The sequence below is a fragment of the Pleurodeles waltl genome, chromosome 3_1, assembly GCF_031143425.1.
Source record: "Pleurodeles waltl isolate 20211129_DDA chromosome 3_1, aPleWal1.hap1.20221129, whole genome shotgun sequence".
NCBI lineage: Eukaryota > Metazoa > Chordata > Amphibia > Caudata > Salamandridae > Pleurodeles > Pleurodeles waltl.
The window spans coordinates 33,540,807-33,612,895 of NC_090440.1; the positions used below are offsets into that span (position 1 = coordinate 33,540,807).

At 43.4% G+C, this 72,089-nt stretch overlaps 1 protein-coding gene across 1 annotated transcript; it reads left to right on the plus strand.

Annotated features, from left to right (window-relative positions):
* The first annotated feature begins 18,950 nt into the window (after positions 1-18,950).
* LOC138283730 (embryonic protein UVS.2-like) lies at positions 18,951-54,468 on the plus strand. Its single transcript, XM_069221775.1, has 13 exons — positions 18,951-19,069; positions 25,129-25,159; positions 25,258-25,323; positions 32,498-32,635; positions 32,748-32,865; positions 35,068-35,243; positions 38,977-39,058; positions 45,011-45,138; positions 47,303-47,418; positions 47,577-47,802; positions 48,390-48,508; positions 48,647-48,872; positions 54,125-54,468. The coding sequence occupies exons 1-13, from the start codon at positions 19,001-19,003 to the stop codon at positions 54,133-54,135; spliced, it is 1,506 nt and encodes a 501-aa protein (XP_069077876.1). The 5' UTR covers positions 18,951-19,000; the 3' UTR covers positions 54,136-54,468.
* Positions 54,469-72,089: the final 17,621 nt, after the last annotated feature.

Here is a 72,089-nt window from a genome sequence, read left to right on the forward strand (position 1 = left end):
CCCCCTAACTTTTGCCACCACCCTCCCCCATGTCATAGGTGCAGTACTCACCGGTGTCTTCTGCGCCTACGTAGCTGTTGTTCGTAGAGGAGCAGAAAGACAAGGGCAGGGAGTATTTGCAATTCTGGGTCCATGGAGTCGTCGTTCCTCGTGGAGTATGTTGAGGTGAGCGTTTTCCCATAGCAAAAGCTGTTTCCGCCGTGTTTTTATCCACAGTGAATCCGCACCGGAAAAGGTGGCGGATTGGCGGGTTGTAATAGTGTGGGCGGTACATTGTCTCCCGCCTGTCTGTTGGAGGTAACCACCGCTCTACTTGTCTGTACCACCGTGGCGGTCGGAGTGTTAAAGTGGCTGTATTTGTTGGCGGTTTCCGCCACGGTCATAATTCCCTTTTTTTGCCTGCCGGCCTGTTTGCGATATTTCCGCAGCTTTAACCCCGTCCGCCAGGGTTGTAATGACCACCAATATGTTCAAACCTGTGATAAATGCATTTGGGGAAAGACAACATGATTAGCTCTTGAAGGTGAGCTTCAACCTTTTCCCATTGCACCACATCCCTGGCACACCATTACTGTGGATTTGATTGTAAATTTACCTTCAAGTCAAGATTTTGACACAATCCTAGTTTTTGTAGACAATTTTTCTAAAATGAATCATTTCATCCCTCTGAAGAAGGTTCCTAGAGCCTCTAAATTAGCACAGTTATTTTCACAGCACATAGTGAGAGCTCATGGCATTCAAGTGGCTGTAATCTCAGATACAGGTCCCCAATTCTGGAGAACTTTTATAAAACAACTTGGAATAGACTCACTTTATTCTACCAGTTATCATCCGGAAATGGATGGACAGACAGAAAGAGTCAACCAGGGGATAGAACAGTACCTACACTTATATCTCCTGGATTAAGATGATGATGGGCCAGATTTCATTAAGACAGCAGAATTTGCATACAACAATGCTATTCATGCCTCCACTGGTTATTCTTCCTTCTATTTGAACTCTGGTAGGCACCCAAACATTATCTTAGGAAGGTCGGGAGGCTCCGTCCCAGCTGCAAATGAATTCAGTAAGGAAATTCAAAACACCTACCAATCCGCCAGAGAACACTTGACCAAGGCTAAGGTCTGTTACAAGAAACATGCTGACAAAAAGAGGAGAGGCATCCCTGGTTATTGTGAGGGTGAGGAGGTCTGGCTGTCCACTCAACATTTACATTTCAGAGGGAACAAAAAATTGCAGCCTAGATACGTAGGACCCTTTAAATTAAAGAAAATTGTAAATCCATTAACAGTCAAACTCTCCTTGCCTCCTCAGATTAAGGTTCATCCAGTATTCCATGTCTTGCTACTCAAAAGAAGCCCTCCCAATGTTAGGACAACTACCCCTCCAGATCCTATCCAAGTAGATTCACATTTGGAATATGAAGTGAATAGACTCAAAGTTTAAAAAAGTAATATTATATTTTCTCATTGACTGGAAGGCTTTTGGCCAAGAAGAAAGGTCCTGGGAAGCCTTCCAAAATGTGCATGCTCCAAGGTTGATAAAGCAATTTCACAACACTTTCCCCAACAAACCTTCTGTGGGAGGGAGTTCTTTGGAGGAGCGTACTGGCAAGAAAATTATTGCCAGCATTGTAAAGTTCTTCCCTCAGCAAAAACGATTCCCCTTTTCCTTGCACCCATGTTGATTGCAGTAGCGTCCTCACTCCCGGTGGCTCTTGCGGAGGCTGTTCTTAGAACTAGTTTCTTCAGGTTTAACTGCCACCCAAGATGGTGGTCGCAAATCCTTGTGAGGTCAGCACTCCAGTGTTTCTACCTTAGTCTTGTGCTGAAGCTTCCCTCCAGCTGTTTCTCTCTGGCAGCCCTGCACTTCAACTGTCATCCTGAGGAGAATGAGCAGTGTTCCTGAGGCACTTCGTTTCATAGAGAATTCTTCCAGTTTTGAGTAATTAATTGTTTTTATTGTTACATTGTTCGCACCAGCTACTTTTTCCCTTTTGAGGAAGCTGAATTTTTTCCTCCTTCAAACAACTGGCAATCAACTTTTGAGGAGAATTCATATTTGGCTTAACAGAACTTCAAAGAACTGCAGTAAGGAATCCTTTTGTATGATTTCCAGACTTGTCAATATATATATATATATATATATATATATATATATGTACATATATATTCAAGAACTCTTGCTTTGCGGACTTGCCAGTCTTAGAGACAAACCTCAGTGCTCAGACTAATTCCTAGAGACTTATTGAGAAAACTGACCCTTGAGAAGGATTTTTCATTTCCTGTAAAAGACATTAGTAGTTTGTATATTTCTGAACTTTTGAACTGTTCTCCAGAGAAACTTAGGAACCTCTGACTCCTGCAGAAAAGAAGATATTAAGTTAAGATTGTTCTCTTAGAGAGAGACTAGTCTCCCATAAGATCCAGGTTAGGAGAACGATAGAACTGGGTGAATGTGAATGGCTGAACAGTTGAATGCGCAGTAGGAATCTATGTTCTTATCACCCGACTGCAGGTCCTTCTTTTAAAGAAATCCCAATAAGAAGAAAGGTGCAGGTTTTCAGATACACACACTGAATATCCTGTCTTCAAGTGGTAAACACAGGCTGGAACTGGATCTGGAGACGGCTCTCTTTTTCTATTCCCATTCCTCTTTACCCCTAGCAGATGCAGGGTTCGGATAATCAGTTAAAGTCTGAGCATGCATTTGTTTGAGGGAGTTGGGTAAAAGGCATCTGCTCCTGTGGAAGTTTGATTTAATGGGTAATCTTCTGACAGGGGCCCTGTGCACCCCCCTCCTTTTTAAGCCCTTAATACCCCTGAGACCTAGCCCACCCAGGGCGAAATAAAAGAAAAGGGTGGGTGACTGTTCATTTTTTGAACAAAATATTGGAAATATCCACGGATGTAAGCGCAGATTTTTCCAACATTTCTTTTTTTTAAAACTGCTTTTTAGTACCAAGGCTAGGGGTTCAGGATGGCCCTACCCTGGCCCCCTTTCCTTTTTTTTTTTTTTTTTTAAATGGCTGCCAACACATACTTGTTGAAGTGTTTGCAATCAATCAGATATCAGCACGGGGACAGTTAGATCCATGGAGGATATGCATCCCTAGATAGCTATATTGTTTAACCATTAATATCTCGAAAACTACTGAACAGATTTACACCAAATCACAAAAGGTACAATCTACACAACAGGATCTAGCTTCCTGCCACATTTGGTGTAATTCTGTTCAGTGGTTTGGGCTGTAGGCATGTCTAAAGACCCTATGGAAAAATTAATGGGGAAAAAATGTTTTAGGACCCCCTTTTTTCAGGCCCTGCTTGATGGATCACTACGAAACATTCAAGACAGCAGCTAAAGTGACTAAAGTATACGTTTTAAAAATTTTGTGAAGATTCATTAAGCGGTGTCAAAGTTATTGGCAAAACAAAAAACTCTCTTCCTATGGAAATTAGGTCCCAACTATAAGTACGTACTGCCAGGAGGACACACACATATATATAGGTTTTTTAAAATATATATTTATTTAAATGAAACCATAAAATATTAAAACACAAATACAAAACATTAAAACTAAATTACCAAATGAATAAACTTTCAAAAATTATGAAATGAAAAAGTTATTCAAAAGATGAAAAAAATTAAAAATAATATATATATACTCAAGAGAAATGCGATGTTATGGAGAGTAAAAGTGACTCTATGACTTTAAGTCCAGAGGATAAAAGGATGGCCGTTAGTATCACATGGTAATTTTTAAACAGGAGAAACAGTTACCTATGATTAAGGGTGATTGTGACAGCCAAAACACGTCAGGAAACAACTTTTGGTTTTTGGAAATAATAAAATGCCTCACCTTGCTGCTAACCTTGGCATACGGTGCATCTCTTGGGGTGGAGAATTCTGTTGGAATATATATCTAAATATATATATATATATATATATGGTTTTTTATATATATATTTATTTAAATGAAACCATAAAATATTAAAACACAAATACAAAACATTAAAACAAAATTACCAAATGAATAAACTTTCAAAAATTATGAAATGAAAAGGTTATTGAAAAGATGCAAAAAATAAAAATAATATATATATATATATTTAAAAAACACACATATATACATATACATATATATATATATATATATATATATATACATATATATATATCCAAAACATTTACAGTAAACAAGGCCAGTAGGTCGAAACTGGTCGGTGGTGATGGTTGGTGACTTTCTTTGACTGCAAATAAAGATAAGAGCAATTTTTTCTCCACAAGTGCAGTGTTGCAGTTGTTATCAACTGTTTGTTTTGGAATTATTTAGAGGAAAGGTCCATTCCTCAAAACTGCACCAGCATGAAATAGCCACCATGAGGAGGACCGTTTGTTATATATAACAACTCCAACAGATCCAAAGAGACGCGCTCTTATCATGTCGGTGCCTGTATATGGGAAGGACCTATTCCCATCAATAATCTTCTCACCAGTTTGACAATTAAGTCAAAATTGCGAACTCACAGGATTTACAGCAAATTAATTTTATTTCATGACAGAACCCCAAAGAAACTAACACCAACGCGTTTTGACCCTCACGGTCTTGGTCACAGTAATTAAGCAATCCATTACAAGCACTATTTATACTAATCCTCTAAGCCATGCCCTTAAGTGGCATTCTGGGATATGTAGTCTTATACAATGTGTGCTACTTCTAAAGCCAAACACAAAACCTATTATACCCTAACGTGTATTTCATATACAGACAAATCTAAAAAATAAATAAAAGGAAAAACTTAGTGCACATAAACAATACTGTTGAAACAAAATCCAACGAACATAACGACAGCTACTCTATTTATCATTCCATTCCAGATTACTACTGTGTACCACTTTACGCTTTACTTGCAATCCCCCGTCAACAATGTCCATGACTATTAACAATTTTTATTCCAAACAATTTTTGTCTCCCCAATTGCTCTATAAGGATCCAATTTCCAATTACCATTTCACTTATTTCGATTAATATACCCCATTCAATTTTCCATTGACAGTGGGAATTAATCCATATTATACAACCAGATTTTAAAGATGACAATAGAGTTCCTCATCGTAATTTATCCCAAATGGCATCTTGGTCTTTAACCTAATAATGTATCTGGATTCCAACTGTCTTAGTCTTTGAACCCTATCGCCACTCCGTTCATGTTTTTGTATTGTTGCAACGCCATAGTACTTCATGGACAACCAGTCGAGTTGTGAGTGAGTTTTTAAATGTTTGGTCATTGCATACGTAGTGTCCTCATTACAAACCGCTCTTTTATGTTCCAAAATGCGCTTTCTTAAAGGGCATACAGTACTCCCTACATACCTCAGACCACATTGACATTCCAACACATATACCACAAAATATGTTTCACATGTGATTCTTGCTCTAATTTCAATTTTTCTGCCTCTATAATCTATTATAGCTTTTTTATTTCATCCAATTCTACATGCTTTGCATTTTCTGCAGCAAAAGAAACCCTTACTGCCCTCTGATAACCAATTGGGAGATTTTGGTATCTGTAAGTGACTTCTAACTAACATATCTTTTAAAGATGGTGCTTTACGATTTGTGATTGAGGGGCAGATGCCCACTCTTTGTCCAATGTCACTGTCTTTTTTAATCAAATGCCAATATTTCTTCAATATTTTCACAATTTGTGGGTTTTGCTTACTATAATCAAGAATTAATCTAATCTCATTCTTTTCCAACATAGACTCATCTGATGCATTTCTATTCTTCATCAACACCTGTTCACGGGACTTATTTCTTGCCTTCATCTCTCCCTGTTTAATCCATTTTGATAAGGTAGCCTCTTTCTAGCCTTGTTACCCCCACTTTTGGCCTGTTTGTGATTATATGTCAGGGAGTTTTTACTGTCAGTGCTTATGCTCTCTCTGTCTTTAAAATTGTCACAGCAGGCTAGTGACCATGCTCACCAATTCTGATTGGCACACTGGAACACCCTTACAAACCTCTAGTATATGGTATCTAGGTACCCAGGGTTATGGGGTTCCAGGAGATCCCTATGGGCTGCAGCATTTCTTTTGCCACCGAAAGGGAGCTCAGACAAATATTACACAGGACTGCCACTGCAGCCTGAGTTAAATAACGTCCACGTTATTTCACAGCCATTTTACACTGCACTTAATTAACTTATAAGTCACCTATATGTCTAACCCTCACCTGGTGAAGATTAGGTGCAAAGTAACTAAGTGTGAATCCCCTATTCAGGAATCTTTGTCTGGTCTCATCAAATTTCTCATTAATATCTTGTTCATTTAAACAATTTCTCTTAATACGAATAAACTCCCCATAGGGAATACTTTTGATCAATGATCTGGGATGAAAGCTAGTTCCATGCAGGAAACTATTGGTTGCTGTGGGTTTCCTATGTAATGTGGTCTGTAATTCTATATCTACAATATACACTGATACATCTAGGAATTCAATTGAACTCTCACTTATCTTGTATGTAAATTGTAATCCAACATAATTTTTACTCAAAATCTCAAAGAATTCCTCAAATTGTTCCACAATTCCCTGCCGAATTAGGAACAGGTCATCTATATATCGTAACCACATGATCACTTTATCCATATGTTTGTCGTTCTCTTGATACCAAGCTATGCATTTCTCCCACAACCCCATTGTGAGATTAGCATAGCTAGGAGAAAAGGACACTCCCATAGCTGTCCCACAGACTTGTTTGTAAATCTGATGGATAAACAGAAACGTTTTGTTGTTAAGGCATAATTCTATCATTTCTAATAGCACCTCAGAGTGTTTTAGGAAATGGATGCTTTTTTGCCATAGAAAACATTTCACTGCATTAATCCCCACTTGATGTGAAATTGAAGTATATAATGAGACCACATCTCTTGTCACTAGTAGATAGTCAGGCTGCCATACTATGCCATTCAAAGATCTCAAAAAGTCTCCCGCATCTAATAATAATCTACATATTTTGAGACACCTTCATATAATGAGCCACAACTTGATATTATCGGCCTGCCTGGAGGTTCATCTAAAGTTTTATGAATTTTGGGCAAAAAATATATCGTTGGTATAATTGGGTTGTCATTCATCGTAAACAATTTCTCATCACAACTGATCAACCCTTCTAGGTACCACTTTTCTAGTCTTTCATTCAAGTCCCAAATCAAATCATTGATAGGATTCTCTGTCAATTTGCAGTAGTTTGCATTCATATTTAATTGTCTATATGCTTCTTCTAAATAATCATCCTTATTCCAAATTACAATATTCCCTCCTTTGTCCGTAGGTTTGATCACTATTGACTGGTTGTCCATCAGGCCCTTCAATGCTATTCGCTGGTCTTTCGTCAAATTCTCTTTGTGTCGTTTCTGAGAGGACTGTACTTTTTCCAGATCACTCACGACAAGATCATGGAATGTATCCATTTTATTTCCTGGGGACAAGGATGGGCAAAACTTGGATTTCCGTTTAAATTTTGTTCTAACCTTTTAATCTATCTCAATACCCAATGTAGTCAATACTTGTGCTTCAGTTAACCCCTCATCTTTCAAATTATGAGTCAAATCATACATTGTTTTCAGATCAATGCTTTGTTCGATGGTTAGATCTAAATTATCTGTGACAGAGCTTGCTCCCGATGTCACTGTAGGTCCCATTCTCGAAAAATACTTTGCCAATTTCAATTTTCTTACAAACTTGTATAAGTCAATTCTTGTTTGAACAAAGTCGTGATGTTGCTCCAGACCAAAATCTCAATCCCTTCTGTAATACTGATGTTTCTACCTTATTCAATTCATAATTTGATAAATTTACAATCAAGTTTTCTGATTGCTCCACTAGTCTCTTGGAGATCATTGTTCCTTCCGACTGCGTAACATGTAGTCTTGTCCTTTTTCCCCTCCTCGTCTTCCTCTTCCTATGGGATCTCACCACCCCCGGCTTCTGCCTCTTGCTCCCCTTCCTCTGTTTTTCAGTGTTGTTTGATCCAAATACACCAATTTCATTTTGTCTAAAAAGGTTGTTTTTCTTATATTCTTACTTGTTCCTTCACCTTCACTCAGATCTGTTTCTGATCCACTAGTTTCTGTATTTTTTGTTTGATCCAAATCAATATGTCCTGAATAAAACTGTTGCTTCAATATATCAAATCTTTTTGCAAACGTTAGGATGCGTCCTGATTCATAATCTTGAGCATCCCTTAAAAAGTACTCTTTTTCCGTTCTTCTATTTGATTTTCATATTTATCTAGGAAAATGTTAATAGTGTTATTACATTTCTCATTTTCTTCTTCCTGATCTAATAATCCAGTCTGTTCTTCCAATTCTTTAATATTCTGTCTCAATTTTTCAACATCTTTTTCAGCATATTTAATAAAAATCTCCATCATGTGTTTGGAGCATTCAATGGTATTCCTGCCCCATTCTTCAAGCATTTCAGGACTTATGTCTGACTGATTTGGCAAAATAAATATCCTCAGCCCTCTTGGAACTCTCCCCACTTGTATGTATTTTTTGAGTGTCATTATTTCCCAACTTTTTGAAATGTCCTTTTTCATAAGGCGTTCTAATTGCAAAATTAAATATTTCGCATTGTTCCTTAGGGCCGTTTCTGTAATTCTTAATCCTTGCCCATGAGTTTGAGTGTTGCTTGTAACCTCAAACACTGATTCTGCTCTCTTAATACGTTTTGCTCATCTTTCCTCCATGTTAGTTGTAAACCAAATATATATATACTAAGGATTTAGAATTAAACAAACAAATACAATTAGATATATTTCAGCAATTTAAAAATAAGTAGTTACGTCAGAAAATAAAAGATACACCATTGCCACTGCAGTCTGCAACAGTAGGGAAAGGGTTGGATTTAGGAACAGCAAAATATACTATTCCCACTCCAGTCTGTACAACAGCAGAAAAAGCATTGGACTTCAGAGGGGTAAAATGTACTATTCCCACTCCAATCTGTGCAACGTTAGAGAAAATGTTGGATTTTGGAGGGTTCAAATTACTATTCGCACTCCAGTCTATGCAACAGTAGGGAAAGCGTTTGAATTCAAAGGGGTAAAATTCACTATTCCTCCCCCCATACCAGGCTGTGCAACAGTGGGAAAAGCTTTGGACTTTGGAGGGGTTAAATGTACTATTCTCGCTCCTAGACTGTGGAACAGTAGGGAAAGCATTGGACTTCGGAGGGGTAAAATTTCCATTCCAGTCTGTGCAACAGTAAAAGGAAAGCACTGAACTTCAGAGCTGCAAAATTTACTATCCTACTTGAGTCTGTGTAACAGTAGGGAAAGTGTTGGACTTTGGAGGGGTCAGATTTAGTATTCCCACTCCAGTCAGTGCAGCAGTAGGGAAAGTGTTAAACGTTGTGCTGGATAAATATACTCTTCCCACTCCAGTCAGCGCAGCAGTAGGGAAAGTGTCAAACTTTGCACTGGATAAATATTCTCTTCTCATTCTTCCCACTCCAGTCTGTGCAACAGTAGGGAATGTGTTGTACTCCAGAGGAGCAGGGAAAGTACCATACTTCTATTATATACCATATTTTAATAACCCTATTAGTTGACCAGAAATATAAAACTGTTAATATAAAAATTATATACATATAAATTTAAGAAACACTTTAACATTGTACGATTATACAAAATATATAATAATTATGAATTAAGAGATGTTAAGAATGTATAATTTAAGTACTCACACTATACTCCCACAGACCTAGAAGCTCACCCTTAAAATCTAACTAAAATGAATAAGTATAACACAATTAACATATTTAATAATTAAGTAAATTATTAATAAATGAATAACTAGTTGTTAATTAATTACTGAAATAGCTTCCCACTGTATGCCCCTACATACACAACAGCCCACACTTAATTGTTAACTTCAGAAAGATAATTATTAAACAATTTACATAACTGATAATGAATTAAATAATTAATAATAAATTAATAAATAATTGTTAATTAACTTCCCAGCTTATACTTCTACACACCCAACCTGCACTGAATGTATAACTTACAAAGTATAATAATTACACAATTTACATAATTAACAAACACATAAATAAGTAATCATTAAATATGAATTAGTTATTAATTAATGACTTAATTAACTTCCCACCCATAACCCTACAAATCCAGCAACCCGCACATGAAATACAACTTAAAACAATAATGATTACACAATTTACATTATCAATAATCAATTAAAGAATTAATAATAGATTAATAATTAATTGCTAACTATTTATACGTAATTACCTTTCCATCCTGTACCCCTACAAACCTCACAACCCAATATGACACTTTGAACTACTATTAATAATTACAATAAAAATTTTAAATCAACTTAAATGACAACCATATTTTAAAAGATTGTTAATATTTAATATATAAAATTAATGTAAGAATTAAAATATATAAAGATAAAAAAACAATATTTTTTACAACTATATTAATGAAAACGATATTAAAAACATTCTTGAAAATAATATTACTTACAGAAAAAAATTGATATTCTTGTCAACAATATTTCTGCATCACAATATTTGTGTAGCACATTTTTTTTTCCAACATTTTTTATCTTGATATTTGAAACTCAATATTTTGTCCAGTCACTAGCTAGATAGTCTGCCTCTACCAGAGAACAGTAATGTAGTGTCAGGTAAGAATACTCCCCCCACACCCATAGTCTCCCTAACTTAATTTTTCTCTGTTTCAAGTGTGTCTAGGTATGACAGTCCATGGAGCATATTTACAAGCCACATAGCACAGGGCAGCACAGCAAAGACCTTGCTGCGCTGCCCTGTGCCACATGGGAAGGGAAGAAATGCACTATATTTACACAATACGGTGCATTTCTGTCATTTCCCGTGGCGCTGGCACACAAATTGCTGCATGGTGCCGATGCAGGCACCTTTGAACCATTGTGCAAAGGTTTCTGTATTGTCAGCAGGATTGTTTTTGTACAGGAAGGGGCACATTCATGCACAAAAGCAATCCAGAGAGGCATTTCCCTCTTTATATGGGTGCTGCAGAATGCAACACATATAGAAAGAGGAAACAATGAGAAGAAATTAAGATATTTCTCCTTGTTGTGGCTGCCCTGGGGAGGCATTCAGTTCGGATGCATTCCCGGATTTACAGATTCTTGTAAATCTGTGAATGCATCAAAACTAATGGGATACCCACTGCAACCCCAATGGTACGCCTCCCTGACGCAGGGTAAGGCAATGCAACGACTTGAGTTGCGTTGCCTTACACCATATCTACAAGGCCATAAAAAGCCACTCAAAGTGGCTTTGCTTGGCCTAGTAGATATAGACCTGCACTAGACGTCGCTGGTGCGTCACAAGAAGTGACACACCGCGGGCACACAGGGCTTGTAAATATGCCCTCATGTTTTCTATTGTGCATATTGTGACTTGGGTATTGATTTTATATATAATTAAATAGTACTACCACTCCCAAATTTCTAAATAAAAAGAAACTGCAAATTCCCTAGTTATTCACGTATGGACCTTGATAAAGTACCAGCTATGAATCAGTTTTTCCATAACTAAAGATACAATTCTTCATCCATCTCTGTCCTTCACTCATACCTGCATTGCTTAGTTTAAATATTGTTTTAAATTATGTATTAAGGATATTTTTACAATTCCTCATACAGCCAATGTAAATTCTTAAGGCTGGGGCTGAATTCTATAGTGCAGCAGGGCAACAGGTCAACACCAACAACGACTGGTAAGTACCTGTGATCACAAGATGTGCATGTTTTAATCAACCCTACACAGACGTGCGAATGTATGTTTAGGTATGTATTTATAGTAGAGTGCAAAGTAACCCTGACGTACATATATGTCAGCTGGGAGCCATTATCAACTAGCTACATATTAATTAACCCCTACACCTTCACTCTTTTCGCTTTTACTTTTATTGAAAAACAATTTTCTTTTAAAATCCGCTTTCACAAAACCTTTTTACTTGTAAGGCCAGTACAAACCAAAGTTTTTTTTACAGTGATCCGTTTTTAATCACTTTTTAAATAGCATAAAGTGAAATGGGATAGAGTGGAATAGCGTGCACTGGAGAGGTGTATAGGGGAGTTGTGTAGAATGGAGTGGAATTTAGTGGAATAGAGTAGAGTACAATACCAACCTCTGTAATAGCTTAAAGTGGAGGAGTGTACTGTGGAGTGGCATACATTGAAGAGGCATTCACTGGAGTGTCGTACACCGGAGTGGCAGAGATTTGAATAGGACACAGCGTAGTGTTGTACAGTGTACTACCATAGAGTGGAATTGGGTGGAGTGGAGTGGGGTACAGTGAAGTAGCATACATTAGAATAGCATAAAGTGGAGTGGCGTACAGTGGAGTGTCATACAAGTAAATAGCACCTATTCTATTAGTTGCTTGACTAACACCACTCCACTGTAGTGGCATTCAATTGAATAACATAATAGTTAGTGGCGTAGAGTTCAGTTGCATACAGTGGAGTACTGTACAGTAGAGCGGCATACAGTGGAGCGAGGTACAGTGGATTAACATAGAGTTGAATGGTGTACAGTGAAGTGGTATTGAGCGGCATAGTGTAAAGTGGGATGTTGTAGAGTGTAGAGGGGCGTACAGTAGAATAACATACAGTGGAATGGTCGAGTGGAGTGGAGTAGAATGGAGTGTGGTAGAGTGTACTAGCATTCAGTAGAGTACCGTAGATTTCAGTGCCCTAGAGTAGAGCAGCGTACTGTGGAGTAATGAAGAGTGGAGTCGCATAGAATGGAGTGTGGTACAGTGTAATAGCATAGAGTGGAATAGCGTAGAGTGGAGTGGCATACTGTGGAGTGAGGTATATTATCGTGGCATACATAGAATAGTGTAGATTGGCGTGTCATAAAGGGTTATGGTGCAGAGTGGAATGTCGTATAGACAAATGGTGTACAATGAGTGACAAAGAGAGGAGTTGCGCACTCTGGAGTAGCGTACAGTGGAGTGATGTAGAGAGGAGTAGTGAACAGTGGAATAGCATAGAGTGGCATGGCAAAAGTTGAGTTGCGTTCAGTGGAGTAGCGTAGAGTGAGGAAGCACATAATGGAAAAGCATACAATGGAATGATGTAGACTGAAGTGTCATAGAGTGAAGTGGTGTAAAGTTGAGTGATGTAGAGTGGAATGGCATCAAGTGATGTGGGGTAGAGTAGAGTGGTGTAGAGTGGAGTGGCGTACAAAGAAATAGTGTATAGTACAGTGCTGTCAATTGGAGTGGTGTAGAGTGGAGTAACATAGAATGTAGTGGCATAGAGCTTAGTGGTGTAGGGTGGACTGGCATAACCTGGTGAGAGGTCTATTGTAATGGCATACACTGGAACAACATAGAGTGGAGTGGTGTAGAGTTGAGTTGCATACCCTGGAGTAGTGTACAGTGGAGTGGCGTACAGTCGATTACTTAGAGTTTACCGGCGTACAGTGTAGTGATGTAGAGTGGAGTGGCATATTATGGAGTAGCTTAGAGAAGTGTGGCGTGGAGTGGAGTGTTGAAAAGTGGAATAGCATAGTGTGTAGTGATGTAGAGTGGTATAGAATTGAGTAGTGAACAGTGTAATAGTTTACAGTGGTTTGCCCTACAGAGGAGTGGTGTAGGAAGGTAGCCTCTTTCTAGCCTTGTTACACCCACTTTTGGCCTGTGACCATATGTCAGGGAGTTTTTACTGTCTCACTGGGATCCTGCTAGCCAGGACCCCAGTGCTCATAGTGAAAACCCTATTTGTCAGTATGTTTTATATGTCTCAATGGGACTCTGCTAGCCAGGGTCCCAGTGCTCATAGTTTATGGCCTGAATGTGTTCCCTGTGTGGTGCCTAACTGTGCCACTGAGGCTCTGCTAACCAGAACCTCAGTGCTTACGCTCTCTCTGTCTTTAAAATTGTCACTTCAGGCTAGTGACCATGCTCACCACTTCTGATTGGCACACTGGAACACCCTTATGATTCCCTAGTATATGGCACCTAGGTACCCAGGGTTTTGGGGTTCCAGGAGATATCTATGGGCTGCAGGATTTATTTTGCCATCCATAGGGAGTTCAGACAAATATTACACAGGACAGCCTGAGTTAAATAACGTCCACGTTATTTCACAGCAATTTTACACTGCACTTAAGTAACTTATAAGTCAACTATACGTCTAACCCTCACCTAGTGAAGGTTAAGTGCAAAGTAACTAAGTGTGTGGGCACCCTGGCACTAGCCGAGCTGCCCCCACATTGTTCAGGGCAATTTCCCCATACTTTGTGCGGGGACACCATTACATGTGTGCAATACATATAGGTCAATACCTATATGTAGCTTCACAATGGTAACTCTGAATATGGCCCTGTAACATGTCTCAGATCATGGAATTCTCCCCCCATGCCAAATCTGGTATTGGGGTAACAATCCATGCATCCCCGGGGCTCCAACATGGACCCTGGGTACTGCTAAGCTAGCTCTCTGGGGTTTTCACTGCAGCTGCCAACCCACAGACAGGCTTCTGCCCTCCTGGGGTTTGGGCAGCCTAGTCCCAGGAAGTCAGAACAAAGGATTTTCTCTGAGAGAGGATGTTACACCATCTCCCTTTGGAAATAGGTGTTAAGGGCCTGAGAGGAGTAGCCTCTCCTGGCCTCTGGGAATGCTTTGAAGGGCACAGATGGTGCCCTCCTTGCATAAACCAGTCTACACCGGTTCAGGGACCCCCCCAGCCCCTGCTCTGGCACGAAACTGGACAAAGGAAAGGGGAGTGGTCACTCCCCTGTCCATCACTACCCCGGGGGTGGTGCCCAGAGCTCCTGCAGTGTGTCCCAGACCACTGCCATCTTGAATGCAGAGGTGTGAGGGCACAATGGAGACCTCTGAGTGGCCAGTGCCAGCAGGTGACGTCAGAGACCCCTCCTGATAGGTGCTTACCTGGTTAGGTGGCCAATCCTCCTCTGAGGCCTATTTAGGGTCTCTCCTGTGGGTTTCTCTTCAGATAACGAATGCAAGAGCTCACCAGAGTTCCTCTACATCTCTCTCTTCAACTTCTGCCAAGGATCGATTGCTGACTGCTCCAGGACGCCTGCAAACCGCAACAAAGTAGCAAGATTGCAGCGCCTAATCCTGCCGGCTTTCTCGACTGTTTCCTGAGGGTACATGCTCTGAGGGCTGTCTGCCTTCACCCTGCACTGGAAGCCAAGAAGAAATCTCCCGTGGGTCGATGGAATCTTCCCCCTGCTAACGCAGGCACCAAACTTCTGCATCACCGGTCCTCTGGGTCCCCTCTCATCTTGACGAGCGTGGTCCCTGGAACACAGGAGCTGGATCCTAGTGACCCCGACAGTCCAGAGCTCCTTCTGTCCAAATTTGGTGGAGGTAAGTCCTTGCCTTCCAGGCAAGACAGTAATCCTGTGTACTGCATGAACTGCAGATGCTAGGGCTTCTGTGCACTCTTGCAAGGACTCCTTTGTGCACAGCATAGCCCAGGTCCCCAGCACTCTGTCCTGCAATGCTCAACTCACTAAGTTGGCCACCGACTATGTGGGACCCTCTTTTGCAGTGTTGAGGCGACCTCCATGCTCAGATTTCTTGAATGCCTGTTTGAGTACTTCTGCGGGTGCTGCCTGCTTCTGCATGGGCTCTCTGTGCTGCTGAGTGCCCCCTCTGTCTCCTCCTCCAAGTGGCGACCTCCTGGTCCTTCCTGGGCCTGGGCAGCACCCATTTTCTTCAACCGCAACTCTTGCAGCTAGCAAGGCATGTTTGTGGTCTTTCTGCATGGAAATAACTCTGCATCCTCCAGCACACCGTGGGACATCTAATAGGGTAACTTTACTCCTACTTTCCAGGGTCTTGGGGTGGGGTTTGTTGGACACCCTTAGTGTTTTCTTACCCTCCCAGTGACCCTCTTCACACTACACTAGGCCTGGGGTCCATTTGTAGTTTGCATCCCACTTTTGGAGTATATGGTTTGTGTTGCCCCTAGGCCTATTGCATCCTATTGTATTCTACAGTGTTTGCACTACTTTTCTAACTGTTTACTTACCTGATTTTGGTTTGTTGTATATTTTGTGTATTTTACTTACCTCCTAAGGGAGTATATCATTTGAGATATTTTTGGCACATGGTCACTAAAATAAAGTACCTTTATTTTTAGTAACTCTGAGTATTGTGTTTCTTATGATATAGTGGTATATGATATAAGTGGTATAGTAGTAGCTTTGCGTGTTTCCAAGTTCAACCTAAGCTACTCTGCTGTAGCTCCCTCTATCAGCCTAAGCTGCTAGAACACTGCTAATCTACTAGTAAGGGATATCTGGACCTGGCACAAGTTGTAAGTACCATCAGGTATCCACTATAGGCCAGGCCAGCCTCCTACAAGTGGTGTATAGTGGAGTGGCGTACGGTGAAATGGCAGAGTGGAGTGGCGTACAGTGGCTAGTGTATAGTGCAGTGGTGTACAGTGAAGTAGCATAGTGGAGTGGCGTAAAGTACAATTGCATAGAATGTAGTGTTGTGCAGTGTACTGGTGCAGAGTGCAATGGCATAGAGTGGAGTAGCATAGAGTGGAGGGTTGTAGAATGGAGAGGCATAGACTGCAGTGTGATAGAATAGAGTGGCGAAGAGTGTTATACGTTAAAGTGGAGTGGTGTAGAGTGTAGGCTTGGGTGGAGTTCAAGTAGTCCGACTCCATGGAATTCCATGAAGTTGAAAAAAACCTTGGTGGAATTCCCCAAGTGGAGTCCCGAATGTGCCCGTTCTCAGAAGTGCTAAGCAGGGTTGGCCCTGGTCAGCTAGGCCCGACCCTGCTTAGCTCTTCCGAGAGCGGGCACATTCAGGAGAGGGCCATAGGCAGTGAAAGCTGTTGTTTCAGGCCTTTTGTGCACCGGCTTGACCTGTGTGCAGTGCACACTGGGCAGGCTGGGCAGAAGAGGCCTGAAACTGCAGCTTTCTTTTTTTTCCTGCCCACGACCCTGGCATGAAGTTCCAAAAACTCCTTTGGATCCGCCAGCAGACCAGAGCTCCATGCACACCCCTAGTAGAGTGGAGTGGCATAGAGTGGACTGGAGAAGAGTGGAGTGATGTACAGTGGTTTCGTTTAGAATGGAGTGGCATATACTGGAGTGACGTCTAGTGGAGTGACGCAGATTGTGCTAGTGAGGAGTGGAGTGGCATAGAGTGGAGTGCCGTAATTGAAAAAGACATAGCATGCAAGTGTGTGAACGGATGTAGATGTAATATGCCAAGAACATAGACTGTGAGGTGTAAATGGTAATTTTGATGGCAAGTGTGAATAGTGTACGTAGTGTTAAAGTTATAAGTTTAAAATAATTAGTTACATATTGTGCCGTGAGGAACATGCGGAAATCAGTATGTGACTGACTAATGGCTGTGCTTACCAAAGGTAAAAGGCAGTCAGGTCGTTTTTAGCACAGCTTGGCTGCGTTCTGCATTTTACTTTATTCTGGGTTAAGGTGTTAGATATGGGTAAGTAGTAGCCTTTATTGTTGTGCACTACCCATTACCTCTTATTAAATTTATGTATTTTTTTCCAGCATTTTAGGGAGAATTGTGTATATTTTCTCTCTGCCTCAAGATGTATCACTTTGCACTCTGTGGACGATGAATCACAGTTTCCTCTTGACTCTTGTAGAAAGTGCAATATGACAGATATTATTAATTCCTAGTCTTGGCAGTTTGCATGTTCCATCACAAGGTACCCTTAGTAAATGCAACCCCCAGTCTAGAGGGGTGTCTCAATAGTCACAGGGAAGTTCAAAGTATGTTTCCACCCACAACAGACTTTCTGAATTCTTCCTTCTATTCCCATGGATGGCACATGGGTAAAATGATGGGCAGACAGGAGGGCAGAGAGAGGTGGAGAAGGCAGACATGGGCAGAAAGAGAAGCAGAATGGGCAGGCACGTGGGTAAAATGATGGGCAGACAGGAGGGCAGAGAGAGGTGGAGAAGGCAGACATGGGCAGAAACAGAAGCAGAATGGGCAGGCACGTGGGTAAAATGATGGGCAAACAGGAGGGCAGAGAGAGGTGGAGAAGGCAGCCATGGGCAGAAAGAGAAGCAGAATGATGAGGAGACCGAGGCAGGGACAAGTTCAACAGATAAAACGAGCCCCCTCATGTATTCTTCTAACTGCTTGAATGCATATATCAAGCTGTCACTCTGCTCGCTGAGTCCGTCTGTCTCTTTGTTCATCCATCCGTCCGTCCTTTCATCCATCCATCCGTCCGTCCTTTTATCGAGCCTCCATCCATCCATACAACCTATTCATCTCCCTTTGTCCTTCCTTCCTTTGTCCATCCGTCCATCCACACACCCTCCTCACCTACCCACTCAACCCTATCCACCTTTCCGTCCATTCATCCATTCATCAACCCCCACACAACTCTGTTTGCTCAATTTATATCTATCTGCAGAACTGTAAACTTAAATTGCAGTTTGTTTCAATAAATGCAATATATTCCTCTGATGGACGACAGCCCGAGCTCTTCTCGCTTCATAGGCGATTTTCTCCGCTCCTCGCCATGTAGTGCCTCGAGGACTCTGGGTGTTGGTCAAGGAGCCAAACACTGGGATGGGCGCCTGTATCCAATCACAGACTCAACCTCCTTGCAGAAAGAATAAGCAGCGTCTGTGTGACAAAATCTAATCTCTTTTCACGGTGTAGGGTCTGTAGCAAAAAACATTTTCCACACTAAAACGCTGCATATTATCTTGGGGTTCACTACCTTAGAAGAGGCCCCGGGCATCCCTTCCTGCACAGACACACCTTGCAGAAGCTCGCGTCATCCTTCACCTGAGAGCTGATTGGAGGATGTTCATCATCTCTAAGGTATATAAGGGTTCGGAATGGGGTCAACAGACATCGACCTGAAGGAAGAAACATTGTCCGCTGGTGACCTGAGCACTGCCCAGAACCCGAGGATGGACAGGAGAGCGTGGGCCCTGGTCGCAGTGTGTCTGCTGAACACCTGCTGGAGCTTACCTGTGCAGGTGAGACCCCTTTCAGCAGGGTGAAAAAGAGCTGTGCGCATGGCCAGGTATATTCACCCTGGTGTAAGTGCAGGGTCCCTGGAGTGCACCTGTATGTTGGAAAATGGGTTATTGGTAGGGCAGGTAGGTACCTACACCTAGCAACAAGCCACTAACCTCCACCTAGGTACAGTTAGGTCTCAGTAAATTAATCCCAGCTCAACCCTTGGTAGCTTGGCAACAAGCGTCAAGGCTTAACTTAGGAGACAAAGTGTAAAGCATTCAAATATCACAAAACAGTAATTAAATAAAACACAGGAAACAGTTTAAAAATCCAAAACCAATTTATAAAAATAGTTTATATTTTTATCTTTAAAATGACACAAAAACGATTAAAATCGGTTCAGGGGAACCGGAGATATGAATTTTTAAAGAATTATTACTTTTCTAGCGCTTAGAAACAAAAAGCGCCAATCGGGTCATCTGGTTGCACCTCGACCGGGGCAAAGTAAAACTTTCAGGCCGACCGCGATGGAGCCCTGCTCGGCTACAAGTCGCGGGAGGCCTCGGTTAAAAAGTTACCTTCTGACTTAGTCTTTATTTTGAAGTTTTTCTTCACCGGGACGAACCTGCCAGTTGAATCCGACCTCCTGGAGCCCTTGTCCGGATACGCGATGTGGGTTTCCTCGGTGGAGACTTTTACCTTCGGACTTAGTCGTTTTTTCGAGATGAAAATCCTTCGACCGGGGTAAACCTGGATCTTGATCCGACGTCCATGGAGCCCTTCTCGGATACGATGGCTGGGAGGTCCCGGTCAACTTTTTACCTTCGGACTTAGGCCCTCATTCTAACCCCGGCGGTCTTAGACCGCCGGGGCCAGGGTCGGCGGGAGCACCGCCGACAGACCGGCGGTGCCCCGCAGGGCATTCTGACCGCGGCGGTTTGGCCGCGGCCAGAAAGGGTAAACCGGCGGTCTCCCGCCGGTTTACCGCTGCCCTTGGAATCCCAGCTGCGCCGCCATGGGGGATTCTGACACCCCCTACCGCCATCCTGTTCCTGGCGGTTCGCCCGGCAGGAACAGGATGGCGGTAGGGGGTGCCGCGGGGCCCCTGGGGGCCCCTGCCGTGCCCATGCCAATGGCATGGGCACGGCAGGGGCCCCCGTAAGAGGGCCCCACAAAGTATTTCAGTGTCTGCCTAGCAGACACTGAAATACGCGACGGGTGCAACTGCACCCGTCGCACCTTCCCACTCCGCCGGCTCAATTCTGAGCCGGCATCTTAGTGGGAAGGTCGTTTTCCCCTGGGCTGGCGGGCGGCCTTTTGGCGGCCGCCCGCCAGCCCAGGGGAAAACTTGAAATACCCGCCGCGGTCTTTTGACCGCGGCGCGGTATTTTGGAGGGCGGAATTCTGGCGGGCGGCCTCCGCCGCCCGCCAGAATCAGAATCACCCCCTTAGTCTCTTTTTTGGATGTTTTTCTTTACCGGGACGAACCACGAAGTCAGGCCGGGTCGCAGTTGAGGCAAGCCGGCTAGAATTTCCGTGGCGGGTCGGTCCCTCTCTGGAGCTTTTTTCCAAAAATTCTCAAATCTTTTCCAAACTTCTGGGGCTTCACCCAGATGTTCTTTTAAGGTTCTTTTGGGGTCCACAGCTCACCCCAAGGGTCCAGAAGTTCTGTGATGGTCCTTGGGGGGTGCGGACTTCAACTCCCAGAATGCACCTGGCGCAAACTCCTTTTTGGCCACTGGACAGTGGTCAGCTGGTCGCTTTCTTCAGGAGTTGGTGCAGGGGACTCTGGTTAGCAATTTTTCACCTGTAGCAAACAGGGAGTCCCTCCTTGAACCAGTTGAAGCCAGGCAAAGTCCTTCTTGTGGTGAAGCCCAAGTGTGCAGCTGGTGCAGTCCTTCTGAGTGCAGGTTCCAGGTGCAGGCCAGGGGTCCAGCAGGGCAGTCCTTCTTCTCCTTAAGTTCTTTCTTCTTGAAATTTGGTGGGGATCTGAGGCGTGGGTGCAGGTCTGCCAGTTTTATCCTTGCTCCTGGGTAAAAAGCAGGGGGGGCCCTGGTTCTCCAATCAAGGACAGGGTCGTCCCCCTGTGATGACCACTTCCTGGGAAGTGTGGCAAAAATCCATCCCAGAAGGCAACAGTCTCTAAAAATCCAACATGGATGAATCTGATTTTTGGAGGTTACATCTGGCTGAGCCCACCCACTGGTGTGGCTAAAAATCATAAACACACCCCTCTCCTGCCCTCTCCTAATCTAATCAAGGGGGCACCTAATTGTCTGGGGTTGCAGGATGTGGGGGTGTTGCTGGGTGCTTCAAATGTCCTTCTCTGCCTTTGAAGACCAGTTTGGCAGCCCTCCCCCTTCCTGCCTCACCATCTGCTGAGGGGAGATTCTCTCCCCCAAGCACATTCCTTTGTGTGAAGTCAGGCCACTTCACACCTCATCAAGGCAGCCTGGCAGAAGCTGCTGCAGGCTGGCCAATCAGAGCACAACAGCAAAAACAATGCAGAGCTGAAATTGGCAACTTTTTAGGTAAAGTCTAAACTTTTTACCTGGACAAGTTGTATTAAATCCAACAACTGGAAGTTGTGGGATTTATTACAACAATCAATTTGATACCAAATTCTTGGTATGTAACATTTAAGGAGACTTTAAAATTTAAAATAAAGTCTGCCCATTCTAGCCTATGAAGGCCATTTACTTCAATGAGGGAAAAACGAATTTGGCTGTTTTTACCTCACCAGGGCTTATAAATCTATTTTTATAAAGTCCCTGCTTATAGTTACATGGCACCCAGCCCTAGGGGCACATAGGGCACACCTTAGGGGTGACTTATATGTAAAAATAAGGTAGTTTAAGACTTTGGAAGTACCTTTAATTCCAAAGTCGAATTTGCATATAACTTTAATTTAAAAGCAGCCAGCAAAGCAGGCCTGCCTTTAAAATGACACTGGGCACCTCAGCAGTGCACCTAGGTGTGCACCACCTATGCTGTGGTCCCTAAACCTACATGCCCTACCATATACTAGGGACTTATAGGTAGGTTAACTTAGCCAATTATAATTAGCCTAATTTGCATATTGATTTTACACAGAGCACAGGCCCTGGGACTGGTTAGCAGTACCCAGGGCACCATCAAAGTCAGGAAAACACCAGCCAAAAGAGGAAAATGGGGGCAAAAAGTTATGGGGCCTCTGCAATCAGCCCTGTTTTCTCACACTGTATATGGGAGAGGGAGAGAACAGAGCTAAATTGATCTGTTTGTAAGTACATTTCCCAGGTGTATATCTCTGTGAGTGTATCTGTATACCAAAGAGGGAAAGACAGAGTTATATTGATCTGTTTGTAAGTACCTGTCCCAGGTGTGTATCTCTGCGAGTGCACCCGCATAGGGGAGAGGGGAAGTCACAGAGCTATATTGATCTGAGTGTAAGTACATGTCCCAGGTGTGTATCTCTGTGAGTGCACCTGTATAGGGGAGAGGGGAAGTAACACTGTGAGTGCACATGTACAGGGCAAAAGATGGGGTTATAAAATTATAGAGACTTGCAGCATATAAACACCTTGGAGTGTCTAGGGAGAGTGCCCCTGAAGAGGTGAACACTGCAGTGCAGAGGTTTCTAGACGTACACAAGTGCAGCATCTCAGGAGAGTGTCACTGAGAGTGCACCTGTACAGGTGAGAGATAGGGCTCAAGAAAAGATTTAGACCTGTGTGCAGGTAGAAAATCATAGCTCTTTCTCATTGTAGTTGCACCTGTAGAGGTACACACTGCAGTGCAGTGTTCTATAGACAGGTACACAGGTAAAGCATCTCAGGAGAGTGTCACTGTGAGTGCACCTGTACAGGTAAGAGAACGGACTCACAAAAAGAGTTGGACCTGTGTGCAGGTACAGAATCACAGCTGTGTCTCATTGTAAGTGGACTTGTAGAGGCAAAAACTGCACTAACAGTGATGTGCACAGGTGAAACCTTTGTTGTGCTTCATCCTGAGTGCACCTGTACATGTGAGAGGAACAGTAACAGTGACCTATAAATGTGAACAGGTAAAGCCCCTCAGCCGCGCCTCACTCAGAGTGCACCTGTACATGTGGGAGGAGCAGTAACAGTGATCTATAGATGTGCACAGGTGAGGCCAGAATCGTGTCTCACTCAGAGTGCACCTGTACATGTGAGAGGGGCAGTAACAGTGATTTATAGAGGTCCACATGTGAGGCCTCTGTCGTGCCTCACTCAGAGTGCACCTGTACATGTGAGAGGAGCAGTAGCAGTGATTTTTAGATGTGCACAGGTAAGCCCTCAGCCGTACCTCACTCAGAGGGCACCTCTACATGTGACAGGAGCAGTAACAGTGATCTATAGATGTGCACAGGTAAAGCCCCTGCTGTGCCTCACCCTGAGTGCACCTCTACATGTGGGAGGAACAGTAACAGTGATTTATATATGCGCACAGGTAAGGCCTCTGTCGTGCCTCACTCAGAGTGCACCTGTACATGTGGGAGGAGCAGTAACAGTGATCTATAGATGTGCACAGGTAAAGCCCCTGCTGTGTCTCACCCTGAGTGCACCTCTACATGTGGGAGGAGCAGTAACAGTGACGTATAGATGTGCACAGGTAAAGGCTCTGTCATGCCTTGCCCCACCTGTACCTTTACATGTGGACGAAGCAGTGACAGTGATTTATAGATGTGCACAGGTAAACCTTCAGTCGTGCCTCACCCTGTGTTTACCTGTACATATGGACGGAGCAGTAACAGTGATTTATAGATATGTACAGGTAAAGCCCCTGCCGTGCTTCACCCTGAGTGCACCTGTACATGTGAGAGGAGCAGTAGCATTGCTTCATAGATGTCCACAAGTAAAGCCTCTGTCGTGCCTCACCCCTAGTGCACCTGTACATTTAAGAGCAGCAGTAACAGTGATTTATAGATGTGCACAGGTAAAGTCCTCTTTTGCCTCACCCCTAGTACCCCTGTACATGAGGGAGGAGCAGTAACAGTGATTTATAGATGTGCACAAGTAAAGTCCCTCCCATGCCGCACCCCTAGTGCACCTGTGCACTTGGGAGGAGCAGTAACATTTATTTATCGATGTGAACAGGTAAAACCTGTCATCGGCACCCTGGGTGCACCTGTACATGTGGACAGAGAGTGACAGTGCTTTATAGATGTGCACAGCTAAAGGTACTGTCGTGCCTCCCCCCACGTGCACCTCTTCATCTGGACAGAGCAGTAACAGTGATTTATAGATGTGCACATCTATAAATCAATCTGAGTGCACCTGTAGATGTGGGAGAAGCAGTAACAGTGCTATAGAGATCTGCAGCATGTAAAGACTCTTGTGGAATTCAGTCTGGGTGCAGCTGCACAGGTGAGAGACTCATTCACAATGGTATGTAGGTCTGTGTGCAGGTAAAGCATCTCAATAGAGCCACACTGTGCACTTGTACTGGTGAGGGGCAGTAACTGTTTATGGAGATCTTCAACACATAAGTACTCTCATTTGTGTTTAACTATGTGTGCCCTTGGTCAGGTGTGAGGTCTGATACCTGTATTATTTAGACCCGCAGCACATCTAGCTCCCCAAGTGTGTCCCTGATTGAATTCTGTTCAGGAGAGCAACACACTTGTACTCACCTTGTGTGTCCTGAAAGGGACGAAATGAAACTATACAGGGTTAAAATGATCTCTTTTACACATGTCCTTGTATATTTTATGTGGCACAAGTGCAGTTACATGTCCTGCACTGTGTGTATAAATGTCAACACCTTTCTCCTACTGTGCAGATGGTGCTGGTGTACTTACTCTCTATGTACAATGTGGAGATTGTTCTGGTGCATTTATGCCTTCCATGACCTGTGTAAACTGTGCACACATGGGTACATTCTTGGTATAGTGCGTAGATAGTAGAGGTACATTAACAATGTATGTGCTTTGTGTAGTTGGCAGACAGACCTGATGCCACCATCTGATCATTCAAATAAGTTGTTTGATGTTTGCAAGATTTGTTTCTAATACATCAAAGAAATAATTGGAACACATTCTAGTAATGAAACATTAAAACCTTTCCTTCTGCAGGTTTTCTTTGACAAGCCAAAGGCACATCATGGTAAGTAACATGATATTCTCTCATTAGTGTGTGTGAAATGTGTATGTGGCCAACAGGTTCAGTACTGATGTGGAATGGAAATGTGCCTTAACTTCCAGATGCAGAACACCCACCTGAAGGCAAGAGCTTGGATGTCTTTGAGATCATCAGCAGAGAGAACGAGGGTAAGAACAAAACAGGACATTCTGGGAGCCAGGGTGGGAGATACCTGCACATGGTGCCAGCTCTAAATGAACCTTGGAAAACACATACATGCTTTGTGACTCACAACACATGTACACACACGTAGAGTGCTGCAAACACACTCAGATAGAGGAACAGTAATAAAGCGTCTAAATTTGCATGCAATGCATATAAAAACTTAATCAACTCTCTAGGGCTGATGTACTTTATTAGGCTGTTATATTTCCCCCTTCAAATTTCCTAATCAGGCCACAGCCTCCCCAATCTAAACTCCTTTAATCTCCTTGGAGCGATTGCTGGTCCACCACGACTGCCTCCCTGATGGTCACCATATACTTTCTAAGTGTCCTTCAGGTCTGTTAATGTCTGTGCCCCTACACCTACATGACTCAATCACACATGCAAGCTCATATTACTGACTCTTCACACTCTCACCACCGACAACCGCCCACTGCAACTTCCATTTTTGATTCTTCTTACTCCTGGATCCCTGCATCTGGAAAACCTCCCAACTTTAAATCAGCTGGACCCCAGATCCCACTTTGTGCAGAAGGCAATATCTGTCTCAAGCTCGACGGATACCCTGATACTACTGTCTTCCTTTGAACTCTGTTGGGTTTCTGTAATATGCAGGACCCAGGAACGAGGTAGGTTTTATAGATTTTATTCCGTGCAGCCAAAAGCATCTTGTTTCTACAGCTTCCAACGTAAAAGTCGCCAGCCCGTTCCACCCTCACATTCCATTCCCAATCCCCACGTATTTACATTCCATTTATACATTCCGTAAAGCGACCGCCAAGGAACATAACAACAGAATACAACACATTTACCCCCTTGACAAAATAACAAATGGAGTAACCACATAAAGAGAAATGAATAAATATAAAGATATATACCAAGAACAAAGAAGAATGGCATCAATAACTACACATAATCAACTAACCGTGAAGATCTCTGTCTAATACGCCCATCAAACTTCACTCTTGATGCAATAGAATCACCTTCAACACCTTCATCCATACCACTCCTTCCGTTGCTATCATTGCTCTCCCAATCTCTATTGTACACAGAACTATCAGTCTCAACAAAACATTCTTCTTCATCAATCACACCGCTAGCACCACCATCAATCGCATCCGCATCAACGGGTTCTACAAACCTCACACTCAGAATGGACCCCGAACCCGTAAGATCCAAGTTACCACCTTTTCCAGGAGGACACCTTGCTAGTCTGTTAACATTCCAAACGCTGCCATCCTGTGTAACCGCCTTCTTATTGAACACCTTTACAACCTTCATGGCTCTTCCAAACTTAGGCATGTCTTGTCTTATAAAACCTGGCTTTCTTACCCTGACCCAATCACCTACAATTCATGTAGGCTCTCTCACCTTCCACTTCCTATCATATGATTCCTTGCTCTTTTCCTGTTTTGACATCACGTAATCTTTAACTGTCTCAATATCAAGCACACCATTACCTTTACCACATATCTTTTTGAACCACCAGGGACAAAGCTTAGACACAGGATCTCTACCTCTTAACAATCTAAATGGACTGACCCCTGTGGTGCTATGTGGGGTAATACAGTAATACCACAACTTCTCCCTTACCTTCTCCTTCCAAGCTCCTCCAAAACTCCGTGCCCAACTAATACATTCTTTAAGTACGCGATTAAACCTCTCCACCTGACCATTCTCTTGTGGTTCATACAAAGAGGTGGTCACATGTTTGATGTTGCAGTACTTAAGGAAACTTTGCATCTCTTTCGAAACCAGTTGAACCCCATTATCAGTTACAAGAATCTCAGGATACCCTTCCTTTGCAAATACTTCCTTAAGGAATACAATGACCACACTCGAGGTCACTTGCGGAACTAACTTTACTTCTGGCCACTTGGAGTGGTAATCAACAAGCACAAGGCAAACCTTGCTTCATGAGATAGAAACGAGAATGGACCAGAAATATCCAATCCTAATTTTTGCCATGGGGAATCTGGCCATGGTACAGGACGCAAAGGTGCAGGCACGGTCTTCAGCATTTTGTTCAGCGTTAATACATACACTATACTCCCTAACCGTCCTCTCTGCCATTTTATCCATACCAGGCCACCAAAAAGAGGTACGTATCAATTTTTTCATGGACGACATTCCTGGGTGACCAAGATGGGCCAAACTTAAATTCACCGATTGCATGCCCATAGGTGGAATACATTTCCCCTTCTTAAATAAAAGATCATTCTCAATTTCCAACTCCTCTCTTATCTTAAAGAAAGGAGCCACCTCTTCTAATATATTTTCCTTCCTTGGCCAACCCAATTTCACGTAGCCTTTGACTTGTTGCGACACAGAGTCCTCTTGATCTTTTTCAAACCATTCCTTCTCCTCCACAGATTTAAACTCTTTAGCAATGAATTCAGACACTACCGAAACAATGTCCAAATCTCCTGTTTCACCTCTATCTGGCTTAACAGGGGCAGCTTGAGGTAGATGCGACAAACAATCTGCCACTGAATTGCTTTTACCAGGCACATACTCAATGTCAAAAGAATATTCCTGCAGTCTCGATACCAATCTTGCAATCTGATCAGTTGCATTCCAGCCACCACCAGGGGATAAAATGCCCACAAGCGGCTTGTGATCAGTACGAAGTACAAACCGTGAGCCCCATATGTAGTTGCGAAAATGCTCAATTGCCCAAACACATGCAACCAACTCCTTCTCGATAACTGCATACCGCCTCTCCGCATCATTCAAAGTGCGAGAAGCAAATGTAACATTCCATTCATCTTTTCCAAATTTTTGTGACAAAACACCTCCAATACCATACATACTGGCATCCACTGTCACGATACACAGATCTTTCATATTGAAAGGTCTGAGGGTAGGTGCACACACAATTTCCTTTTTTATATTCTCAAGTTCACATTCTTGCCTATCCGACCACTCAAACTCCACATTTTTACGGGTTAACTCTCTTAAAGGTTCCATTTTAGTCGCAAAATTCTCAATAAATTTGCTGTAGTATTCACATAACCCTGCAAAGGATAAAAGTTTTTCACGATTGTCAGGCATAGGTGCATCCACTATTGTTTTACCCAGAGAACTTTTTGGCACAACCCCGTCCCCTGAGATGATGTGCCCCAAATACTCGACAGACTCTGCAAAAAAATGTCTTTTTTTAAACTTCAGAGTTAGCCCATTCCTATTGAATACCTCGCACACTTTTTCCAGATGGTCTCTGTGTTCTTGTTTGTTTTTAGAATAAATTAAGACATCATCCTGGAAACACTTAACAAACTTATCCATTTCTTTAAACATTATAAACATTGCCCTCTGGAACACAGATGCCGCGGCTGCTAATCCAAACGGCATACGTTTAAATTGATATAGACCCTGAGGCGTGATGAATACAGTGAGATGACGAGAGTCTTCTGTGAGTTCAATCTGGTTATAGGCTGACCTCAGATCCAACGTAGAGAATATCTTTGCTCCTTCATGCATGCTATCAGCTTCATTAAATTTTGGTAGGAGATGGCAATTATCTATGATATTAGCATTCAAAGCCCTCAGGTCAACACATAGCCTCAACGATTTATCTGGTTTACGAGCCAAAACAATGGGAGAAACCCATTCAGATGACTCCACTTCCTCAATGACACCCTCCTTCACCAATTCATCCAAACTATTTCTCAACTCCTCGCGTATACCAATGGGAACATTTCTTAATTTCTGCACAACCGGTTTGGCATTCTCTTTGAGCTTAATTCTATGTCTGTAATTTTTTAATTTGCCTAGGAAATTTGGATGTAATCCAATTAGATGCCCCGCCCCCACCAACATCACTGGTTCAATTGCCCTGGGGTTCAGAATTATACCCAACTCAGCTTGATCCCTCCATCCCAGGATATTAACGCCTTTCTCTGCAACAAAGAACTTGATCACAGCAGTATGCCCTTTAAAACAAACAGAAGTCTCCACATATCCAAGAATATTGATTGTTGTACCGTCAAACCCCTCAGCCACTATGTCAGAGGAGGCTAAGTTTGATACATTCCACAGTGACTTAAACTTTTGTACAAAATAATCATGTGTGATGATCGTCCAAGGAGAACCAGAATCCGCCATGAGTTCTGGTTCTTGACCTTCAACAACTATTGTACACCTCGGTTGTTTCACAACTTTTACAGTTTTGTCGATGACATTATTTTTAATAGAAAGCACTACCCCCTTTTCCCTCTCACATGACATTTTATCTGTTTTCTTACTCCTATCATCTCTCTTCTTTCCTGTAGTACCCTTCAATGTGAATCTATTATAGCCAGTATTATTTCCAACAGCCTGGACTACATCCCTGTTCGTTGAGTTACTTTTTTCAGCATTTTGTACTGTCCTCATCCATTTTTCCGATTGTTCCAGTGCTTTGGCCGTATTTATTACGTCCTGTAATTTTGGATCCCCCATCACCCATAATTGTTCCTGAATCCTTTTGCTCTTCACATGTACAATGATCTGATCCCTGATCATCTCATCAGTGATGGGTCCAAAATTACAGTGCATTGATAAACTGCGTAAACTTGTCAAAAATTCATCAAACGCTTCGCCTTCCTGTTGAGTTCCCATGCATAGGGTTTAGATTAAAAAGTGTTTCATGAAATAAATGAGTGTCAATAGAAACAGTGCAAGACCCTAGCAGGAAACAAAACAAATATCAAGTGTACCATTAAGTGGTGACTAGTGAGAGGTTCCGGCAGAATAGTTGTGGAGTTCATAGAGCAGTCAGCTGTACTTATATCACATAGAATCAACTTTAATAACTCTGGTAAAGGAGGTGAACTCTTAGACCACGAGAGGGGCACAGGAAGCAGGAGTTACATTGTCATGTCCATTCAAGAAAGTGACTGACATAGTGCCTGCCTTCCTTTAAAGTGTGGCGTCCCCAAGGGTAGAATGTTTATGCTACAGCATGATTGGCTGTTACTGTAGGCCATCAGCTTTTTTGATGAGCTATTGAACTACTGTCTATGCAAGAATAAAACATTTTAAACATTGATATATCTTTTGTATAACAAAACACTCCTCTCCCCATCCAACTTGTACGTTACTGTGTTGGAAGTGTTCTTCTATGAACTGGACCCTACTCCTCTCTATTTTTTTAAATCAGTATTTGCACAAATCAGTACCAGTTACATTTGCTCAGAGGGGCCAAGCAGTACATAATATTAGAACTACTTGCACCCCAGCAGCAGTCATCTCTGATCCTTAGCCCGCAATACATATAGGGCACACTGTCAGTATTTGAACCACATTGTACCTTTAAGCAAGTACACAAGACACTGTATGGTGCTACCCCCAGGGCATCTGCAAACTCAGGCTGCAGGGAGCAACTGCTTCTCTATGCAGGCAGCAACCCATCTTCATTTTAAAGAGAGGTTAGAGATCCCCTTGCAGGTGAGTGCAGTGAGTAAGTATACCATCCAGCAGGGGGATGTCATGGGTGTCCATGGGACCCCTTTACTCTCTCCAGATGGCTGCCCACAAGGGGGACATTGACATTGCCTTTGTGTTGCATTGTCTGTGTTCCTCCTAAGGGCATGTTTGCTTCTTGACCCGCATCCTTATTATTGGGCAGGCACAGAGGCAAAGGGAGGCCCTCATTTGCACGGGGCCATGCCCCTATGTAATTGAGGGAACACCCTCTAAAGATAGGGTTGGCACTACCAGTGTGCCAGTGGTATCAGTATTACAGATGTCTGCGGCTCCTTCTGTAATACCATAGTACCCAGGGGTGCAGAAAGTGGGCACAAATGCCTTGTACTTCAGGGACAGAAGTCAAACCCCTTCTCAAGAAATAGTCTGCTGACCGAGCTAACCCCAAAACTATTGTCCAATCTCTCTGCTCCCCTTCCCAGCCAAAGTCCTAAAAAAAACATAAGCCGCCAACACACTGCACACCTGGAGAACAACTATCTTCTGGATGACTTCTAATCCAGATTTCGCACCAGCCATAACACCAAAACTGCCCTAATTGCTGCCACTGATGACATCAGAACCCATACTCGATTGTGAAAAAATGGCAGCCCTGTTCCTCCTCTACCTCTTGGCAGCTTTCAACACTGTGGGGGTTATTCTAACTTTGGAGGAGTGTTAATCCGTCCCAAAAGTGACGGTAAAGTGACGGATATACCACCAGCCGTATTACGAGTTCCATAGGATATAATGGACTCGTAATACGGCTGGTGGTAAATCCGTCACTTTTCCGTCACTTTTGGGACGGATTAACACCTCCTCCAAAGTTAGAATAACCCCCTGTATCCCATTACAAAAGATCAAAAGACTACATCACATCTGGATCCAAGGAGACACTCTCAAGTGGATCACCTTGTTCCTCACCAGAAAAACCCAGAGTCCACCCACCACTGTTCACCCCAGAATCCAAGAACATCATCTGCGGCATTCCTTGAGGCTCTTCTCTCAGCCCCACTCAGTTCCCCTACATGAGCCCCTTAAGCACAATTTCCTACGCAGGCGAAACCCAGCTCATCCTCTCACTGTCAGCAAACCCTACCACCACGATAGCCAACTTCCACAGTTGTATGACGAGCTTTGACCACTGGATGAAAAACAACTGGCTGAAACTCAAAATAGACAAAATGGAAGTACTAATCTTCGACAACAACATCCCCCTGTGGAACAGCTCATGGTGGCCCTCAGAACTATGACCCTCATCCACGCCGACAAACCACTTCTTCCCTTGGTCTGCATGAGTCTGTTGAATAAAATAAGTGCCACCCATACAAAGCCACTACTGACATAGCAAGCATGTGATGGACCCTAATGTAACATAATGGGCCCTAATGTAACCAAAGGAGATGTGCTCCCTACTCTGGTTTTCTGTTGAGAGATAGCAATAATTGCAACATAGTGCACACCTCAGGCCCAGGGCTCTGATGATACTCTACTTGCTGTACTAATGTTAGTTACACTCCTGGAAAGCAATGTGTGTTATTTTTATTGTAGATTTGTTAATGGACAGATGACTTGATCTCCTGAAGGTTGAAGTTTCCTTCATTCATATGCCCTGTATCTCTTTCCTTATGCTAGACGTAACAATAGGAGCTTTAATTCCCTCACTCAGTGCATCTGCTCTCATTCCAGACAGCACACAGCTCCTGTATGCCGGAGACATTGCAGGGAATCCAGGCCGCAATGCCATGATATGTAAGGACAACAGCTGCTTTTGGCCCAAATCCAGTGATGGGACCGTGAAAGTACCCTACACTCTCAGTGATTACAGTGAGTGTCTGCTGTGGTCAGTGGTGGAGGTTGTACCTGAGAGAAGAACTTACATGGCTTGTTCTACATGCTCTCATTTCTGTCTTCTTGTGAACTCTCCATTCTTCTACAGGTCAAAGTGATGCTGCTAAGATCACTGCTGCTATTTCAGAGTTTACAGCATTGACCTGTATCCGGTTTGTGAGCCGCACAACCGAAACCAGCTACATCCAGATTGCATCTAGAGATGGGTAAAGACCAGGCCTGCTCCTAGGTCACACCCATGTGTACATCATCCTCTTGTGGCCCCTGTCTCACCAGGGGCAGTCAGCTCTCTTTGTCTTGTAGTCTACCGTGGTTGCCATCTGTTCTTTACAATGAAGTTTGAATATTACAGTATTATTAATGTTTGTGGGTCATGGGTCTAGCAGGCACCAGTTTGTGATCCTGGACATTCACTCATTCAATCCTCTTTACAAGAAACTCTTGTCATAACAAAGTGTTTCTTCACACACCACAAATCCCAGGTGACTTAAGTTCCACTGTGACATGGATGCTCAATGTCTGCATCTTAATAATGGCCTTGGAAGAATAGACACTGTGTAGAATCAGAAATATAGATTTGGAAAGCAGTGTACATAGAAAAAGCCCTGGTACATAGAATAGGTTTGTAGTATCTGTGGGTCCAGAACTAGCTTGTTCAGAAGGCATTGCTAAGGTGATGGACACTGGCTTCACAGCTTACCAAAGTCAAACTATGTGAAGCAGGATTTGTCATCATGCCTCAGCTTGCGTTGGTGGGTGCATAACTAGTTTGTTGTAATGTTCATTGGTATTCACATCAAAGAGAGTAGGTAGCCACAGTTAATCTTAAAAAGAGAAATACATATGGGCAAATTTAGGAGCCCTTAGCGCCAGTCCAACGCCACTTTAGAAGGCCTAAAACGCAGCGCCTTATTTACAAAGTGGGGCGGTGCATGTACTGTGCCACTCTGTAACACTTTACGCCAAATTATGCCTGCACCAAGCAAGATGTATACAAAGGGGACATTCTCCCATTAGGGGGTCCAAAACAATGGTGGAAGGATATCTAAGAGATTTCCTTAAACAAACCATTTTTTGGCACTTTGTACGCCTGCTCAGAGGAGGTGTTAAAAAGAGGCTTCCATTAGTTACAAAGGGCCTCTGGGTGCTTTGCACAGTTAGCGTCAGGATTTTTTACGCTAAATTCTGATGCTATTCCCTAACTACCACCATGGTGCACCATAGTTTATATATGGCACACACATGGTGGTGTTAGGGGGGTGCTAAGGGGTGCAAGAAAAGTTGCGCTGCACACAGTGCAGCGCCATTTTTCTTAAATATGCCCCATAGATTGTAGCATACATGTGTCTTTATTGTTGGAAAAAGAGTAAATTCATAGCTTGTAGGTGAGTAGTGCTCAACGCACGTGTGCTAACAAATATAAACATTACACGTAGGTAGAATTAATTATGCCCACGTGGTTACATGCAGAGGGAAGCAGTGTTGCTTTTCTAAACACACTACTCCAAGAAGGCAAGGTCAGCAGGACCATGGCAGGCAAGAGCCTCCGCAGGGGGTCAAGCTTGTTCACATCTACGAGGAAGGTGGCAGCACTCAGCACCAGCTGCAGGGACCACACAGGTCCATTGAGGGCCATACCCACAAAGATTACAGGGGACTGCAGGGCAGCTCTGGCTTATGTTCACAAAGCCAGGCAGAGGTGCAGCTGTCCACTGCCAGTCTATGTCAGTGCATCTTTGCAAGTTGAAGAAGTGAGCCAATCAGATGGGGTTGGCGTTTCTCTCCTTTGAGAGACTGGGAAGCCCATCATCCCACACTGTATTATAGTTGTCACTATTTAGATGCAAATGCGGGAGGTGAAGGGCTGCTAAATCTTTCATATGGCTGGTCCAGTGGGAACTTTGTGACTTCTCTCCTGTCTCTGAAACAAAAGGCAACAGGTTAAAAAGTAGTGGTTGGAGTGCTATGTGTAAGAATGTCAGGTTCAATCTGCCAAAGGGTGGCCCTAAGGAACAAGTAGAAGGGGCCCCAGAACCTGACAAAAATGCAAAAAGGCAGGGAATCCTTAGAACAAATGCAAAAGGTATCAGGAATTGTACTACTGTTATGGTGGCTCTGACTCTCATCCTTCTTCTGATACTCTCTGGGGTACCTAATATCCTGTTTTGTTGATGCTCCTCTCTCTGGGGGATCTAGTATCCTGTGCTGGTGATGCTTCCTTCCCCGGAGTATTTAGTATACTGTATCCTGAGGCTGCTCTCTCTGAGTACCTAGTATCCTGTGTTGCTGTGGCTGCTGTCTCAGGAGTGTCTAGTCTGTGCCCTGAGGCTGCTCTCTCAGGGAGGTCACTGTTCTCAGATTTCAGAAGTTTTCATATTTGTCTCTCTTTCACTCAATGTCTGTCCCAGCTGCTGGTCTAGAATGGGAAGGAGCGGTGGACCCCAGACTGTATCACTAGGAGTTGGTTGCATGTCGAAAGGAACCATCCAGCATGAGCTCAACCATGTCTTGGGGTTTCACCATGAGCAGAGCCGCAGCGACCGTGATGACTACGTGAGAATCGTGACAGAGTTTGTTGCAGATGGTAAAGTAACCTCCGCCCTGTCCAATCACTTCTACTGATCAGAGAGAACTTTTTTCTGTTGTTGTTTGAATCATGTTATTAACAATAATTTGCTGTTAGAGAGTAATGTAGGGATCACCAAAAGCCACCAAAGTAAAAGAAGAAGGTGAAGCCAGGGTATTTGCTCTTATCAGGAGCCCTCATGCTCTGTCTGCCTCCCAATCACATGGCACAACTCCCTTTGTTAAGTAATTATGACATCATTGACCTAACACATGTACAGTTCAATGAATGTAACAAGACTGCTTAGTGCACAGAATAGCAGAGTAATGAGGTTTAGGTTGCACTCTATTATCTTAGAATCAACCCGAGAATCATTGTCCTTTGTACCGAGGTGGGTCTTGGCCATTTACTGATGTGCATCTCTGAAACCAGGTCCACTCCTGTGTATCTATACAGATGGCAAGGCATGAGAGGCAACAGTGTGAACTCTGTGCTCCTGTTGTCTGAATAGAATATCAGGCACCAACCTGACCACTAGATTTATATTTACTGACAGACGACAAGAAGAACAAAGTACATCTATATATTATAATGTGCAGGATTGGACTGCTGTCTGATCTTCATCCATCTGTATGAATGGTTCACCCGGAAACCAGTGTGATCTCTGAGCATCTCTTTTTACTGCATGGTGTGTTAGCTACTAGTGTGATTTCTGTGCATCTCTATCTATTGCATGGTATGTCATCTACTAGTCTGACATCTGTGCATCTCTGTTTACAGCATGGTGTGTCAGCTTCTAGGGTGACTTCTGTGCATCTCTGATTTCTTAATGGCCTGATAGATACTAGTGCAACATTGGTGCATCTTTGTTTACTGCATGGTGTGTCAGATACTAATGTGACTACTGTGACTTCTGTGCATCTCTGTCTACTGCATGGTGTGTCAGCTACTAGTGTGACTCCTGGGCTTCTCTGATTGCTGAATGACCTGTTTGATACTACTGTGACTTCTGTGCATCTGTGTTTGCTTAATGGCCTGTTGGATACCAGTGCAACATTTGGGCATCTCTGTTTACTGCAACGTGTGTCAGATACTAGTGTGACTTCGGTTCATTTCTGTTGGACAACAATGTGACAAATACAGCAGCATCTTTTTAAGAACATCAACACAAAGTAGACATAAATGAGTCTGTTCCCAAGTGCACAGCTTTTCGACTCTTCTTGCTCAGCAGTCTAACTGACAGCATCAGTGCACTAAAGACTAATTCTATAAAGACAACATCCCATGATTGAGATGTCCTCAGACCTCTTAGTAACTCAGTTAATGCCTCAGTCAGCTAATAAACGTTCCCAGACAAACCCATACTAGGACACCTACTTGCACTGCTAATCAAGCCCATCTTAGACCCAGGCAACCTTACAAACAACTAATCTAAGACTAATTTCCTCTTTATCGGAAAGACCATTGAAAAAGGTGTCTTTCTACAACTACAGAAGCAGAGCACCGATAAGTAACTCTTACAATGTTTCTAATCCAGAATCAAATCTTGATTCAGCATCAAAACAGCAACCATACAAGTAGTTAAGGATGTCCTCCTGCTCCTCAATGACATTAACAAACCTCAGCCTCTTGATCCTGATCAACCTCAAAATAGTTGAATACCAATATTCACACCCCCGGAAACACTCATGGTCTTTGCTGAATTGATCTTGCAATCGTTTATCTCCTACCTCACCAATCTCAAGGAACCATCTGAAAGACACAGCATCTCCTTTATAATCTCATCAGAGGATGACATTCAATGACTCAGATCCTGATTCAAGCTTATTCTGAACTGGATGTTTCTAATCTACCCAGAAGTAAAACCTAACTGTGACACCAACTAAATACTGAAGTCTGATTCAGTCCTGACTAGCTGACAAGAACCTTGACACCTCCTCCCCAGCTGACAGCCAATGTGAAAATACTGGAACTCATCCTTGACAGAGACCTCTCCGATGAATGCATTGCCATGAAAACCAAGAAAGTATGGAAATAGCATTCACTCCTGAGAAAAGTAAACTCTACTTTCCCTTAACCAAAATCAGGTCAACAGTATGAGTACCAATTGTATCCCACTTTGACTGCCCCACTGCCTTAATCTTAATCAGAGGTTACTCCAGCTCCACACTGGCTCACCTGAAAGGCATACCACTTGCTGCTGCTCTCCTCATCAAAGCCCTCAAGAAATTGTATCACATCACCCATTACTAAAGGAGTTTGATCCCTCCTACTACAGGCCTGTATTATGTTAACAAAACAAGGAATTCCAACACTTGCTTCACATTTAATTTATAGTTCCTTCAATTAATATTTATTTAAAAAAACAAGATATGGTCCAATGGCTAATTTTAAGATAATTCTAAGATAGTTTCTTCAGTAAGAGAGTTTTCAGAAATATATGCACTATGACAAATCAATTAGCGGATAATTGAGCTCCGGTATCAATTGACAGCATAAAAACTCCTAACCACATCTTTCAGTACTCAAGAGTCTCACCAATAATCTCTCACAGTATTCCATTCTACATACGACCAGTAAATTGACCTGAGTCTAAGCGGCTGGATAGAAAAGTGTTGGTTGTTACAGGTAACAAAGTGACACAATGGTGAAGTGAGAAGGTGTAAAGGTGTCTGGAGTTCGGGAAGATAGGGGAGTGGAGTGTCAGTGGTGGTGATGGGCCAGGAATGGAACTTTAGGTAGTAGGGACCACCCAGGGACTGATAGTTGTGCCACAGTTTGTTTAGTCTGGTGAAAATCTGTGACTTAACAAATGTGAACAAATGTGCACATCACCAGCATATTGGTGGTAGGAGAAGCCAAATGACAAGATGATGTCATATGGAGGTAAAACAGATGTCCTAAGACTGAAGCTTGGGTTATGCAGATAGAATGGCTGATCATGGCAGTGAAAGCTAACAACACCAGGAGACTGAGAACAATCACAGTATGAAGACAACATTCCAGTGCGAATACCCATGATGCATAGTTGGGAAGGTTTCACAAACAACATTGCTGGAGATCATGTAAAACACTGCAGTGAAGAATACAGAGAATGATAATTGAGGAAAAGTAGTTACGATGATGAGAGGTTAGGAAGTTAGAGATGAGTAAGGGATGATTCCAGAGAGCAAAGTTGAAAAAAGCAGGTGACAATGTATTATGTTGGGTTAAAAATAAGAGGTAATAGCTGAAACAAGCCAGTCACTTAGGGTCTTGTAGAAAAGAAAACAGGATGTTGGTTGGATCACTTTTTGGCAATTTTAGAAACGTTAGGTCAACCACAGATTTAAATCATTCAGCATAGAGCCCAAAGGGAAGGGGGAGTTTCATGAGTATGAATAAAACAAATCAAGACACTAAAAGGTAGGGCTAGAGGTTTTTTATGGTTCGAGTGGGAACACGTCTGACATAACAGCCACTGAGTTTGCAAGAGGATTGAACCTGTAGCAGAAGTCTGGGTAAAAGAGTCAAGCTAGATAGCATGAGCGGTGGGGAGTAGTGTACAGAAGAGTGCAGAAGTGATAAGGAAACCATCTGGTTCTCATAGTAGAAATGTTGCAAGAAAGTTAGGGTTCTGTTACCCTAGCAGACAGACTGGGCTAGCAGTGAGGAGAGATGAGTGTTGGCCCACTTTAAATGTGATACAGTGGTCTTGCATGCAATATTGTGTTTCTCAGCCCTATCTCTTTTTATCTCTTCCTCACTGCAGGAAAGTTGTCCAACTTTAACAAACTGAACACCAATAACCTGGGCCTGGAATATGACTACTCCTCTGTTATGCACTATGGAAGGTGAGCCTAAGACATCACTGCTGATACCCAGAAACGAGTCTGAGGTGCTGCATTCAACAGTCAGAGGGAAGATGTTGTTGCTAGCAGTTGAAAGAATGTCTGTTTCCTCCTGTTATTCAATATTGTGACTCCAAAAGCAGTACATGGCGGGTTAAATTTATATTTGGTCCAGTAAACTAAAAACTGGTGAATCTCAGTGACATTTGTTTTTAAATTAGCGTTTATATTTATGGAATTTTTTATTTAGTTAATAATTATTTGTGGCGTATTATATAGCATGAACATGACCCTTCTGGGTATCAAAGCGCTGCACATAGAAAAGTCTTGTCGTACATACATGGAAAGGGAGAAAGCAATAGCAAATTAAGAAGGATTAGCAGTGAGCAGCACAAATACAGTATGTCAATCAGCAGGCAGAACCAAGATCAGGAAGGTCCACAGTTAAGAATGAATAAGCAAGTAACAAACAGTATGGTATATCAGTCAACAGGCAGCTCCAGGGTCTGGTAATCCACCAGAAGATGGACAAGCTGAGTGAATTCAAGACTCCTGATGTAGGAATTTATGCATCAGAAGCAGTTTTACTTCTTTTTTAAAGGAACTAGTTGAGGGGTTTGATCTGATTTCAGGAGATAATGAGCTCTGAATTCTTGGGCAAGGCCAGAAAAGGAAAGTTTGTAAGTTTTTGTTGTTGTTGATTCTCTGAGGTTTCCCCAATGGGGAGTTTGTGTTTCTTAATGAGCGACTACCCCAAGAAAGCTTGAATTCTTTGTCCAGGTAGACAGTGGTGTTATAGTGAAGGGCCTTGTGAGTCATGCAGGCAATCTTCAATTGGATTACTGCTTCAAACAGGAGCCTTTTTAGATATTTTAGGACTAGAGCAATGTGGTGTATTCTTCTGGATCCTGTTATACACCTTCCTGCTGAGTGCAAAGTGGCCTTTAGTGGAGCCAGCTAGAGTACCACTTCCGTAATCTAATCGTGAAATTACTAGGGATTGTACCGCTAGATTGAAGTCATCAAGGGGCAGGAAGGGTTTGTTTTTCCTTAGTGTTTAATTGTTTTTTTGCACCCCTGGTGGATGCACTGATATGATCTTGCATATTCAGATATTTGGTATGCCTAAAGATAATATGAGGGGAATATTGAAGAGCTGTGAGATGTTTGAGCCATTCTTCAAACAGGGCAAGGTGACTATGGGGGGCGATCAGAAGGACTTCACTTTGGAGGTTGTTGACCATGAGGTGATTGTAGATCAGCCATTGTTAAGATTTCAGGAGGCTGTAGTTGAGCATCAATAGGTCAAGTGATTTTCAAATGTAATTGTGTATCAACTGCAGGTATATGGTAGTGTATGTTTGAGATATTGAAAATTTAGTAAGAGGTTCCATGTACATGTTGAGTTACATGGGTGAGAGTGTGGATGCTTGGGGAACTCCAATCGTGACCGGTCTGATGTCTGATAGTGTTTGGTTGACTTTGATTCTCTGAGCTCCCTTTTGTAGGAAGGAAGCAAACCAGTTTAAAACAGGACCAGATAGTCCCATCCTATAACCAAGGAAGTCAATCAGTCTGTCATGTTTAACCGTATCAAACGCAGAAGAGAGATCAAGAAGTATAAGTAGGCAGTTTTGGTTCAAATCTAGGAATCTTAGTGCACCGTCAGCGAGTGTCAGAGCGGTTTGAGTGTTATGTCCAGATCTGAAGTCAGATTGACAATGGTCTAGGTCTAGGAGGTGAAATTGTTCAATGTGGGTTGACTGGTCCACAGTTGTTTTTTTTATAGGGGTGGCCTGTCCTATCTTTAGGCAATTGGGAATTGTGCCCTGGGAGAGCGATGCACTGACAATCTTCGTCCATAGGGGGAGTAAGGAAGAACTAAGGTCTTTGATGTGCTTTGTGGGCAGAGGATCATTAAAGTAATTGGAGGGTTTTATTGATGTAACCATTGTGAGTATGTCTGCTTAATACATGTCACAGGGGAGTCTGAGACGTTGTTGCTACCAGTTGAAAGAAGGGTCTGGTGGCTGTTTTCTCATGCTTTTTAACCTTATACATTTAGTGCATGTTCTCTGTCTCGCAATTTGGAACCCTAGCTGGAGGTGTGACCACAGTGTGAGCTGTACCAAGGAGTCCTACATGCTTACTTACAAGGAACAAAAACAAATTTAAAAACAAAGCGATATGATTGGTAAAGAGACTTTGGCCCTCCTTATGACCTTGGTGGGCGGCTACAGCCGCCCGCCAAGATCTGACCGCCGGGCGGCCGCCAATGCAGCCGCACCCCTGCCGCGGTCATCATGAGATCCCCACTGGGCCGGTGGGCGGAAACCTGGTTTCCGCCCGCCGGCCCAGCGGGGATCTTGGCCGCAACATAGGAGCCGGCTCCAAATGGAGCCGGCGGTGCTGCGGCCGTGCGACGGGTGCAGTTGCACCCGTCGCGCTTTTCACTGTCTGCATAGCAGACAGTGAAAAGCTGCATGGGGCCCTGTCAGGGGGCCCCTGCGACTCCCTGTACCGCCAGGCTTTCCCTGGCGGTTCAAACCGCCAGGAAAAGGCTGGCGGTCGGGGACTCGTAATCCCCTGGGCAGCGCTGCAAGCAGCGCTGCCCTGGCGGATTATCACAGCCGGGGCAAATTTGGCGGGAAACCGCCGGCCCCGTACTCCCCTCTGAAGCACCGCCAGTCTGTTGGCGATGCTTAAGCCAAAACAGCCCTGGCGGTCTTGGACCACCAGGGTTGTAATGAGGGCCTTTATTTTCCTGTCGCTTATTTGGTACCACAGAACAGAGCAATCTAGTGGACAGGAACATAAAGAAAATACTGCAGCCGCTATTACAGGACACAGGTCCTGAACTGGTTTGAAAAATAAAAGGGTGCATGATATGGACACCCTGACCCCTTGCCTCTTCTGTGGGGACTCAGAGAAACCCCCACAGCCTTTCTCAAATGGGAAAACAATATTGAACAGTATTCTCGCAGGACCAGCGTGGCCCCGAGAAGTAATCAATGATGTCATAGAGATGTCAATAGTCATATCATCAATTTTGTCATTTAACATGTCATGATTGATGTCACATGTGAGGCCATAAGCAGTGCATGGTGGGTGAATGTTCTAACAGCTCAATAAACTAAAAGCTGGTGAATTTTAGTGACATTTCTTTTTAACTGTGTGATTATCATTTTACAACACCTAATTATAATGTCCTTTAACCTTCGTGCTTTTTCAGTGAATTTTTAGGGGTTTTTCAATGTCAGATAAAATCTTGTGACCTAATTCCATATATATATATATGTAGATATATATATCTATATATATCTATATATATATATATAAATATATATATATATGCGTGTATTGAAAAAAAAACAAAGGTTACAGGGACGTTATAGTTAGGCCCACATTTTAAACGTGCAAAACCATAGAAATTCACCTCAAGTAACTATAACTCCGGCACTAAGGTAACTATAACTCACCCCCCTGTCATGCACAGTTTTTTCATAAAAATGTTTACTGCAAATATTTCATTGATATTATCAGTGATGTATCAAAGATGTTATGAGTGCTGTAATTTGTGGGGTAAATAGCAGTGCATGGTGAGGACACAAGTTATAAAATAATTTAGAGCATGAGTTATAGTTACTTGAGATAACAGTAACTATAACAGGTGATTTTCAGTTGTTTTGGGAGACTCAACCCTGACCCCTTGTTTTTTTGTAACTTTTTTAGTGGGACTCAACTGAAGCCGAGTCCCAAGATGGCTGCTAACACTTCCTGGTTTGAAGTGTTGGCAGCCGATGAGAGCTGTGCATTTCCCTGCATGAGCTTGTCTGTTTTTGTGAAGTCGTCGTAGCCAGAGATATACAAATGTATTCCCTTTTTAATATCTTCGAAAAAATGAATGGACGGATTTACAGCAAATAAGCGAAAGCGTAATCTGTGTGCAAAAAGCTAACTTTCTGTCAAATTTGTTTTAATTCCGTCCAGTGGTTCGGGCTGTGGACGTGCCTGAAGGTCCTAAGGGAATTAACATAGGAAACACAACTTTTTTTACCTCCCCGTTTTTTCTCGGCCCCCGCTTGACAGATCAACCCTAAATTTTCCATGTCCAACAAGAATCACGGGGACACTATTTTGGAAAAATCTTGTGAAGATTCGTTAAACTGTGCCAAAGATATAGGCAAGTCAAAAATCGTGTTTTGTATGGAAACATGGTCCTAACTATAACTACCTAGCGGCAACTAACACTAGGGGGCATATTTATACTCTGTTTGCGCCGGATTTGCGTTGTTTTTTTACGCAAATCCGACGCAAAACTAACTCCATATTTATACTTTGGCGTTAGACCCGTCTAGCGCCAAAGATCTTGGAGTTTGCGTCATTTTTTAGCGTGGACACCTTCCTTGCGTTAATGATATGCAAGGTAGGCGTTCCCGTCTAAAAAATGACTCCGAGGCATGTGCGCCGTATTTACACTCCCGGGCAAAAAATGACGCCCGGGAGTGGGCGGGTAAAAAAAAATGACGTCCAGCTGCTTTAGCGTCATTTTTTTACGAATGGTCAGGGCAGGCGTTAAGGGACCTGTGGGCTCGGAAGGAGCCCAGAGGTGCCCTCCCATGCCCCCAGGGACACCCCATGCCACCCTTGCCCACCCAAGGAGGACGCCCAAGGATGGAGGGACCCATCCCAGGGAACATAAGGTAAGTTCAGGTAAGTATTTTTTTAAATTTTTTTTATGTGGCATAGGGGGGCCTGATTTGTGCCCACCTACATGCCACTATGCCCAATGACCATGCCTAGGGGACAGAAGTCCCCTGGGCATGGCCATTGGGCAAGGGGGCATGACTCCTGTCTTTGCTAAGACAGGAGTCATTTAAATGGGAGTTGGGAGTCAAAAAACATGGCGCAAATCGGGTTGAGGTGAAAATTTTGCCTCAGCCTGACTTGCCCCATTTTTTGACGCCCAAGCTCCATTTTCCCCTACGCCGGCGCTGCCTGGTGTAAGTCATTTTTTTGGACGCACTCCGCCGGCTAACGACATCCATAAATAAGGCGCCCGCATGGCGCTTTGGAATGGCGTTAGCCGGCGTTACATTTTTTGACGCACAACTGCGTTGGCGCAGTTGTGCGCCAAAAAGTATAAATACGGCCCTAGGTTTTATATGTATCTCATGACATCTGTGACAACATCATTTCTCAGCTCCCACCAAGTCAAAGCAAACAGCTAAGTCCCTGGGTTGGGCATCCCAGGGGCATAGCAGGAGCCGACCCTGAGGGGTGGCCCCCTCCAACTTAAATAGCCCTGGGGAGGTGGTGGTCCCCAGGGCCGGCCGTCCGTAACTGACACCCTTCATTATTTAAACTCAGCCCCACGAAGGTGGCGGCCCCTGGAGCATTTCATTTGTCATTCATGTCATTACTCGGCTGAAGCTCAGTCCAAGATGGCTGCCAACACTTCCTTGTGTTGGCAACCAATCAGATCTCAGCACGAGATCAGCCGGATTCGTGGATCCTTCGCATCCCTATATATACAAATTTGTTTTTCTTTAATATTTCAAAAACTTCTTTGTGAAAAAGGCAATGCTCAGATAAAAAAACACCCCACCAGTCAAGATGATGATAGATGGATTAACTATAAATTAGAAGTATATTAGCCACACTCAAAATTTAGGGTGATATAACCACCTTTGAAAACTTGGTACATTTGGAGGAAAAAGGTTTGCACCATTTTATAGAAATTTGGTCTACTCTAACACAAGAAGGGCAACGGAGCCAGGGGACGAATGAGAGGCTGGATGCGGTCAAGCTGGTGACTAGAATATTACAATATGTCTGATTTCTCCGAAAAATCACAACCAACCAGACCCAAGCCTATAGCAGAACACCAGCCTGAATACTGAATCTAAGAACTTTGATGATGAGAGTATAGTGAATGTGCCTTTATTCCGCCAGGTATGCATATAGTAACACCTCCGGACAGGCGACAATCATCCCCATAAAAAATCCGAATGCAGACATTGGGCAGTCAGTTGGTCTGAGCAATCTGGATCTTGCTAAAATCAACCGGCTGTACAACTGTGGTAAGTAGCAGTGTTTTTAAACAAATTTTGATACTTGGGATTAGCTTGACAATCCTTTCGTCCTATGGCATCCCAGGGTCATTCCTTCTGCTTTGAGTGGTATCCACCAGTCCCATAGAGGAATAGATTCCTGCATTCCTATTTACTCTGCATCCCTCCCATCACAGCTCAGAATAATTACCTTTGTGTGATTTCAGCATCCTCTCCTCTTTATGATCAGACTTAATCAAAAAATGATCTATGACCTCCCTTGCCATCTTTTAATCTCAGCATCATCTCCTCTATGGGATCAAAACATCTTTGTTCACGGAATCCCAGCATCCTCACCTTTTTTGTAATACTCATCCTCATGTTATGTCATTAACTACACCTTTAATTCTTTCCTGTTTTATTGGGACCCCTGATACCTCCCCACCTGTCTCATTCCTGTATCCTCTCCACCTAAATGATGCCAATATCCCCTCAGCAACCTCTCTCCCGTGTGATCCCAGGTTCCTTTAATTTATGTAATCCCAATATTATCTTTTCCTGTCTGTCCACATAATTTTTTCCACCTTCTCTACTTTATCCCAGCATCTTGCACTTGCATCTTGCAACTCCTTCACAAGATCCCAGCATTACCCGATTCACATAATCATAGCATCCGTTCATGGGATCCCAGCATTCTCTCATTCATGTGAGCTCATCATCCTCCTCTCTCATGGAGCATCGGCATCCCTTCCTCTCATTTGATATTACCATCCTCTCCAGTACCAGCGTTCCATTCTTGACGTGATCGCAATTGCCTCTGCTCTATGTGCTCTATGTGATCCCACCATCCACTCCTGTCAGCTGGTCCCAGGATCTCCTTCCCCTTGTTATCTCATTATCCCTTTCTCTCCTATGATCTAAATATTGTCTCCTTCATGTGACCTCTCTTTATCATAGAATTCTCTCTGCTTATCCTGTCTTCTGTGTGACAACATCATGCTATTCTCCATGTGTGCATGTGAGCCCAGCATCATTTACACCATGTGATCCCATGATCCGAGTTCAGCATCCTACCCTTCACATGACCCCAGCATTCTCTCATAATCATGAACTAATCTTTCTCTCTTCTTGTGTCATTCTCACAGCCCCTCTTCCCAGCAGTTCTAATATACTCTCATCTAGTGATTCCTGCATTTTCTCCTCTCTGTTTTCCAGGTTACTGCAGAATTCTTTTCTCCATGTATCCTCTTCTATTTGTGCACAATATAAAATGAGCATTATGTCTTCCATTAGATTCCACCATCCCGTCTTTGAAGTGATCCTAGCATATTGTTCTTTAAGTGGCCTCGGTATATTCTCTTCCATGTGCTCTCAGCATTGTCTCCTCCATGAGATTCCACCATTCAGTTTATTCAAACATCCTGTTCTTTAAGTGATCTCAGTATACCCCCTGTTCACTTTAAAATCCTGCCAGCCTCTCCAACATGTGATTTGACAATCCTGTTCTCCATTGATCTCTTATTTACTCCTCCATCTGATTCTGGCATCTTCGTTTGCATTTGATCCCAGCACCCTCTCCCCCATGTCATTCCAGCTTCCTGGTGTTCATGTGATCTTACCATTCCCTTTGACGTGTAATATAAGTGTCCTGTATATTCTTTCTGGTCTCTGTGTTATCCCAGCATGAAACCCTGCATGTGATCTCAGGATCGTCCTCACCATGTGAGCCCCACATCCTCATCTGCATATTAACCCAGCATACATGCATCAGATTGTTTCCAAGGTTTCTCTCTTCTCATGTGATCTGAACATTTTCACCTTCCATTTTTTGCAGTATTCTCTTTTATCATCAAATTTGACTGCTTTGCCCTTCTTGTAATCTCAGCTTCTTCTCCTACTGTTTAATTGCAGCACCATCCACTCTGAGTGAGCTCAACGACCTCTCCTGTAACCACCTCAAGTGCTGCATCCCGACCATAGGACCTTTATCAGAGTTTCTTATGTATTTCTACAGAGTGTAGATTCTCCTGCTGCCCTGTAGTGGATGGTAGTGTTTTATGGGCTCTATCTGAAGTATCTACATCGGAAATTGTAAATGTACAAAGTTATGTGTGTTTTCCTGCTTCTTCCAGTAGTAAAGAAGCCTGAACAGACCTGCTCATTGAAGGTGCCTTTTCTTCATTTGCCCTTTCAGATATGTGCAGCACTATCTCCAGGGCGGGCTACGGATTTCTGAACTCTACCAATTACCCTTCACAGTACCCAAGCAATACTGACTGTTCATATCTGATTTTAGCAAATGCCGTACAGGTAAGTCTGCAGAAAGATCTTTGTTGGTTCAGAGTGCTTTGTCCATTAAGTTATCAGACAGTGGAGGTTGCACCTTTGGTTTGAAAGACTCTTTTGAAGTGGAAGGCTCAAGGAGAGTGCCCTGGTGTCAAGCCACTTTTCTCTGCCTTGTCTTCCAGATTCTGCTAACATTTACCGCCTTCGATATTGAATCCTCTCCAAACTGTGAGACTGATTATGTCATGATTTATGATGGGATGACCAAAGACTCACCTGTCTTACTGAACAGAACCTGTGGGAGAGGAAGTGTGCCCCCAGTGGTGTCATCAAAGAATGTAATGCTGCTGCGGTTTGTTACCAATGGAGCCATCTCTGCCAGCGGCTTTAATGCCTACTACCAGAACAGTAGGAGCCCTTCTGTGTTTTTATCTCTCTGTAGTCATTAGCTGATTGGCCGCTTGGATGGCACACCAGCATATGCCATCTTCATAGAGTAATTATTGAATCACTTTAAACACATTGTCATAGCACTCCAAAAAATGTTTCTATTGGATGAACAGATTGATACCAAATATGATACCAAAATATCTCTCAGAATATTTTATATTGTGTTTTAATGGAGTTACAAAAATATTGCCACTTTGGAGTTCATAATCGAAAATCTCTACTCAATCACATGATATTTTGGTAAACAATATTCAAGACACAATATAAATGTCAGACAGTACTTTTGTCTGACATACAACCCCTATTGAGAGCAGCCAAGGTCTGCCACTGCTGACACCAAACATCACTGCGCAGTCTTTAATCCTGTTCAAAAATAGGAACAATGAATGATTCAACAATGAATGATTGGACTCCTAACACACACTAGTGATTCATCGCTGCATGTTGCTAAATTATTTGGAGTGTACCGTGCTCATGGAAGGTAGATGGTGATTGCACGAAGAGGTTTCTGGATGTTTAACGGTGTGTCTCTCTTTACCTCCTAGTTGTTTGTGGCCATGCTTACAGCACTTCACCAGGGACAGTCACATCAGAAAACTATCCTCAGAATTACCCAGCCAGCTTGGACTGTGAGTACTACATATCAGCCCCATTAGGGAACAAGGTGAGTCGCACAACACACTCTCTACTATTGCAACGTAGAAGCCTATGATACCACGTCAAGTGGTAGAAGATTGTGATGACCCAACATTACTCCTGACTAAAACTCTGCTTTTCTTTTCTTTTTTGTCTCATATTGTAGATTTCATTGACGTTCACTGATTTTGACTTGGAGCCCCACTTGTCCTTCTGCCGCTTAGACTACCTAGTCATCTTCAATGGCCCCACAAACAGTGCCCCACTGATTGGCCGATATTGTGGATCTGGTCCTATCCCACCAGTGGTGTCCAGTGGGAACTCATTGCTGCTCCAGTTCCACAGTGACCGTTCGGATCAGAGGAAAGGCTTCCGGGCTACCTACACCTTTGGTAAGCTGAGGCTTGCAAGACATTTTGATGTACTAAGTTGTGCTCAGTTCCAGTATGTTGTACTGTATTTTATTTTACTGTATTATATGCTTCATTTAGCAATGTTTTAGGAAGATTTAGAACTGCAAAAAAACAGACCAAGCTAACCAACAATTACCACAGAAGGTACTCATGTACCAGTAATGAGTTTGATTTGCTACTTGTGTGACTTTACCAAACTTTGGTAATCCACAAAATTAAAGGACAACATTATTGTTGTTTGAATAAAAATGATACAAGAATCACTGGTTCAAACTCCCACAGATAAACCGGCCTTTACAATAGGAGGTATGGCCACTGGAATCTCACCTTGCACCCATCATACCATATTCAAGTGGGGTTTAAAATCAGATCCAGAGATCACCAGAACTCACAAGAAATATTTTAGCACAAAGGACAATGAATCTTTGCGAACGATGGACCACAACTTCTGACCAACCCTGGTCCTCCTTCTAGTCATCACAAAAAATACCCCTTTAACTAGAGCTCTGATGACAAAAGTGCAGGCCAGGGTCTTCAAGGAGCATGTTCCAAGACATTGGGACATGCTCACCCATTCACAAGAACCATGAACCATGAACGAGGCTCCATCCTATTCTTCCTGGCCTCTTTTGCACACATCTGGCTACTGTCTGTTCCTTCTCAGTGGAGGCTTGAAGCACCATCAAGTGACTGTGCAGCAGTGTGTGTGCTATGCATAAACTGCAAGGAAGTGAATGTGGCACTTGTTTGCATTCCTCCTCTCACTAACCACAACTCATTTTCACTTTAAAGTTCCAAAACATCCATTATCAAGATACTCATCACGTGTGGGCTACAAGTTAAAGACCACTTTATAATCACAAAGTTAGCCATCTTGCAGATGGAATATTTAACCACAACTGAGATGCTCTTATCTGAACTTCGACATGTATACTTGGAGCTGTAAATCCCCATGGAGACTATTCAAGGGTTTGAATATATTGGGGCAAGAAAAACAGGGAAAACAACCTCTATCCACCAGGGAATGTCGTCTAGACACAACATTGTAGCAACGAACTATTTATTCCCAAACCAGGAAACTGAAATATCAACATGAATGTTACTATTTTGATGCAATGTAAATATTAAGAGGCTATAAAGCAATATTTCAGGTGCACCTATAGCAGTGGATGGTGATTCAACACACTTTACACCTCTTCCAAATCACTTTGTCTTGCATTTAGTTACTAGGGAGCTCACACTGCCCTAACATGTCTCATTAGGGTTTCAGCAAAGATGATGATGACAATATTTTGCAGCAAAGCCTTACTCTTCAGTCTTCTTACATACTCCACCAAATGTCCTTCATTCTTCTCACAGCATGCCCGCAAGCCACCTCTCTCACTTGTCTCTCTCTTTCTAGCAATACCCTGAAGTAGCATAACTTGTACTTTGGACTTGATACTTGAGGCAAACAGTTGGCTGGGTCTGTAATAGCAAGACATGCCCTGCGGATAAGAGTAGGAGTGTAAGAAAATACCTCATTTTGACATGGTTAGCCCCCTCTTTTTCCCTGGTATGTGATGTGGCCTAGAGGTTGTTAGTTCCTTGGCCCCTGCTAACGAGGTTCCCTGGGCCAGAGCTCTTTCCCTAAACTGTTGTGATGCATTGGCACAATAGGCATCACCTTTAGCTGTCACTATAAGTCCCTAGTAAATGGTACCTAGGTACCCAGGGTAAGGGGTACCAAGTGTAGGCCCCTGAGGGCAGCAGCACTGATTGTGGCACCCTCTATGGCAATGCATCCAGATGCACCCAGTCCTACCATTGCAGGCTGAGTGCACTTATGCAAACCTAAAACACAAACTCGACATGGTACACTGCCTCTGTGTCCTGTCCACTATACACTGCATGCACTATGGGTAAGGCACCCCTCTGTCAGAAGTTCCAGCCAAAGGCATGGTGCACCATACTATATGTGAGGGCATGGCTGCATGAGCAATATGCCCCCACTGTGTCCTTGCCAAACCTGAGACATAGTGAACAGAGCAGCCATTTTACCACATGTGCTGGACACTGGTCAATACGAGTTTCAGAGCTACATGATGGTCACTCTGAACCCCCGGTTGTTTGGTATCAAACAACTCAGAATGAGAAATCTAAACTGGTAAAAGTGTTGGATTTATTATAAAATGTACCCAGGGGGCCCCTGCAAAAGCTAACTGCCCTGACATGGTTGTTGACTGGTGCTGGCCAGCCTGCCACCGCCAGATACAAATGTGCACCCCTGAGGTGAGGAACCCTGCTCTCTGGGATGCAGAACAAAGCCCTTCCTGGGTGAAGGTGTCAAAAGTCATACAAAGGTGGGAAAGTCATACAAAGGATGGGAGGAGTGTCCCTACCTGGCATGCACCACCCCTGAGGGGGTGCATGTGAGGTGGAATCTCCCTTCCATTTTCCTCCATCTTGGATGGAAATAAAATAGCCATTCAGGTGTATGGAAGTGACCTCTGCCCACTAGGAATGGTCACTTAGTGGGTGTAGCCACCCTATGGTCCTCATGGAAGGACCTCAAGACGTGGCTCTTCAACTAAGCAGCATGTTGGTAAACAGCGCCTTGAGACCCTACATTTGATTAGCCACGCTTTAGAAATCACTGATTGTTGATTGATAAGATAGATGGCCCACTGGCCACAACAAGGTTACACCTAAAATGCCTACTAAATACAATATTTATAGTGCATCCCTAGACCAAGAACTCATATTTAACAGGCAGAAGAAGACCATCACCAAGAAGATCTAAGGCACGAGAACCATGGACCTGCTGCACCAAGAAAATGCTCCAAACCCTGCCTGCTGCACCCAGGACCTGACAATCACTGCTGAGGAGCCACTGGACCACTAGAAAACCTTTTAAAAACCACAGAGGACCTCCAGACTTCACACATTGCCAGAGAACTCCCTCCAGAGCAGAGGTACCACTCTAAATCCAGTGAGACCCACTTCTGGATGCTAACTCCAGAACAGGATGCAGCAGCTAGATCAAACTTCACCCCAATGACTGCTAGAACAAACCCTGCCAGTGTGCCACGTTTGGTGGCACTGCACCCTCTAGCAGCTGAATCACACCAATAGCCTGAGTATTGGTCATGTAGCTTCGGACATCCTGAAAAACAGGACACCTAGGACTGTAAAAGGACCAGAAGGAACCCCCAGTTGAGGGACTTCAGAAACAACCTGGACCTCCCACCAGAGTGCTCCCGTTGTCCTGAAATCAACCCTTGAACCGACTTACCTCCTGCTTCTGAGGACATTCTTGTGTAGAGCTCTTGAATCACTGATTCACTCTGCACCCAGCCTCCCTGTGCCCTGCACTGAAGAACCAGATGTGCCCTAAGGGCCCCCCACCCCTTGTGTCCTTGAACCTCTAATGGGACCCCCAGGATTCACATTTAAACTTACCTGTGCAGTGCTTTTCCAAGTGTCCCCCACAGTGGCCCTGCGTCAGCTATAGAGTTCTTTTCCAACTGCTCCCACTGGAACCAGGACCCACCTCAACTTCTCCAGCTGGCACAATGTACCCACTGATAACCTCGACCAACCTGCAAAAGAAGAACTTGATAAACCTACTGTATGATGATGAATTCTGAATTTAGGAGGGGCCGTAGGCAGCAAAAGGAAGGTGCCATTTCAGGCCTCTTGTGCACTGGCCTGCCCCATGTGCAGTGCACACAGGACTGGCCAGTGTACAGGAGGCCTGAAATGGCAGCTTTCACTGCCTACGGCCCTCTCCTGGATGTGCCTGATCTCAGAAGCGCTAAGCATGGTGGGACCTCACTAACCAGGCCAACCCCTGCTTAGTGCTTTTGAGATTGGGCACATTCAGGAGAGGAGGCCACTCCACAGCTCACGGAACTCCGCCTCTGAGTTTTAAATTAACTGCATGGAATTCTGTGGAGTGGAACTCCATAAACTCGGCCTAGGCTTAACTCAGTATTGCTTTATCTCTTCCTTCACTTGTCCACTGACTAATGCCTTGGGCTGATCAATTTTAGCCCTTTTCTTTGGCTCTCATTAGCTGGGAAAACTGAGCATTCCTGCTCTTCTGCATTAGCCACTTCCTTCTCCACAGAATGACTTCACCTGTCATGAGTCTAAGCCTCCTACACCAGAAAGTGATGACTAAAGATCACAGGCCATGGCCGGGATGGGTATAACACTGACTGTAGAAGCAATAAGGGTATGTCCCTGAACTTAGAGGCAGAAGAGATAAATCACTGAGTATAGAGTTAAGAGGGTTATAGCATGAAAACTAAAAGAGGTGCATAACACAGAGTCCAGGAGTAACACGTTTGTAGACCGGAGACTAGAATTCAGACAGCTACAGCACTGAGTCGAGAATTAAAAAAAAGTTTATACCAACAGGTCTAGAATTGAGGATGCAGCACAAAGCCTGAACTTGAGGATTACAGTACCACAACTAGAAATAGGAGATCTGTATCCCTGAATCGAAAAATCAAGAGTTATAGCTCCAAGTCTAAAAATGAGATGGATGTCACAGTGAGTCTATAGTCTAAGATCTCATCACATCAGACACACTGAATTGCTTTTTTATCCCTGCACCTCACATATTCAGCTATCTGACCTAAAAGAGGCTGTAAGGGTCACCTGAGTAGTGTGACCTACACATATATTTACCCATTCCAGGATGGTCGTTGCCAAACCTGGTATTTAAGTGCTTCTTGCATCTTCAGTCTGGGCCCGAGAATCCAAGGAATCAGCCTGTTACAAACTCCCTCTCTTGTTAACATCTTCTGACCCAACTGCAAACAGCCTAGAGGAGCAGAACCTTGGGAGGGTATTTTACTTAAAATGAGGGTAAGCGGATGCACATTTCGAGGAAAGAACAGGAAACACCTTGGTTGCAAAGGAGTACGTTCCCCATCAGTGAGGATGTGGCAAGCAGAAGAACCTGTGCGGGTCTGTAGACACTTGCTTCACTTACGGGGTGAAGATGAGTCCTTCTGCAGGCTTGGTTGGGGTCACGACAACCTGCAGTCATCGTAAGACTAAGGAATTAAATGTTGCCTAAATCTAAACTGATTGAGAGGAAACAATGTTTTACATGCAATAGACCTAAACCAGTCATTTGTGTAGGTGGCTATCTCTGACAACAGCTTAGCACCATCTCCAGTAAGGTATACCCTGACCCTCTCCACAACTGACATGTCTATCTCAATCTTTTATTGCAGTGAAAGTCTAAGAAGAGATGCTGCACACATTGCCTCCGAGATGACAGGACCTGCCGAAGTCCCCCTCTCAAGACAAGAAGTGTTTGTTTTTGAAGAACAAATATCTTTTCCTAGCAGATGCATTACACATGGCACACACTCAGCATGGTTTAATTGCCTTCAGTAGAGCCTCCGCAATGGGAAGTAATGCCTCTAGTGTGTTTATAATGTCTGCTTTTCCTCTTCTGTAGAGCTCTGATTGCCTCGCATGTGATGTGGGCCTCTGGCCTGGAATGTGGCTTCTGTTATCACTGTATTATGTGAGTGTCAGAAATACCCAAATAAAGTTGCATTTACATCTGAAATACGACTGGCTGAATTATATGTTTACAGAATACACAATAAAAACTGCATATCATGTTCTGTGCAAGGCAGGTTAGCGGAGAGGAGGGTTCAAGACTCCTGTCAGCTTTCTAGGATGCCAGCTTCAAGGCTTCCAGATTATTCAGACAAGAATCTACATTTGAATGTCTTATGCTATGACTGTTTGTGTTGTGTTATAGATGCTCTAGAGTGGTGAGTGAGGCTGAGGGAATGTGATGTTACTTAATGTGTTGTTTGTGTGGGTCACACCGGAACTGGGGAATGGGAAAGCTGTTCCTATGGGCTAATCTACAGTAGTGTTGGACCTGTTAGTGTGGCAAACCGATGCAACCACTCACGGCCTGGAGGGGTTCAGTCAGGCAATGATCACTAACAGGTTCCCCAGCTTTGCTACCTTCATGTCATTGTTTTTGTAAAGCTTTGCCTGTGAAAGCATAGATGCATGGAGATGTGATATAAAACCACTCTTGTCTCAGTTAAGTTTGAGTCATTAGATAAAACACACACAAGAAACAGCACAACCTAACTTGTTACTGCGATGCAGTAGTGTAACAACATGAATGCAGTTAATAGCTGCTTCACACAGCTTCTCCCAAGCCAATCCACAACATTCCAGCATTAGCAGAAAGTGCACGCATGCAACACACACAGAAAAACTAATAACAGGGAAAAGGGGAAAGAAAATATTTTGAAAATACAAGGAGCAGATTTTAGGTCATCTTCTCACCTTTGAATAGAAGTGGTCCAGGTAAACATTCTCTAAATCTGGAAAAACAGTCACTTTGTGAGATTTGTGACTGATATCCACCACAATCAACCCCACATATATTCCCTGTTTCTCTGATTCTGGGTAAGGAAAGTGTTACCACATTACCATGAACATTTTGCCCAGATGCATTATTCCTGGACATGCTGTTACTAGCATGGAACAGTACTCTTGTGTTGATGTGACAATGTCTTCCACAACTGTGCCTGCAAGCATTACCAGACATGGACTAATTTTGGCTGCTCCCTATTCATTAGAGCACGGTGCAAATTCAAGATGTGCAGCAGACCCACACACTTCTACCGCAGTATGAAATATCTGTTCAGCTATTTTGTTTCACATCCCTTGCCCAGCAATGAGAAGGAGGCAAACAGTTTAGGTGTGATCCTGTAGAGAGGGCGATTTTCAAAATATGGGAATACATGAAAAGCTTCCTTTCTTAGGGAAGCTGCCACAGGAGCAAGACATTTTGTGAATAGGAAGGAACTGATCTGAGGCCAAATGGGAGGACTGTGAATTGATGGTGAGTGCCGGCTACCATGAATCTTAAAAACTTCCATTGTTTGGGATGTATGGGGGTATGAAACTATGGGGCATATTTATACTCTGTTTGCGGCGAATGTGCATCAAAAAGTTTGATGCACATTCGGCGCAAACCGTGCACCATATTTAAACTTTGACGCCCGAGCCCGCGGACGTCAAAATTCCTCAGTGTGCGTCATTTTTGGGATGTGGGAAACTGCCTTGCGTTAATGACATGCAAGGTAGGCGTTCCCGTCCCAAAAATTACTTTAAGGCCTGTGCGCCTTATTTATACTCCAGTGTCATTTTGACGCAGAGGAGGGGGCGGGCCTTAAAAAATGGCGCACAGCCTGATGTGTGCCATTTTTTAATGCCTGGGTCAGGGCAGGCGTTAAGGGACCTGTGGACTCATGTCCATGGTCTCTGACCATGGAAGGAGTCCAGAGGTGCCCTTCCCTGCCCCCAGAGACACCTCCTGCCACCCTCGCCCACCCCTGGAGGACACCCATTGATGGGGGGACCCATCCCAGGTAAGTACAGGTAAGTTGAGGTAAGTATTTTTTTGTATTTTAAAAAAAAAGTGGCATGGGGTGCCTACTTTGGGCCTCCCTACATGCCACTGTGCCCAATGGCCATGCCCAGGGGACAGAAGTCCCCTGGGCATGGCCATTGGGCAAGGAGGCATGACTCCTGTCTTTGCTAAGACAGGAGTCATTTCAATGGGGGTTCTGTGTCAAAAAATGGCGCAAGTCCGGTTTGAGGCATGATTTTTGCCTCAAACCTGACTTGCACCATTTTTTGATGCACAACCTCCATTTTCCCCTTCGACAGCGCTGCCTGGTTTGAGTCATTTTTATTTTACTCAGACCAGTCCGCAGCGCCGGCTAATGTCATTCCTTAAATGAGGCGCCCGCATTGCGCGTAGGAATGGCGTTAGCCGGCTGTAAAATTTTTGATGCAAACCAGCACCGGCGTTGGTTTGCGTCAAAAAGTATAAATATGGGCCTATGTATCCTGTAAATCCAGGGCTGACATGTAGTCTCCGTGATTGTGGAGATGGAGGCTGTTTGGAAGGTTTAGCATGCCAAAGGATTGATTCCATATATATTTGTTCAACTTTCGAAGATCGAGAATGGGTCACCATTCTCCTGATTTCTTTTCATTGTGGAAACAATGGGAGTAGAAACCCATTCCCTTTCGAGATCAGGGAACTTTATCTATTGTATCTTTAGTTAACATGGTGAGGGTATGCTTCCGGATTAAGTGAAGACGAGGTGGGTGCAGTCCTTTCAGTGGGGTAGTTGGCGGTCTTTTGATGAATTCTAAAGTATGCATGTAAGTGATGAGGTCTAAAACCCATCTGTTGAATGTAATTTGACGTAATTGCTGGGAGAAGTTGGAGATTTTTGCAACCTCAGTTTGGCTCAGAAAGGACGTAACCAGCACCTGTGGAAGGTCACTCTTTTCTCCTGCTGTCTATTTCCTGGGAGGTTTGTTTCCTTCTCAAAGTGTGCTTGGAATAAACTGCAGCAGGTGCTGCTGGGAGGATGGCCTATGTTGATGCTGGAAAGGTTGATATTGCTGAAAATGGTGGTAATCTCCCCTAAAGAAAGTAAAACCCTTTCTTCTTGCTCCCTAAAAGGGTACCTTGCAAAATTGTAGGGTGCCCAACAATCTTTCAGTGTCGGTATCGGCCTTGAGGGCCTTTAATGTGTCATCTGAGTGTTTCCAAAAAAGGGCTTTCCCATCATAGGCCATGTCAAGGATCTTGCTTCGTACCTCAGGCTGAAAAGCTGTTGCTTTCAACCATCCCTGCCACTGTAAGACGACAGCTCCTGCCAGCTGGCAAAAGCAAGTTGGTGCTATATCCATTGCACAGTCATTGATTTTGGACAATGCTCTTTCCTCTTATTGTAGGATTTTCCTTACCTTCATTCTCTTGTCTTCGAGCACTAATATCAGACCACATTTGCTGGTGGTACCTGCCCAATATAGCCAAGGAGTTTGCATCACATACTATGTTTGTTGACATTGTGAAAAACCTTTCACAAATATTATCCAGTCCTTTACCCTCCCTATCAGGTAAAGCCAAGATAGACATGGAGAGATTCTTGGACCGGCGCTAAACTGCTTGAGATATCACTGAATCTGGCTTTTGTTGTCTGTTAGAAATGAGGTCTCTAGTTGGCAGAGGTATTCACCCTTGTCCAAATAGGGACCACAATCATAGTCAGGGTAAGTCGCACACAATTCAAATGATCCTGTGCTCACCCTCTGGTAGCTTGGTACTGAGCAGTCAGGCTTAACTTAGAAGGCAATGTGTAAAGTATTTGTGCAATACATCATACAGTAACACAGTGAAAAGACCACAAAAATACACCACACATTTTTAGAAAAATATAAGATATTTATCTGGTTAAACTAAGTTCAAAACGATAAAGACTCAATAAGCACAAGTTGAGATATCATTTTTGCAAGTTTAAAAAGAGTCATAAATCTTAGAAATCAACAATTGTCTTTTGTTTGCACAAAGTACCTGGTTTGCGTCAACATTACCACGCACGGAGACCACAGAGGAAGAGATGCGTGGAAAAATAAAGTGCGCGTCGGATTTTCCAATGCAGCACAGACGATGTGTTGTTTCTCTCCACGCCGCAAGGGGCTTTGCGTTGATTTCCAGCACGCAGTCTTGGTTCCTCACTGCGATGCAGGGATCTTTTGGTGCCCAGGGACGATGCAAGGAAAATCCTGGGCATGTCCGAAGAAGTCACAGGCGCTGAGTCAATCCAGTAGGCAATGCATCGAATTTCCAGCCGCTACGCAGACACTGCGTCGATCTTTGCTTGGGAAGTTGGGCTGCGTCATTCCGGTTCGACTCTGCAGTGATTTTCCCATCGCAGGGCAGGCTGTGCATCGATTTTCAACACACAAGGAGTTTCCTTGAAGAGATGAAATCTTTTTGGACCTGAGACTTCAGAAAACAGGAGGCCAGCTCAATCCAAGCCCTTGGAAAGCACTTCTCAGCAAAAGTCAGAGGGCAGCAGGGCAGCAAGGTAACAGCAGGGCAGCATTCCATCACACCAAAGCAGCCCAGATGAGTCCTTTGGGCAGCCAGGCAGTTCCTCTTGACAGGTTGCAGGGTCACGTCCAGGTCCAGGAGTGTCTGATTTGTTGAGGTTAGCTACCCAGTTTATATACTTAAAAATGCCTTTGAAGTGGTGGAGACTTCAAAGAGTGGTTTTGAAGTGCACAAGGTCTCCTTTCTATACAGGTCTGTCTGCTAGGGTCCCAGTAGGGGGGTTGCCAGTCCATTGTGTGAGGACAGGCCACTAGCCTTTGAAATGTAAGTGTCAGGCCCTCCACCCTCCCCGGAAGACCTATTCGGTATGCAGGTGTGACTGAGTATTCTGTGTTTGTGATTGTCTGGGTGAAATGCACAAGGTAGCTGTCAACCAGCCCAGCCCAGACATGGATTGGAGACAGGCCATAAGGCACTGACGGATTTTAAGTGCAGAGAAATGCTCACTTTCTAAAAGTAATACAAAAGTGGTATGGGCTCCAAAACAGCAAGGCTAGGCCAATCAAACTACACAAATGAAACAAGAGCCAACACTGTAGTTAACTTGGAAAAAATTATTATTTAAAATGAAACAAGAGCCAACACTGTAGTTAACTTGGAAAAAATATTATTTGAAATGAGAAGGCAAAACAATGTACCTGTCCCTAACATTAATATATAACATTTTTCCAGAACAATTGTAATTGAAAAAACATTTATCGAACACAGAAGAACAAATACAGAAGTGAGCAATTACCTCATACAAAAAATTGGCACTGCACAAACCTTACTCACATCAAAAACACTTGACAATAATACAAATTCAAGAACAAACAATGACACAAAAAATCAAAGTATAATTCAGGTTCTGCACCAATTTAAAAAAGAGGGAACTCCAACCCTTAATAATTCACAATTTCACAAAATTTTTAAGGCTCTTCCTTAAATAGTAGTATAGCGCAGAGGCGCTAAGTGTAATTCTTTGTGGTATCTCAAACAGGAATGATGTGCATTACAAGACAATACTTTGAATTTTCCCTAACAGCCAAATCTTCTTTAATAGCGCTCACTGCTGCTCCCTATTGTCGACACAGTTCGAACCCACTGGATTCAAGGGCTCTCTTCAGGACACAGAACACCAGAACACAACTGTTAATAAAAAAATGAAAATCACATATACTACTTAAAGAAAAAGTGCCAACAGATCTCATCACTGTGCCCTTAACACATTCCATTCTAAATACCTGGTCAGGGGGAACTGCCATTGTGTGAATAGCTTACCATCAAAGCAGGGGTGTCACTATTCTGTGAAAAAAATGGATGGCCTCACTGTTACACATTGCAACACAATACTAATACTGCAGCCAACCATTGGTGTTTTCAACAGAATTCACCAATGTAAACTCGATTGAAAACACCAATTTAAAACAAAACTTGCTAAAATGTCATCAGTTTAATGTGAATTCCATTTACCATGAATACAACACCAAAGCCACAGTGATAAAATAAATTACAGCCAAGGAGCGTTAAGGCATCCTTTCTAACCTAGCTGGATGAAAACTAAATTGCAAACAGATGTCACTTGCCACAAACCAAACAACTAAACCAATAATAATCATCCAGCCTGGGAAGCAAAAGAAAAAGTACTTCAAAATACATTCCTTCTGCTTATAAACATGTAACCTCAATCGCACTTTACAGAGTAGACGAAGAAACACTCCTCGACTTGCTGCACTGAAGTATAAATCACTTCAATTGCTTATCCTGAAACAAGCAGATTAACAAAAGTGCATAATAATAAAGCAACCTTGAAATCTCAAGCCAGATGTATTAACACCATCTGACAATGCTGGACATTACCTTCTGCTTGCACACATTGCATTCAGACCGATGTTATGGGAAGCCGTTCATGTCAAAATTACAGCTCCCCATATTGGACACCTCCTGAAATGCATATTGTGCTGCAAAATGAATATGACACACACCAGAATGAATGTACTATGTGTCAAAATAATTATGATACCTGGCAGAGTGAATCTGAATTGAACCAAAACAAATATAAAACCTGGCAGAATGAATATGCTACTTAGTGATTATTATGAATAACACACACACCAAATTGAATAAGAAATACATTGAAATGTATATAAATCATACTGAAATTAATATTGCCCTCACTGTAAACAATAAAGCAATCACTGAAACTAATACAATATTCACCAAAATGAATGGTGCATTTCTTGAAATGATTGACTTATGCCAAGAGAAATATGACATACATTGAAATTAATATGGCAGATTGAAAATAATATAAAGTACTGAAATTAATATATTATATTCTGAAAAGAAAACAATGCACATTGAAACTAATACAATGCACATTGAAATGAACATTAAACATGTTGCAATGAATTTGAATTGTGTTGAAATCACTATTATCGAGATGGCAATGAATATGAGACACACAGAAATAAATAGGAGTTGATTGAAAATGAATATGGCTTGTGTTGAAATTCATGCAATCCCATTGAATTGAAGTTGACATGCCTTCAAATGAATATGACCAGAGCTGAAATTCACATGAGATTTGCTCAAATGAATATGGCACACCTTGAAATTAATATGACACATATTCCAATTAATATGACACATGTTCAAATTAATATGATATATGTTGAAATTGATAAGTTGCATCTTAAAATTAATATGACAAGTGTCAATATGAATATGACATCCATTGAAATAAACTTAACATTGATTGAAAAGAATATAACACATGTTAAAGTGAATATGACATGAGTTGAAATGATTATGACCTTCATTGAAATTAAATTGACATGTTTTAAAATTAATACGAGTAACGTTAAAATGATCATGACATTTATGACTATGAATATGGCTTGCATTGAAAGTTATATGATATACATTGACATTATTATGATATATGTTGCAATGGATATGATTCATGTTAAAATTAAGATGTGTTAATATGAATAAAGCATCCATTGAAAGTAATATGACACATGCTAAGAAGAATATGACATGCATTGAAACAAATATGAGCTCCACTGAAATGAATTCAACATGTCTTGAACTGAATATGACCAATGCAAAAATTAAAATGAAACTTGTCAATATGAATATGTTGCGCTTTGAAATTGATAGGATACACAGCAAACACAATTCTGCAAATATTGAAATTAATATGACCAATGTTGAAATGGATATGACCCATCTTAAAATTATTATGACAGGTGTTAAGGTGAATATGACATACATTGAAATGAATGACATTCATAGAAAGGAATATGACACATGTTAAGAGGAAAATGAGCCACTTTGAAATTAATATGACACCTGGTGAAATTAATATGGCCCACATCAAAAGTAATATGACATTCTGTAACATGAATATCACACTTTTTGAAATGAAAATGAAACTGCAAGATAAATGTAACATGCTTTGAAATGAATTAGGCAAATATTGACCGCCAGCACCACCAGGCAGCGCAGACAACCGCAGCGCCGAGGCAGGCCAAAAAGGTCGACGGAGCCAGTGTTTCAGATGGAAACATTATGATGTTGCTTACCACCAGCATGACCGTGGCAGTCCAACCACCACACCCCAGCAGGTGGAAACGGAAAGCATTAAGGAAGTAACTCACCTGCAGGCAGTGTTACATGACCTGTGCCGCCATGGAGCCCATCACACACACGTCCTGCTGCAGGTGCTGCTCATCGATGGACCCACACAGCACCCACATTGCAACCCAATGGGATGCACAATAGGTTGTGAAACAAATATCCAAAGCTCACAATGCAAAAAATACCTGCATAATAGTGATGGTGACATCAGGAGCATTCATGGACACATTTCACTTTGCACATGCCCCTAAAACAGCATTTGCATAGGAACTGACCCTTCATGTATCTCAGGGACAAATAATATTTGAGCCAAGTGATATGCCTAGCTGCCAAATGTGTAGGCGCAAGTCAAGAAAGCACATACAACGGCAACAGCATGGTCCAGCCATCTAGATGATGTAGCTGTAAGGTACACACATCAAAGTGGACACATGGTCAGTCAGAACCAAAGGAAGCTACCACAATTTAACATTCTCCATGTGTGGACAAACAAAACTCTAGCTCCCGCACATGAGACTAAAGTACAATCTATATCAGGGGACAAATCTACAACATACATGCTGACATTGGCCAACAAAGATGAAATACTCACCCCAGCAAGCATAACAGAATGCAATGACACCCCAATCGGATCAACACCCACATATCCATACAATGCACATCTACCCTTGTCTTGGGTGACCAACACTTCCCACAAAGTCAGATATTGAAAAACAACAGCAAATGTGGTGGATGTGTCTGTGGGTGTTGTGGTGGTGCCTGGTGGTATGGTGACTGAGGTGTGGGGCTGTGGGTTGTGAGCTGGTATAGGAGGCTGCCCTGGCTTGTAGTGGGTACCTTAGGTACTTACACCTTATACCAGGTCCAGTTATCCCTTATTAGTGAAATGTATTAGTGTTCTAGCAGCTTAGGCTGATAGAGGTAGCTGTAGCAGAGCAGCGTAGGCTGAATTAGAAGACATGCAAAGCTCCTGCAATACCACTTATAGTTACACAGTACTTATACACAATAAAAGACAATACTCAGTGTTACCAAAAGTAAAGGTACTTTAGTTTAGTGACACAAAGCCAAAATTATCTTAGAGGCAATACTCCTTCTGGAGGTAAGTATTATACACAATATATACACTAGACACCAAAATCAGGTAAGTAAATAGTCATAGGATAGTGCAAACAATAGAAAATACCATAGAATGCAATAGGAAGAAATAGGCCTTGGGGCAACACAAACCAAAGTGGAATGCAAATCACAAATTCCCCCCTAGGCAAGTGTAGTGTGTAGAGGGGCGCTGGGAGTGTAAGAAAACCACAAAGGTTGGTAAAATACCCCACCCTAGAGCCCAGGAAAGTAGGAGTAAAGTACTGCAAGTTTCCTCAGGACACACTAAAAGTCGTGAATAGAGTTATTGCAAGAACCAAGCAAGACTGCAAGCAACAAATGGTGGATTCCTGGACCTGAAGACCTGTAAAGAGAGAAGACCAAGTCCAGAAGTCGCAGAAGATTTCAGGAAGGACAGGAGCCCCTGCCAACCTAGAAGATGGTGCAAAAGAGGATTCTCTGGTTGGAAGAAGTCTGCAGAAGAGCACCAAAGAAGATAACTGTGGGTTCCTGCATGATGCAAAGGATGTCCCACTTGGAGATGTTGGATGCAGGCGAGTTGTTGCGCTGGATTAGTCCAACAAGCCTTGGTTCGAGCAATGTCGCGGATTGTGTCAAAATGGCGCTGCCTGGAACCAGGAGGGATCTTGGGGCATTAACTCGGAGTGAGGAGGCAGAGGGTGCTCCCAACACTGGAGGGAACCCACAGATGACCAGGCAGCGCCCACAGAGGTCCCAGGACATGGGAACAAAGAAGTTGCAAATTCCCGTTGCTGCAGCACTACAAAAGAAGGTCCCATGCCGCCGGAGAACAACTCAGCGAGTTGAGCTTCGCAGGATAGAGTGCTGGGGACCTGGGCCAGGCTGTGCATGAAGGATTCTTGCAAATAGTGCACAGAGGCCTAAGGAGGTGAAGATGAGGTGGTCCACAGGGGTACAGTCGCAAACGGGGAAGGCAAGCTCTAACTCCTTCAAATTTGGACAGCTGGACCTTAGGACAGTCTGTGTCGAAGGGGTCCACCACCTGTGTTCCAAGGAGGACGCTCGTTATCAGGAGAGGAGTCCCAGATAACCGGTCGTCATCTTAGAAGGTGCCTGCTGGAGCAGGGAAGTGACTCTGTCACTCCACAGGAGATTTATTTGATCCTTCTGGTGCAGGGTGAAGACAGGGAGTCCCCAGAGTGTGCATACCATGGAAACTGTTGCGGTTGCTGGCTGGAGCTGAAGTTGCAGAGTCGCAGTAGCCTTTCTGGATACTATGTTGCAGTTACAGTGGTTCCTGGAGCAGTCTGTGGTTGATCCGAGGTCAGAGGATGAAGCAGGAGTTGCAGAGGATTCCTGGTGGAAACTTGCAAGCCAAATCTGAAGAGGAACCCACCGGAGAGACCCTAAATAGCCCTGAGAGGAGGATTGGCTACCTACCCAGGTATGCACCTATCAGGAGGGGTCTCTGATGTCACCTGTTGGCACTGGCCACTCAAAGATCTCCAGAGTGTCCCGAGCCTTGGAAAACAAGATGGCTAACGCCAGGGACGCAATGCAGGATCTCTGGGCACCAACCCTGGAGTGGTGATGGACAGGGGAGTGGTCACTCCCCTTCCCTTTGTCCAGTTTCACGCCAGAGCAGGGACAGGGGGTTCCTGAACTGCAAGGAGTGCACCATCAGTGCCCTGTAAAGCATTTCCAGAGGCTCTGGGAGGCCACCCCTCCCAAGCCTGTAACACCTATTTCCAAAGGGAGAGGGCGTAACACCCTCCTCCCAAAGGAAAATGCTTTGTTCTGCCTTCCTGGGACTGGGCTTCTCAGACCCCAGGTGGGCAGAACCCTGTCTGTGAGGTAGCAGCAGGTGTAGCTGCAGTGCAAGCCTCAGAAAGCTGCTTTTGGCAATACCGGGGGTCCATGGTGGAGCCCACAGGATGCATGGGATTGGACCCCCAATACCAGATTTGGAATGGGGGGACAATTCAATGATCCTAGACACCTTACATGGCCATATTCAGTTTTACCATTGTGGAGCTACATATAGGTATTTACTTATATCTAGTGCATGCGTGTAATGTTGTCCCCCCACTCACGAAGTCCAGGAATTCGGCCCTGGACTGTGTGGGGGCACCTTTGCTAGTGCAAGGGTGCTGTCACACTTAGTAACTTTGCACCTAGCCTTCAGTAAATGAAGGTTAGACATACAGGTGACTTATAAGTTACTTAAGTGCAGTGAAAATGGCTGTCAAATAGTGTGTGCACTGTTTCACTCAGGCTGCAGTGACTTTCCTGTGAAAGGGTTTGTCTGAGCTCCTTATGGGTGGCAGAAGAAATGCTGCTGCCAATAAGGATCTCCTGGAAGCTCAATGCCCTGGGTACCTAGGTACTATATACAAGGGACTTATAAGGGGGGTCCAGTGTGCCAATTGGAATTGGCGTATGAAGTCACTAAAGTATAGTGACTAATTTGGAAGCAGAGAGAGCATAAGCACTGAAGTTCTGGTTAGGAGAACTTCAGTGACACAGTTAAGCATTACTGACAACATACACAATAGGCCATAAACTATGAGCACTGGGGTCCTGGCTAGCAGGATCCCAGTGAGACAGTAAAAATACACTGACATACACTCACAAACAAGCCAAAAGTGGGTGTAACCATGCTAGAAAAAGGCTACTTTCTCACAGGTGTTGACTTGGTGTATGGTGAGTGTGATGGATGTGTCACTGGGTGTTGTGGTGGTGTCTCTGGGAATGGTGGATGTGGTGTGTGGGTCGGTGGGAGTGTCTGTTGAAATGGTGGCTGATGTTGTGTCTGTGGGTGAATGTTGAGTGCCTGCATGCCGGGGTGCCTGGTGGAGTTTGTGTCGCTGTGTGCTGCTTGTGTGTGTTGAGGTAGGTGCATGCGGATGTGTCTGTGTGCTTAGGACAAGTAGGGGAATAGGGAATTTGGATAGGGAAGAGAGAGCTGGTGGGAGGGAGGATTGGGGATGGATTGCTGTCATCATTGAGGAAGCCAAAGCCTGAAAAGATTTCTGTAGGCCAGACACTATCGAAATCATGAACACCATCCACTCCGGCTCTCCATATGACCCCTGCACTCACCACATCCTTAACAAAGCATGGTCCATAATCACACCCCACCTATGGAAGATCATCAACAGCTCCTTGGAGTCTGCCACCTTACGGAGAGCTGGAAACATGCCAAGATCAACGCCCTCCTCAAAAAATCCAAGGCTGACTGAAAGGACCTCAAGAACTTCCGGCCTATCTCCCTGCTCCCCTTCCTGGCAAAATTAATCGAGAAGGCTGTCAACAGACAACTAGCTTCCTTGAGGAAAACTGCACCCTGGACACTTCCCAATCTGGATTCTGCAGCAACCACAGTATCAAAATCGCCCTCATCACCGCCACCAATCACATCAGAACCATACTTGACAATGGCGAAACCGCAGCCCTCATCCTCCTGGACCTTTCGGCAGCGTTCGACACCATCTGCCACCACACCGTACGCTCACGCCTCAGCAATGCAGGCATCCGTGACAGAGTCCTGGACTCGGTCACCTCCTTTCTCACCGGCATAACCCAGACAGTCTGCTTCCCCCCATTCCGCTTGGAGGCAACCAAAATCATCTGCGCCATACTCCAGGGTTCGTCCCTCAGCCCGACCCTCTTCAACGTCTACATGGCCCTGCTTGCCAACATCACCCAATCCCACAACCTCAACATCATCTTATACGCCAACGACACCCAGCTGATCCTATCTATCACCAAGGACTCCGCCAAGACCAACCTCCACGAAAGAATGAAGGCCATCCTCAAATGGATGAAGAGGAGCTGCCTCAAGCTCAATTCCTACAAGATGGAAGTCCTCATCTTCGGCTCCACCCCCTCCGCATGGGATGACTCCTGGTGGCCTGCCACTCTCGGAGCTGCTCCGACTCCCACCGACCACGCACGCAACCTAGGATCTATCTTGGACTCCCCATTAACCATGACCCAGCAAGTCAATGCCATTTCCTCCTCCTGCTTCAACACCCTCCACGTGCTCCTAAAGATCTACAAATGGATACCCACCAAAACCAGAAGAACAGCCACCCAAGCCCTCGTAAGCAGCAAACTGGACTACGGCAATGCCCTCTACACAGGAACCATGGCCAAACTCCAGAAGAGGCTGCAGCACATCCAGAACGCCTCTGCATGCCTCATCTTGGATAACCCCGCCAGTGCCGCATCACAGACCACCTGAGAAACCTGCACTGGCTTCCAGTCAACAAAACAATCACCTTCAAACTCCTCACCCACGCTCACAAAGCACTGCACAACACCAGACCAGAATACCTCAACAGACGGCTCTCCTTCTACACCCTGACCTGGCATCTCCGCTCCACCGACCTCGCCCAGTCTATCCCACAGAAGGCTATTGACCTCCTGATACTCCTCTCACTCAGGAGGTCAATAGCGTTCTCACTCAGGGCAGCAGGAGTAACAGGGACTGGCACTGAGGTACCTAGGGCAAAGGAGTCACCCACCCTCTTAGGTGGTTGGGCATGGCCATCTGGGTGGGGAGCAAAGAGTAAGGGTGGTGCTAGTAATGGGAATGGCGGACAAGGATGGTACCAAAACAGTTCCTGATGGGTCCCCCACCACCAGGGAGTGGCCACTGGAGGTAAAATCTAGATGACGAGGTTGATCCTGTGTCCTTGGTGGCACTCCCCTCCCTTTCTGGGCCACTGGGTCCCTCCGTGTCAGTGGTGTCATGACTGGAGGTATCGTGGCCAGATGCTTCCCCACTTGGTTTCGACCTGTCTCCTTCACTTGCCTGGGATGATGCTCCAAATACAAAGGGAAAAAGGGTCTCCACATGTTCCTTATTACACCTGAACAAAAGCTGTGATTTGCAAACAGTACCATGATGTCAAGTAGGCCCCAGCAACAAACTACTTCAAAGTGGCTCCTACGTGAATCATACATATGCATGTATGAACTGTTAACAGTTGCCCACAGGAAAATCAGGTCTCAGATCTCCAATTGCATGGGTGAAGTTGTGCAATCATAATAACCATTGAACAAGCAGAACACCATATCACCTTCAATGCTTTGCCTCATGGAGCATACCTATTACCTGTTGTCATACAATAGTAGGCCAATGCCAAGTTCATTCCAACAAATCCCACGCAAGTTCATGCAGACATCTATTTGTCACATACACAATAACACAACAATAAGAAATGATGCTCTAAATCCTGCCATGTTGCTGACAGCAGTACAGTATCCTGAAGAAGGTGACGTGACATGGAAATACTTACGTCAACTCTGGAAACATGTCAACAATCCACACTTCACCATGTGTAAATTGTCCTAATTGAGTCATGGAGGTAGTACTAATGTTGCTCAGATATACTACATATTTGGCATGGAAATGTACACTGTAGTCAAAATGTGCAAATTGACAGGGAGACATGTGCTAAAATACATAACACAATGAAACAGCTAGCCCCCGGAAAATCACCACTACTATATGGCACCCTGAGGTAATCCAAGAAGTAAAATGCCAATTAGAAGAGTAAATATACTTGCTTATTTATTTGAGTCAGGAAGGATAAAAACTCCAGCCACTCCTGCTCTGCTCCTTCTTCAACTGCCTCCAATACAACATTCTAGGCAGTACCGTTCTAAGAGCAGGGGAAGCAGGAAGATACCATTTTACATAACAAATATAAACAAAGAATAAAGAGATAAGGTACAATACCTTAACCTTTGAAATACACTATACAGACATCAGAGTTTTCCTACAAACAGAATACTACACCATCTTTCCCCTTAAAACAAATAACTATATACATATATACATCATTTTATTTTGACAATTCTATTGAGATTCCATACACGTCCATCATCCAATTTAATCGCTCCTTTGTAGATTTTAATGATTTTAAAGATTCTACTAAAGTGAGACTGCCCTCCACTAGTTCTCCCTGGTAATTTGACTTTAACTAAATCCCCTACACTAAAATGCATCTCCTTTACAGATTTTCTCACATCATACACAAGTTTTCTTTTTTCCTGGCAAGACAAATGTTTACTCATTGCTGAAAGTCCCCTGCCTTCATAATTGAGATGTTCTTTAGTATAATTCTTAACCCATGGTGGATTTATCACAGTGTGTGGTATACGTTTCTTGAACATGATGAACGGAGATTGACCAGTGCTAGTGTGTGGGGTGAATCTATATTCCTCAACCTTCTTCTTGACCATATACTCCCAATCACAGTTTAAATGATTTGCTAACTGGATGGTCTCTTTTAATGTTCTGTTGAAGCGTTCTACCATGCCGTTGGTTTCTGGATGGTATAATGCACTCTTTTTTATGTAAAATCCCTCTTCTCCTCAAAAACTCACACATAAGTTTGGATGTAAATTGAACGCCATTATCGGTCAAGATAGACTTAGGATTACCCTCTCTACTAAATACGTCAGTGAGGAATTCTAGAACAGTCAAAGATTACACCTCAGAGGAAATCATGACTTCCGGTCATCTAGATAACTCATCCATGAGAACCACCACATACTTCGATTGAGATTTATAATTCAAAGGCCCCAAAATGTCAATGGATACCGAATCCCACACCTCACTGGGAATTTTTTTGAGTATCATAGGTTGGGTTCTGACTTTCAACGACGTATCGGCAACATTACACTCCACACAATCTCGCACCTTTCTCTCAACAGTTAAGTCCATCCCAGGCCACCAATACACTCAACTAAGTCTTTCTTTAGTTTTGCAAATCGCATGATGACCACTGTGAGCAAGATCCATAATAAGTTCACGCAAGTTGCACAGCGGAATTAACCTTTCGCCTCTTAATACTATTCCATTCTGAATGGACAATTCATGCCAAACCTTACCATAACCCTGACCTATACTCTCGCTTTTATCAAAGACCTTACCAACAGAGAGAAAATCTCTCACACGGGAAAGTTCAACATCTTCATCCATTCCTTGTTTCCATTCCTCCTCAGTAACACATCCATCCGTTACAGCACATACTTTTACATCCTCATCTACCCACCAGGAACTTTCAATGTCATCTTCACACAATCCTTTATTTCTTAGTTTGGATAAGCAGTCTGCAGCTTTATTCTCACAACCTGGCATATACTTAACATCACAATGGTAATCCTGTAGACCAACAATCCATTTACAAATACAACCCAAAACATTATCCAACCCCTTCTTCTCAAAAATCTCACGTAGGGGTTTGTGATCTGTGCACACTTCAAATTTAGTTCCCCACAGAAATTGTTTGAATTTCCTTATTGCCCAAAAAATTGCCAAAGCCTCTTTCTCAATAGTTCAATATTTATACTCCGCCCCACGTAAACTCCTGACGCAAAAGCAATGGTATTGTTCTCATTACCATTAAGTTGTTTCAAAACACAACCTAACCCTTTCTCAGATGCATCTGTAGTAATTGAGCAGGGAATACCAGGTTGGAAACTATTTAGTGATTGCGCTGATGACAAACTCACTTTTAAATCATCAAATTCCCTTTGACAGTCTGAGTCCCACATAAATACAGAACGGCTTTTAAGTAAGTAACTAATAGCACAAGTTCTCTTAGCCAGATCAGGAATGAATCTAGAATAAAATTCCACCATTCCCAAGAACGTCTGTACATCAGATTTACATTCAGGTACAGTAAGCCAGATAATAGATTTTACTAGATCATCTTTCGGCTTTACACATTCTGCAGTAATCATGTGTCCAAGATAAGAAATTTCAGTTTTGAAAAACTTACACTTATCCCCTTTAAGAGTTATACCTTTGTTCCGGAAAATGTTGAGCACACTCCTCACCGATGTTCTGTGTTGTTCAAGAGTGCTCGAGAAAATGAGAACATCATCTTGAAAAATTTCACAAACGGCAACTCGCCAAGAAGCTCATTCATGAGTCTTTGAAAGACCGAAGCCACAGAAAATAAACCAAACGGCATCCGGTTGAATTTGTAAACAAATAAAAAAGGAGTGATAAAAAAAGTCAACACTTTAGCTTCTTCACAAAGTTGAACCTGGTGATAAGCCGAGCTGAGATCTAAGGTGGTGAAAAATCTGGCATTACCTAACGAACTTATCATTTCGGTTATGTTAGGTAAGGGAAACCTGTCTTCAACTACTACTTTATTTAAATTGTGCAAGTCCACACACAATCTTATGTCTCCATTGGCCTTAGATGCAACCACAATGGGTGCAATCCATTCCGCAGCTTCCACTTTCTCAATGATGCTTTCTGATTCTAATCTCCGAAGTTCCCTTCTGACTTTGTCCCTCACACTAAAGGGAATATTTCTAACTTTGCACGGTACAGGTATTACTTCTTTCTTAAGTACAATACGATGCTTGTAGCCCTTTACACACCCAATTTTACTGGAAAAAACCTCAGGAAATTCACTCTTGAGATCTTCACCCTCCGTACATACCTTCTGAACCTGAACTTGAAGGGTTGCATTAGGGTTATATACAATATTAAGTAA

Coding starts and splice junctions, on each gene's coding strand:
- LOC138283730 (XM_069221775.1), top strand. CDS start 19,001: ATGGACAGGAGAGCGTGGGCCCTGGTCGCAGTGTGTCTGCTGAACACC. Junction 35,244..38,976: donor GACAGAGTTTGTTGCAGATG/GTAAAGTAACCT, acceptor TCCTCACTGCAG/GAAAGTTGTCCAACTTTAAC. Junction 47,803..48,389: donor TAATGCCTACTACCAGAACA/GTAGGAGCCCTT, acceptor TTTACCTCCTAG/TTGTTTGTGGCCATGCTTAC.